The sequence below is a fragment of the Blastomyces gilchristii genome (assembly GCF_000003855.2).
Source record: "Blastomyces gilchristii SLH14081 genomic scaffold supercont1.18, whole genome shotgun sequence".
NCBI lineage: Eukaryota > Fungi > Ascomycota > Eurotiomycetes > Onygenales > Ajellomycetaceae > Blastomyces > Blastomyces gilchristii.
In genome coordinates this window covers 915593-985592 of record NW_003101665.1, presented here as the reverse complement: position 1 = coordinate 985592, position 70000 = coordinate 915593, and the positions used below count along the sequence as shown (strand labels likewise).

Below are 70000 nucleotides of genomic sequence, written 5' to 3'. Positions count from 1 at the left end.
TATTTAACTATCATATCACTATAATGTATAAGTATCAATATTTTTTCAATATTAATATTTATAATATTAATATATTTTTAATAATATTATCTGATAATATAATTTAATAATACTCTCTTTTATAATATTAATATATTTCAAGAAATATAACAGAGATTAATTAAGATTGTTTATTTACTTTTATACATTGATAATATTCAATCTGAGTTAGTACTAAAATTATAACTAAGTTAAGAAAGAAGATTATTTTCTCTTATATTAATTCTTCTTACACACATCAGTAATCAGTTATTGAAAATAAATTGTTATCTTTCTTAAATTATTATCATATTTTCTGAATTCACTTCTTTCACTTCTTTTACTTCTATTGAAGATTCACAAACTCTTTAAGAAATCACTGTGAATTACAAAGTCTATATTACTTATAATTTAATACAGAATACTCTCTTTCAATTATAATAAATAATCACTTCATTCTTCACATCTAATTTCAGGTCATGAAATTTATAATAAACTCAACATAAACACTGAGATGAACTATGAAATAATTATCAACAGATTGTATTATAGATTACTGAAGAGTCATCTCTCTGCTACAATCACTGTAACTTCATTCAGAAATATTTATCATAAACTAATTATAACTCTGAAAGAATTTTCTGACATCTGAAGTCATCAGAATACAGATAATAAAAGAAAAATAATCAGAAAATTACTACTGAGCTGATAAGTTACTCTATCAGATAATGATTTTTAATAATACTAACTTTCTAATTTGAAGAAAATTATATGAAAATAACTATATATCAGTACTCTGATTTCATAACTCTCATCTGATAACTTCTGTGAATAATTACTTTATATATGTATATCTCTGAATCTTTCTCTTCAATTAATTGAAAACTCTGAATTTGTGATTCAAAGGTTGCTTAAGCCAGTGTACAATTACAGGCGTACGCCGGCTTCTTATATATTGTAATATCGTATGCTAAATTAATTAGTGGCCGCTATGACTCTCTTTACATTTGTATGCAAGTTCGGAAGCGGCTGCATTATTATTCAACAGTTATACATTCTTCTGAACCACATTCTTCTTCATCAGATTCAGTCATACTCATGTGATTATATTATACACTCTAGCTTCATGTGAATTAGCTCATCACTAGCATTTCATAATTATGTAATCTATTTCTGATTCAGCTAGTGTTCTGTGTATGCTCTTACAAAGAAACTTTCACTATATTACATCACTTATTTACTAACTTTTCTCATTCTTCAATCATCTTCTTCATTATCATCATCATTGAATATCACTATCTCATTCAAGATTTCTACTTCTTCTTCTGTTTAACTCTTTCTATCTGTTGATCTATCACATTGTACACATTTCTGACAATGACTTCTTATTCTCATAACAAGTGTTATTGTAGTGCTCATATCAGACAGTTTATTAGTAGTAAGTGTAATACATTATGAAATGTAATCAGAACTTATTTATCTTCTAACAATTATCAGAACATATTATTATGAATAACACATCTTCTTCATCTTCTTGTATACTCTTGACTGTTTCTGTTTCCTTCTCAGTGAGTTTCTGATCATGTTTTCTGACATGATTTTATGTGAACACAGATGCTGATGTTTGTTTTTATTCACATAGAATTTTCACATGTTAACAGATCTGTGTTCACTGATAATAGTGAACTCAATGTTAAATCATTGATCAAGAACTTGAAGAACACAATAATGAAGAAATTATTTATATCATGTGTGACTGAGTCTTCTACATTCTCTTCTATCTTCTCTGTTTCTTTCTCTGCTGCTCTCTCTCAATCTTCTACATCTGCCTCTGTGTCTGATTCTCCTGCTCCTGCTATTCCTGTTCCTGCAACCTCTACTTCTGCTACTTCTGATTTTACCATCTCTGCTTTCATTACTAGCTCTCTCTGTTTCAAGAAAATATTGCATAGACTCAGTGAATTATATTTCTCAGTATATACACTCTCATTCTTCTTACTAACCTCTAGAATAATTTATTGTATAAAGATAGTGTATAACATAACTATCTGAAGCTCAGTTATGAATACTGATTATTACATTTATTTTAAATATTTATAATGAGATAATTATTCATTTATATCAGAGAATCACTCTCTCTCTCAACAGTATTAAAATTATAAGTCTTTTTCTTTTTCATCTTTTCTTTCTAACACTGATTTTTCTGTTTTTAGAGAAAATTGTTATGAGTTTTACTGTGTATAAAGTCATAGTATTCACAGATATTAAGAAGCTTTTTATAACTGTAAAATTCAACATTGCAGAGATATTCACTCTGATGAATTTCTTCAGAATGATAGATTTGTATCAGTCTATTCTCTAGTATCTGTTATCTGACTTCATGATGCAGGTGAAAGATATCTGTGTTTTCAGAAACAGAAATGCAGATATTGTACTCTTTTACATCTGTGAGTGTGAGACTTATATATCTTGTCTGAGATGTCATTGTGAGAATGAGCTGTTTGCACACTGTGTTCTGCTTTCTGTATTCTCTCATGTCTCTCTCTCTCTTTCTGAGAAGCCTCATGTGTGTTGTAATTATATGTACAACTCTAAGATCAGTGAGTGTTTATTTGATAACTATTCTCATCTCTGATTTTTCAATTTTTATATGCTAATAATGATTCTTAGTTACTTCAGCATCAGAGACTATTCTAATTAAAGATGATAATACTGCAGAGACTACTCTCTTCTATTCTTAAGCTTCTTCTATCACTTTCTCTCTCTTCTCTGCAGAGAAGATTGTATATACACTGAGTTGTAAGTATTCAGTACTGAGTGACTCTCACTATTATTTATTCAGTTCTGCATCTTCTTCTTCTTCTGTTTCTTCTGTCTCTGTCTCTTCTACTCTGGCTTCTGATTCTGCAGGTTCTGCACTTTTCTTCAATTTCTCTACATGTATGTGTATGCATTTCTATATTAGTATTTCAGTCAATCTTGTAATAAATGATATTAATGTTGTATGCAGAGCAGTAGAGAAATCAGAGATATATACAGTATTATTATGAGAGTGGCTTACAGCTCTTGAATTTCTTACAGACCTTGAGTTTTGAGATTTTCTTTGTTTTTGATGTTTTTCACATGATGTGATGTTGGAAATAGATTAAACATGTGATATATGAAAATAAATGAGATATATATAATAACATTTGTCTTTTACAGCTGATTCTTATGATTGATGATTAATTCATTATCTCTTTTCTTACACTTTTTCTTTATCTGCTAGTCACTACTCTTACACAATCTCTATATAATACAGTGTTCAGTGACTAGATTCAGCAGCTTTCATCTTTTGTAATTCTGTCTTATATATTATACTGTCTCTCTTCACCTGCTCAGATCACTACAGTGAACAGCTCATTAAAACTAATCTTACTCAATCTCTGAGCATTCTCAGAGGTCAAGATAGCTTGATCTCATATATCTGCAGATATTTCAGATAGTTCATTTTCTGTAATCTTCATGATTAAACTGATATAAACAGTTAAATTCAGCTCTGAATTCCTTTTTCTTCTGTAATCTGACTCATGTGTAAGTCTGTTACTTTGAGACTGCTCTTTGCTGTGTTACACTCACTATCTGCAACACATTATTATACAACTGACTACAGTCTTATCACTTATTAAAGTGTGATATTTATCTGATTTCTTCATTTCTTTCCATTCTTTTCTTATAATTATGAAAAGATTGAAATAAGTGAGATCATCTGATTTATAAGTGTCTATGATTTCTCTTACTTTATGAGACTTTTTAATTATAAGTCTCTTCTTTTTCAATGCTGATAATAGTGCTGTGAATAACTATAATTCACTCAGGTCTTGTATCTTTACTTCTATAAGTTGTGAATCATTTATTAAGTTGTATAAGATCTGTCTCTCTGATTCTTCTAATGCATACATTTTCAGAGAATGTGATTTGAGTATTTTATATAACTCAAATCATCTAGATTGAAACTTCTCAGAACTCTCATTATATATGAGAACTCATGTTCTTATCTTGAGACTTGATTTCTTAACTAGTGAGTCTCATATTCTTTTCAATTGAATTGCTTGATTCAGAAGTAACTCATTAGCTTTTGCATGTATATGACTGATCTCTTTCAATCTTGATTCTGTGTTCATAACTGCTGTATTTACAACTGCTACTGCTGTGTCTGTAACTGCTGTTTCTGCTGCATCTGCAACTGCTGTTTCTGCTGCATCTGCAACTGCTCTCTTCTTCACCTTTTCTGAAGCATTCTTCAGAATGCGTGGATGCAATTCATACAACAGATAGAATGATGAACACTTGAAGACTGCATACTGCTGAATTCATGTGACTAATAGTGCCTGACTGAGATATTCATCTCATAATCTCATAGACTTGTCTACTAGATATTTCATCAGCATGTTGCTCAAGATTTTATTTAAGTATTTCATCTTTTCATTTATTCACAGATGATATGATATTGTTCTACAATGTCTTGTCTGTAACTGGTCTATGAAATGTCTTACTACTTCTTCTATGAGATTTGTACTATTATCAGTTAGAATCTCATGCAGCATTTCATAGTTAACATAGATCTCATTATATAGAAACTTCATCATCATCTTCTCTGTTATCTCTGAAACTGCTTTCACAACTGATCAGTCAGTAGTGTAATCAATAGCAGTGATTATTCATTAATTTTCATTTGACATTCACAGTAATATGTCTATGAGGTTCATTCTTCATTATCTGAATAATTGTATCATACACTTCATCTGATATTATACTTTCTTATATTCTAACTCTTTCTTAGATTCTTTCACAATCTGATAATTCAGGCACTTGTGAGTGTATATCTGAATATTCTCAGTCATGCTTGATCAGTATACTCTTGATTTGAGTACACTCATAAGTTCAGAGCTTTCTAAGTGACTGAATTCCTTGTGCATGTGAGTCATTAAGTTACATCTAAATGAAGATTCTAGATAGAGAGCTTCTACATATTCTAGATTGTAATAAAGCATAATATTATTTTTCAATTTCCTCAGCTTGAAGTTCAGAAGCATCTCTTCTACTACTTTCATGAGATACTTGTTATCTGATATCTTGTCCTTCTTCAAGTGAGAGATCATGATATTCACTTATTCTGATTTCTTACATTCTCTCAGCACATTTAACACAAACATTTCTTGTGCCTGGTTCACAGAATTCTCACTTATAAAATCAGGTCTGTGACTGATTGTATCAGGTATTACAGTGTTCAATCTCTTTCAGTATTTAATATGAAGATTGTACACTTGAAACTTCAAGATTCAATGTACTAAGTGTTTGAAAGATTTTATTATTAATTGTAGATAGATAAGGCTTTTATAATCTATGATCACTGTTATTATATATCTGTTGTTGATATATCTATTTCACAATGTCAGTGTATACTTGATCACTAGCAATTTCTTTTCATACACTGAGTAATTGAGCTCAGTGCTCAATAGTTTTCTATCATTATATATCACTGAGTGCAGCTTGTCATTCTTACTCATCTGTAGAAGAGTGTCTCTGATAGCTCATTCAGATGTGTCTGTCTTAATATAGAAAGGTTTATCATGATCTGATTGAATAAGCACTGAGAATGTTATTACATATTCTCTCAGTGTGAGAAAAGCCTCTTCACACATAACATTTCAGATAATTAAATGAAACTTCTTCTTTCACAGATTTGTATTCATTTCTCTTAAGAGATCTGAGAGTGATATAGATATTCATACAAACTTCTTGATAAATCTGCAATAATATAAGATCAACTCAAGAAACTGTTGTATATAGTGTATATTTCTCAGTCACAGTTAATTCACTATAATATTCAATTTCTTCAGAATGAGATATATACAGCTATCACTCACTACATATTCTACAAACTTCAACTCTTTCATTTCAAACACACACTTGATTGATTTAATATAGAGCTTATACTCTGCCAGAGTTATAAGCACTTCATTGAGATGCTTCAGATATTTATTGTATAAGTTTGAAAAGACTAGAATATTATTGAGATATACAAGATATGAGATTTTATTCTGTTTATAAAGAATTGTATTCATTATTATTTGAAAGATAACAGATGCATTTATCAGACTGAATGATATTATCAGAAATTCAAACTTTCTTCATTATGTATTAAATATAGTTTGCAGAACTGACAGTTTGTCTACACAGATCTGTCAGTATTCTGAGAGAAGATTAATCTTCAATAGATATCAGACATTTCTGACTGTATTTAACTGTTATTGAATTCATGACAGTGAATATTCATTCTTAATCATAAGCTTATTAAGTGCTTGATAATTAATACACATCTGTCACTTCTCATCTGTCTTTTTCATAAATAGAACTGAAAAGCCTTACATACTTGATAAGAGTCATATAAGACTATGTTCTAGAAGGTCTGTGATCTGACACTTCTGTTCTTTGAGATGTGTTTGTGACAGAGAGTATGCATTCTGATTGACTGGTTTTGTGTTTCTCATGTCAATCTTATATATGAATTCTCATTTCAGTGACAATTTCAGTGAAAGATCTGTTCAGAAGATCTTCTCATACTTTTTCAGAAGCTTCTTTATACACTTATTCTTCTGCATATCTTTTATCTTGATTTTCTTCACTTCCAGATTCTGTATGATATACAGAATACTTTTAAATGAGATCTTGTAAATTATTCTCTTTGTTTATTAATATATAAACAGATTTAATTCTTCTATATCAGAGATATGAAATGTTCTTCTCATATCAGTTGATAGAATTATATAAACTGTTTTCTTTCTATCAGTCAACTGTATATGACATGTACATCATTGAATCTGCAGATTGAACCTTTAAAATCAATTAAGTCTGAGAATAAGATTGTATTTCATATTCTGCAGCTCTCACACTCAAATATAGTAAGATCATTCTTCAAAGTGCAAGGAAACTCTTACTCTTACAGATAATATCAAATATCAGTTATCAGATAATCTTATATATTGAGAATTCTTTACTCAGCAGATCTCTTTCAATCTTCAGATTATATAATCATTAATATATTATATAGAAGCTTCTGTGTTCACTAATACTTTTACAGTCATCTCTTAATTCTTACTCAAGTGCTCTCTATACATTAACATTTCAGGTCTCAAGGTATTGAGATGAGTATTCACTTCATCATTCTCACTCATATCTTATTCAGAAGCCTGCTTCTTCTTTGTATTCATAGAGTTCAGAGAATCATCTAATACAGACATCTCTTTCACTTTGAAAACTTTTTATAGAATATCAGTGAGTGTCTTCAAGCTCACTGATTCTGCTAGTTTTTTGACTCTCTTGCTTCTCTTAACTGTATATACTGAGTGTAATCTTTTACATCATGATTTTAGCATCTGCAGTTAAAGCAAGCTCAATACTCATAATATCAAGATTTTCATTCAGAGAATTTCTTTTTTGAGAGATTCAGTACTTTAATAATAATATTCAGATCTAGATTTATTATATTCAGATATATAACTTGTGTTATAAAAGTCTGATTATTCATTCTCTGCTGAGATATACTCAATTGCAGTATCTTCTATTATAATTGACTCACTTGTTTCTGTATAATGAGAATATTATATGCTTTCTTCACTGTGTCTGACTGTGAGATTAAGCATTTTCATTCCACTCTTAACTCAAATGTAAGACTATGAATGAAGATCTATAAATAGAAAGATGTTGAAAGCTCTTCATTCAACATGAGATAGTATAAGCTGAAGTGTGTGAAGTATAATATAAGATTACTTACTTATCTACACTCAGTGAAGTATTTATAACACTTGTCTTATATATTCACTTTCTCAAAGTTGTGCAAGATTCATTTGAAAAACTCATTTCATATTTATAAGAATGAATATCACTTCAGATCTGTGAGATTTATCTTTTTATCAGTTATTTATAATGACTTTGCTTTTCTATGTAGAAATACAGCAGATCTTAAGACTTGTTGAAATTTCATTAACTGTCTGTCTGTGAGTTTATATTTAATCTGATAATATGATTGCATCTGACTTAATCAGCTGATTACAGTATTATTTTTTCAGTTATTATTAAAGCTTAGTAACTTCAGCAGATCTCTCAGCTTAATATATCTCATACTCAGATTCTCATCCTGCACAGCAGTCTCTGATAATATGTATACTTCTGAAGAGATTATGAATAATTATAATAAGACTTTCAGATTCAGTGTAGTTATCTATCTGTGTAAATGTTTAATCTTCTGCTGTAGATCTAAGATCTGGTTTTCTCTATTCTTATTGATAATGATAATTATGTCAGTGAAGCTCTTCATAGTGAATGCTTGATCTGCAGTGAATGTCAATTGTTATTTGACTTTCATCTCAGTCTGTCACTGTGTACACAAGATTTCAATCTCATTTAGAATTCTCATACACATACAGAGCTTTGATTTCAGTTCAGCAGTTTCAGTCACTTTTCTTACTGCTTCAAGTAAATCCTCTGAAAGATTCTGCATATCTTTCAGTTCAGATAGCAGAGAAGAGTGTTATTTGTATTAACTAGAAGAGGTATTCATTTCAGGTTTCTCATTGATTGTATGATGTCTATTATTATATCACTGTGTTATTATATTAATATATCATTCTATTACTATATTATTATATTGCTATATTGTTATATGATTTTTATTATCATCATATAACTTCAGTGATGATCACTCTCTTCTTTTATTCTTCTTTTGAGTAGGGAGTGAACTTCTTTGAATCTGGTTCATCACTTTCATTCTCTTTCTCACACCTTATTCATTTGCATACATGGCATTCATCTGAGTGTGAAGTTTTTCCTCAATAAGTGAAGCAGCATCAATCAGATGCTCTTCTACTCACTGCTCTTTATACACTATCTTTTGAGATGTTCTAGAACCACACTGACATGATAACTATGAATTGCTTTATAGATGAAATTATCATGCTCTGAAGAAGCCTGTGCTTCTCACCGGTTTTTAGACATGCTATCAGATGTGATTCAAAGATTGCTTAAGCCAGTGTATGATTACAGGCGTACGCCGGCTTCTTATATATTGTAATATTGTATGCTAAATTAATTAGTGGCCGCTATGGCCCTCTTTACATTTGTACGCAAGTTCAGAAGCGGCCGCGTTATTATCCGACAGTCGTACGTTCTTCCGAACCACAAATTCTGAATACTTCTTTAAATACTTAATTCAAATCTTCATATTTCACATCAATTCTGTCTTTAGTTTAATCTCAAGACACACTACAAAGTCAATATATAATATCTAGAATCAGAGTTAAAGAATCATCAAAGAGTGTCTCTCACAGTGAATGCATGAACTAGTATAAACAATCTTACATTTATAAGAGTTACATGTTATTATATTGATGAGAACTGAACTTATTAAGAGATATTAATTGAATTTGAATCATTGATCAGTAGTCATACTGAGGATTATATAACAGAGATATTAATAACTGTGATTAAAAATAACTATTGAGATATTAGTCTCAGTCTTCTTATAATTACAACTGACAATGCTGTGAATAACTACACTATAATGAACAGCTTAGAGTAAAAATTGACTTTGTATTTCTGAAATGATAAACAAGGTCATATTCTCTACATTGCTCATGTGATTTAACTTGTGATATAAACACTGATAAAGAATCTTAATATCAAGATAAAGAATAATGAGATAGCTGATTCTTGAAATAAGAATAAGATGAAAGTGATTACTCAAGTAACTTTTACATTTACTTTATAAAAGATAATGTTTTTTGATAACACTTTTTAATATTGCTTTTTAATAACACTTTTTGATAATACTACTGTTAATTTTGAATAGATTGACTAATAATTTAAATATCACAGATTCAAAACATTGCTAATGCAATTTGTATCTTCTCTAAATAATAATAATGATTTCATAATATTTAATAAATAAACAAATCAGTCACATCACTGAATATGATACAGAATGTTAGAACATAGTAAAGTTCAATATATGAGATAACTATTCAGATTCTTTGATTATATCAGATAATTAATCATTGAGTGCAATACTCTGATTGAGAAAAGATTCAGATATTGAAACTTTCTGATATGAAGTGAACTCAGTTGAAATATGTGATTGATTTACTGTTTCAGTTTTATAAGATAATAAAGACAGTCTCAATCACTCATACATCAATGCTGCAGTCAGTCTGATAAGTGTATAACAGTTTATTTACTCATCTTGAGAAGTAGTTGAATCACTTAAAAAGAAATTCAGTCTGAAATAATGCTATAGCACAGGCTATTATTACTGTAAGAAATAAACTAGTATATTACTACAGTAAAACTGAACAATCTTTTACAGAGTACTATACTATAGCAGCTCTACTAGATCTCTCTTATTAAGTTAATATCTATACTTCTCAAGATTGAACAGAGAAGAAATGAGACTCATATATTAAATTAGCCTGAGACTACTACAATGTCAACTATCAGAGATTTGAATAAGCAGATATTCAAGATATGAAGACAGTGAAATACAATTCTCTAGTAAGTAATGATCTTTGATAACACTTCATATTTCATAGAACTATAATACTAACTTTGAAACAGAACTTATATACATTGATTGCAACTGAAAATCAGGTAAAACTACATGCTTGTAAAACTAAATTTGACTGCTATCTTCAAGATAATCTGACAAATTTACACATCAAATTAATTCTAGAGTTATGAAAAATTATTAAGAGTACATATTCAACTGTTACACTGATGATGCATGATATTCTGATAATTTCATTGACAGAGATGAGAATGAAGTAAAAGTTCAACTCAAGTCAAGATATTTATCACTATTATCAGAGACAATTACAAGAAGAAACAATTAAGAAACTCATGATTATAAAACATGAAATTATCAGACAGTTTAATATCTCTGATCACAGTATATCAGAGAAGTGTAGTTTTCATGAGAAAGTAAAGAATAAACTTGTACAAGAATGTATTTAGTTGTTTCATGAGTATTATTAATAATCATTATCAAATTCTGATTATATAAGCAATCACTGAATGAATCAAATGAAACTGATTTTAATCTTCAGTCTCAGTCTCATTCTGATTTTGAAAGAATGATTATCTTTCACAGTTTATTCTGAGAAATTACTCTCATTTCACTGTTCTTGAATTAAATCTGGTTATTTTTCACATCATTTTTCTCAGAAATGGTTCATTTTCAGATTTTTTTAAGGCTTGGTTCTGGTGAGACTCACGTCAAGAAATGTATAAGATCAGATCAAATGAGATCAAATATGAAATTCATGGTTCTGCTGATCAGTCTAGATATCTCTAGAATTAAAGAATGAATAAGATGAATAGACTTATAGTTCTCAGCTAAGAAGATAAAGCTAATTCATTTCATTGAAAGAAAAAGAGATTAAATAACAGAATTCATCACAATAAATAAATACATTATTTTATTATTATCAGAGATCAAGCTTCTGAGAGTATATTTTAATCAGAAACTAAAATAGAAAACATATATATAATATATAGTTAAGAGAGTCATTAATATATATATTATTATCAGACATCTATTTCATCTATAATCAGAATAGATAAGACAGCTCTACATTATTTATATAATTCTCAAATTAATATACATCTTCACAGTATGATATAATCTCTTAAAAAGAGTTATATAAGTTAAGACTCTTATCAAGATTCAGTAAACAGCTCTGATCAGAATTCTGTTCACATTCTGAATAATAATAATATAAACTCTTAAAATAAAGATATATATTCTCTCTTTACACACTCAGCTGTAATAGTAAGTCTGAAATATTATTATCAGTCTCTGTATACTCTTATAATTTTATCTAATACATGAGCCTCTTAGAAGAGTTATAACAGATATAATCTGTAATAAAGACAGACATTACTACTCACTAGAGAATATGATAAGAATATTTCATAGAGAGAAGATAAAATTAATAGAGATAATTAATTCATATCTCTCAGAATTATGACAGAAGTCAGTACTCAAAGATATCTATCTTAACTCTAACAGAATCAGAGTCATTGAGAGAGCTATAAAAATAATAAAGAATTTAATTAAGACAGTCTTTACTGATACTATAAAGAAGAACTTAATACTTGAAGTAGCAGCACTGATTATAAATGAATTATATTATATTCAGTATAATATACAAGTTAGTATTAAGTGAGAAAAGTACTGAACTATTATAATAGCTGAGCTGCTAGTAATATATTATGAACTCTATCTAATATAAAGATCTTACTTAAGTGAGAGAATATTATCTTCTTATTAATATTATATATATATCATTCTTAGTGACTTTTATATTACTCTTTGAGTCATTATAAATATCTTAAAACAAGTTAAAGAATAGATAATTCAGAATATTCTGTATATAATAAAAGAGCTGAAATTTATATAGATATAGATCTCTATCTTCAGTGAGTATCAGAGTACAGTGAAATTAAGAGAAATAAAATAACTAATTAACTTATCAAGCAGTCAATTAACTTAAACTCAATATATAATTTTTCAAAGCCTGTCTCATATCTTAGAGAAGTCAGCTGTAACAGTATTATATAAAAGTAAAGAGATAAATAATTCTCAATAATAAAGAAAACTTATCTGTAGAAGATAGATGCAGTTCTTTCAGATTAATATATCTACTATCTATATATCACTTTTTCAAGATCTTGAGTAAGACTTCTGATATAACTCAGAACAGGTTACTTATAACTGAATAAATTCTGAAACTGAATAAAATACACTGATAATAATAAATATGAATATGAGATAAAAGAATTAGTTTATTATATTCTAGTAGACTATTTAAGACTGCAGTAATAATATTAAGTTCTGTAATAAAAGATTAAGAACAGATTTAATAATATCTCTCTAATACTAGAGAGTAAATCATTAAACTGAATAATAAATGAGACAGAATGAAAAATCAGTAGAAGAGATCTTAATACAATTCTAGACTTCACTGAAAGCTTAAAAAGATTTTAAGACAGAGATAACTAGAGTAGATCACTCACAGACTCTGATAAGATATTAAGATTGTGTATGTAATTAGACTTGAAAGAATAGATGAGAGTAGCTGTAATAATAATAGCCTGTATATTCTAATGAGAAAGAGGTCAGAGTAGCTGATTCAATTAATCAAATTAATCAATCAAGGTTGCGAAACTGTATCAATACTGTATCAATACTGTTACTCTTACTTAAAAGATCTTGAAAGTTATCTCAGCAGGCTTAGACTCTCTGACTCAGTTTGAATGAGTTACAGTATTATTATTAACTAATTCAGTATGATACTAATCTACTTTTAATACAAGTTATATACTCAGAGCAATTCTCATCAGAGAGTCTGAGAAGAAACAGTTTCATCTTCAATGAAGATTCTCAAGATTTACAAGAATTTTTCAAATTCTTTAACTTTGACTTTCTATTACTATATATTCACATATCTTTGAGATTTGAAAATCATCTTAGCTTATAGCTAAAGAGAAGAAGAATAGAAATATTTCTTTAATATTTTAAAAAAATCTATATTTAAGATAGATGTATACTCTTGAAAATGATCATATTTTTTGATCTTAGAATTTCTAAGAGTTTTTTTTTATATAAGAAATTGAATTAAAATTTCTGTGTTTAAAAACACACTAGTTAACTTTGAGATAATACTTCTATTCTAAGAACTTGAGATATGAATATAAAAATCAGATACATTATGAGAACATTATTATTCTAAGATTCTAAGATAATACAGAAATGATGAATCTATGAAGTTGAGTTGAAATTCTCTTTCATACTCAGAGTACTGAGTAAATTATTCTTATATTACTAATAATCAGGAATCATTTCTTCTCAGATACTTTGTAAGATATTATCACTCACATGACCTGATTTTACTATTTGGATTAGCTTATTGCTTATTTGAGATTAGCTCATGACATAATCATCAATCCAGTGTTAAAACAGCAATGAATATCTGGAGAAGCGTCTGAGCTTGCTGAGATAACTTGAAAGAGTGTTAAGTTATTCTTTTTCTTCCCTTTGTTCTCTTTGTTCTCTTTGTTTGATTTCTTCATTTCATTTCACTTTACTATTTCTTCATCATCACTACAACTATTACAATACAGATCGTCTTCCACGCTTCCTGTTGATATGCATCTAGAAATAGGATTTACAGAAGTAACTAACTTTCATAGACTATTGAACTGTTCAACGCGGAAAACGCAAAAGTACAGACAATCAAACATTGCACTGGACGGAGAATGCAATTCATAAGATTCAGCGTTAGTTGTCACTAGATACAACCACACGTCCGAAATCATTTTACAAATAAGGCTGAGACAGCCAGTACGTGCTTCTGTGGTCATGGTATCCTAATTGTACATGGTCTCGAGAGGCCGCGTATGATTGAATGCACGAGCGAATTCCTCGTTTGATGCCGCGGCCATATTCGCCACTCAAAATCCGGAATTTCTAATTCCGAATGCCCAATTTCTTCATTGGTGCAAAGCAAAGATAGTTCTATTTTTGGGTAACTAATTTTCCTTTTGATTTATTAGACTTTCCAAAAAGAAAACAAAAGACGCATGTATGACAGAAAATCAAATCGTCTTGGGGTGGAAATCCCGTATGTGCTGTGTCACGGCATCGTTGCGAGAAAAGGTCTTTTCCTCTGTACGTAGGCGGCACCGCAGCTTTTGCTTGAGGGTGTTGTGGATTGTATCTTCGTGCCTTATAAGATTGTAATGACGAGAAAAGACGGAGTTGCAAGGCTTGCTAGAAGGATTGATTTCGCAGCGGCGGGGTTCTGCGGATTTTTCACCTACTTTTGTCAGTTAATCATACTCACCATGTCAATGCTGTTTAGAACACTGTGCTTACGGTAGTTTCATTGAAAAATTCAGTTTTGTATGCGCCACGGTTGAAGCCCGTTAGGGAAGTCGCGATGATAGATGTCCTTCGTCAGGCCATTGTACGGCTCGATGCTTCATACGCGTCATCCGCATCTGAAGACAAGACGCTGAATAGTTTGTTCCAAATTGAGTGTTTACTACCTTCACAACTTCTCTCCAACATAAATTCCGTTCTGTGCTCAATAATTGAACAAGATCGTTTTCGCGGTCCATCTGTGATGATCTTGACCTTCGCCCCGAATTTCTTCGCGCCGACCCGGATCGGCGGCGCTGTGAGACTTCTACCCCTTGACTTCTTTTTCTGACACGCTGCATTTTAAGAAGCGCAGCAGGGTTTGGCGCAATATTCACATGGCATTTTCCAGAATCGGGTCGCATAACTACAGTTCTAGGTTGCGTGGCGCCAGTGAGAGGTCTTGAGCCAAACCCTCCCCCTTTGATTCCGTTGGAAAATGACTATCCGGTGTATCGGGATGAGGAAGGTCATAAGTGAAGATACTAGGTTGCACGTAGTTTGTGGTAGTCGGTCCACTTATCCCAAGTCCATGTGTTGGGGATTCAATAATATCATGATATTGGAAATCATGATTGCTCTGTGACGGGTTCTGTCTTGGCTCAAGAAAAGGTGTGGCGCAGAGACTAATTGGCGTCGGCATGGACCAATTTGTATGCGCTGTACCACTGTATGATATCTGCTTTTCAACCTCATCCTCATGAGCATCAGTACGCTCCTCAGTATTAATGATATTTTGCTCTTCAACTTCAACCTGGTCCGAATATCGTGGATATTGAGGAACGTAGTGGGGTTTGAAAGCAAGTGAAAGAGATGCAGACAATTGCCTCGATTGATCAGAGATTATGCTGGCTCGCTGCTCGCCTTGATATGACAAGATGTTGCTTGATACTAAATCGTTTCTATCCCGCACTTCGAAACAGCTAATAAACCTGTCAGTAATCTCGCACAGTTGGGTTGGTATACTATTCCACATACCCGTCAAACCGAGTGACATCTGGAAATCCCCAAAGATCCACTGGTTTCAGTGTTCTTGAGTTGCTTGACTGCTCTTCAATCCACTGATGCTCATGGCTGAGCGGCAAATTCTGTTGTGCTTTTGCATTCATCTCGTGTGATATAATGAGGGGCTGAGTTCGAGAGGCTTCTGGGAAAGACCAGACAGTGAAGTATATCAAAATACAGATCAAGACAGGGTCACTCCTATCCCTTTATGCTTGCGGACAACCAGCCAAAACCAGTAAAATGATGAAAATATGAGCAGGACCTGCCAAGCGGAGTAGCCGTTTTTGACAGCCCACCTCTTGATTGTTTCCGGGCGCCGGTACCAAAATCGCGCATGCATGTAACAAGGCGCGTAACAAGGCAAACGGTTCATATGGCCCTTCCCTTTGCATAAGGACAAGCAAGCGAAAACCATCTCCTGTCGGGATATGGACCCGTACAAGCCACCAGTTGCAATGGGAGCCCATCCCCAGATTCTAGCGGTGTATCGTTTCCCGGGTCGACGTAAGGCGCAAACAAGGCAACGAGCGGGCGGACAAGATGCATCAATCAGGAAAACACAGCCGCCATTAGATCACAATCTCCGTCACCCCAGTCTGATGATCCAGTGAAGGCAAACAGGCGCTGATGATGTCCTGGGCTGCTGGATGACAGGGCTTCGGATTTCTGTTGGCAAAATGTTAGGCCGGCCGAGAAAGTGATAAAATACATTAGCCAACGCCAAACATCACAGCCACATCAGCAATACCCCAATCCAAGGAGTCAAAACCATTCCAAATGTCATCAGACACCTTTGAGATGGCCATCAGTAAGAAACAATGTCACAGTTAGATTGTCATCCAGGGCGAAACCCAAAACAGTGCTCCGTCTCCAAAAATTCTCCCGGCCAGAATGTCAAGGCCGGACGCTTGTGGAGCACCTCTCATTGATATAGAAGTGATGCACAACTTACGCGCCCTCGACTGGTATAACCTTGTCATTATTTTAAGCTTAAAGTACGTGTAGCCATTGTGTAACCGCTAGCTTTATAAGTCAGGAGGATAGTCCAGAGTGCAGTAACAATCGGCTCGCGCCCCAAGAACAGACCATATGCAGTAAGGCAGTTATTGAGGCCCGTACAAGCCATCACTTGCAATGGGAGCCCTTAATTCCAGCTGTGTATAGTTTAGAATTTGACATAGATAGCTGAGGTTTTCAACAGCATCCGGAATTTCCAATTTTCCGGGATGCACTATTTCTTATTGGCGCAAGCAAGGATGTCTATTTTGGGGTAACCAATCTTTTTCTTCAGTTTAACAAAATTATCAACCAGGAACAAACGACGCAATGGATGACAGAAAATCAAACAAAGCCCCTACATCAGATAGCGACGAGTAAACAACATGAAATAAGGAATTCGGAACTACGAGCGCCCAGGCTTGTATATCAATCAGCATCCTGCAACCCATGTTACAACCAGTGACGGAACCTCTTTCGCTTCCCATATTCACTATCGGTTTCAACTATCCTCTATTCCATGTTTTCAGAATCGCCACATAACCGCAACTCCAGGCTTCACGCCATCCTCGGTATTGAAGTTTTAGTTTCACTCCACAATTCTTACACGCGCTGTCCAACAAGTAGGCTCTGTCTTCCCAATATTCGGCGTATGAATGAATGGATACCAGCTTTAACTCTGCTGAAGCTGCGGTGATATAATCTATCAGCAATTGGGGCAAGGTGTCTTCGTTCGCTTCATCGTTCGCCTCTTTCACGTAAAGACATTCCAATGCGGGAGGCAGATGATTGATTAGTGGCGATTGACGTGATACTAGGGATTCCGCCGGCACTTTGAGCGTGGTGAGGGTTGGCAGCGTGGCAAAGTTAAAGGTGGCTAGATGCACCTCGCCATGAAGGTGGTTAAGGCAAAATGACCTAAGGCTGCCCAATTGAGATAGCAAGCGTGCGACGCTTTCATCCGCCGATGGGCTGGTCTCCCATCCCGCCGTTTTCACCAATTCGTTCATTTCGTCCACCTGTCTGGTATCATCTTTTCTCAGATCACCGATCTCGATCGTTTTGATATGTCCAGCCAGGGTTGAATCTTTATTGATCATTGCCGACAATTTCAACACATGCAAATATGCCTTCTTGGAGGCGTCCAAGTTTACTGTCTCATAAAGACATGGCTCGATCGAGTGGAGGAAGGATTTGCAGGTACGGACTAGATGTGCGATGTCTTTCGTGTTCAGGTGGCCCGCAATCTGCCGTTTCAGTTCAACGGGTAGTGTGGTGATATTTGCCTTCACGTCTATGAACTCACTATCGGGGACACTCGGACGAGACATCATGTCACCCATTCCAATCAAGAAGTATCCCTAACATATTCCGATTAGTACTTCCATTTATCTGGAGTCGATAGAGCTTCTTGGCCTTACCCTGTGTGGAAAATTGACCTGGCTTTGGAACGGAGGCTGAGGTCTGTTCCTCAACTCTGTTAATGCAACAGCAGCGATCCTCTCTCCCTCATCTGGAGAATTCAACAGAGATCGGACATCCATTCTCAACAACTCGCCACCCGGCAAAGAATAGCGTGTCTGACCGGCAGATAGAGCTGGTTCGCTGAGGCAGGGTCAAAAACGGTTCGTGTGCTGAAGTGCACTGGCTCTTGTTAAAACCTGATTTCTTTGTCGCCGAAGAAATATTTTGACCAACTGGACAGATAACCACACCGCGGCTATTACAACTGTCCAGAAGGCCACACCTAGCAAGATTAAAGGAAGGGTAAAAACTAGAAATAAGCTTAAAATCCTTTTGGAACGGGAGCCGAGGAGATGGTTGAGATTGCTCATTTGTTTCAGATTCTGTGATTCCATGCCAGCTAGCATTGTGTATGCACAGAATAAGAGATGAGGGAAGGGTGGGTGCAAGGCCTCTCTTTATGGAGTCTAGCAAGAGACACAACAAGGTCCAGAGTGCAAGCCAGCCTTACCGGGGAGCTCAGACTGGGCCCCTGGAATTTGTTAGCACGGAACAAACGGTTCGGATCTTCGCTTCGCCCAACCCAACTGGGGATCAATATGTGCATGGCCATCCATACCCAATAAGCCACGAAGGTACAGGAGGGTTGACGGCATTTGCTTATGTACGGTATGACACCATTCATTTCATTCTCCAGCAGCATTTCCACCAAGCAACGACCTAATCGCTCTGGGTGTGTTGCTTGGAGATTTGTGATCGTTTTGGATGAGTTGAGATTTTTATTGATAAACACATTAATATGCACTATGGAACAGGTCTTCCTCCAACAGGTCTGCCTCCAGTTGCTCCTTCCTTTCTTCACAAACAACTTGTAAATCAAGCATCTTTTCCTTTAGGTTCTCTACCCCTTGACGAAGCTTAGCATCTTGCAATTGATGACATAATGAGCACGTATACATGATCTGCTGTATATGTCCATAGTCTTCCCAGAGAGCGGTTATATGCCATCTAAGCCCATCCGATTTCCCTGTTGCTACATCCATACCCAAAGCGCACGACGTAAAACCGGGCAGCCTTTCAAACAACGAAGAAAGCTTGCGGAATGCTATGGAAAATTCTTTCAGATATTTTCGTATATCACCAATTGTCTCGGCGTCGCTAAGGTGTCGAAGAGGTTCTTCCAAGGTGGCTTCAATATCCCATCTCGTTTGGAGTAACGCGCGATAGAGATCATCCAGGTCGGTATTATTTTGTTCAATATCCTGTCTCGCTTGGGGTAACGCGCTATCAAGAGATTCCTGAATAAGATAAGTATTAAAGAACAACAAACTTGCGGAAGGGCTTAACTTACCATGATGGAAAGGCAACTTGAAGCTGATGATATGCTATGCTCTTTGTGGAAGCCTTGGTACTCTTCTTCGTGGCCCTGTGAGGCTCCCGTGGATAACGTATTGTATTTTGCTAGATGAGTGTGGACGAACATGGCTATTCTTATAGCTGCTCGGAGCCTCACAATTAGATGATTGACTAAAAGGTGCATGGCGAGCGTTGGTCATCGAAACAAGCAAGAGGAAAACATTTAGTTCGAGTTGATACTTATTGCAGGGGCTACATCAGGGTTTGCAAGAAGCAGTTATGGGATCAGTGCATGCTTTTTAGCAGCCCACTTGTCAATTCCTGGTCAACAATGAGGCGTTTGTGCCAATACTGCGCATGGATCCTGGCAGGGGCACACTTGTAGGCGAAAAGAATTGCTGCTTCAATGAGTGAAGAATAATGGTTAGCAAGACAGCAGATAGGAAGATTGGATGGGTAGTTCTGAGGGCACAATTAGCGCCTGTCCTTCTGCCACTGAACTTGTGATTGGCTAAAAAGGCGGCGAGGACAGCTAATTGTGCCTCGCCTCCAGACAAGGACAGTAGTAGCTACCCGACCTCCCTGTAGTAGAACGGCCGAGGAAGTGGTAAAGAGCAGGTGAGCAGCAGACTTAACTCATTGCAAAATATATGTTCTACATCTTGAAGTATTGTCACTGGCTTGAAAGCGATAGGGTCAAATTCTCAAGGAGCTTTTTATTAAAGACGCTCCGTGTATCCCGTCGGAAAAATTGTTGATCCGAGAGCCCTCGAAAATATACTCAGCAAGTTGAATTAAGTTTCTACCACACTAGATACCATCTAAGTAACGGAAGCATGCTGGGCAATACTCATGCCCACATACGCATCTGAGCCAGTTCCTTCGCAGATTAACCCAGGTCTCCCGTTTTGTTGCCTCTCTCCAGTTTCTGCTTCAGTTTAGAGTCAGGCAACATACAGAGCGCATCCCCATCACTGTCGATAGCTTGGCTAAGACAGATCGCCGGGACTGTGCTTGTTTGGAGGTTTGTCTGAGCATCATGACAGCTATTCACTTGGTTCGGTTCGTGTGATGGGTCAACAGATCTTTCCCTACGCAGTCTCCTTTCGTGCAAGCACTCCGGACACGATGCACATGAATGGCCACATCGTCGACATTCCCCCCCACCGCTAACATCCTTCTCACATCTGCAGCAGTAGAGTCTCAGACGTTGGCGAACTGTTTTTTGAACATATCCTTCCTTGGTTTGGGTTTTTCCCCGTATTTTGTTTAATAGATCATGGGCCGTGGTTTGGTCGTCATCTTGATCCTGAGATCTGTCGGTTCTTTTATTGGGTTCTGCATTTTCTCGCATCGCTTGGGTGCTTGCTCTTTTCCGTAATTGCCGGTCCGAGGTCAAATCCATCTCTGAAATGGTGTTAGCTACACAATGAAAAGAACATTCTAAGAGAACCATATACCTCTAAAAACCAGAATCACTTTGCTTGCTGCCGTGCCTAAAGTAACTGTTTGTGTACTCAACTGTACCTTCGCCAGACCATGCAAGCGAAGATTATCGTATTAGCTCTGGAGAAATTGTGCTTGAGTCTTTAGCTTTAATATCCTTCTGGTGTGATAAGCCTGTCAAACAGGATACTTACGGGTTCGCCTATTTTGTGAAGTAGAAGCATCCAGCCGACAAGTTTCCCAGTATGCCTTTCCACAGCAAGGATGAAGGCAAGAATGGAAATGAAACTCGGAAGCTAGGTCAATTAGTATTGTTATGGTATTTTATTTAGACGGACTAAATCTATTCAACGTGAGGCAAATAAAAACACACTGGGAGATGGTGAAAGGGGAACTAAGAAACTATATTGGCGTCCATGGATCAGTGCACGTACCCTAGCCGGTACGATTGAAGCGCAGCTTCCCCGTCGCTACAAGCAGTCAATTCATTATATCGCAGGTCCCGCCGATAGTCCCCCTCAGACCCCTCGCATAATACAGTAAATATGCCCGTCTCCAAGGTCGGCTGGTCCGGATAGTAAATTGAGACCACCGCCCTAATTTTCTGGAAATTACTGTTAGACCACCACAGCAGAAACAGGGGAGGTTGACGTACCGGATGTGCTGATCCATGGCGAGCCGTCCGAACCTCGTCTAGTTGTGTATAGCTTTCCTTGGTCATTGATGTGGCCCCGGTGCCAAAACCCATTACGCTCTTTATCACCATGGCCCTATCGCGGCTTAGAATGAAAGGGAGGCGAGCAGAACGATTTTCTTGGTGGGGGCTGAGCTGGCCTAGATTGGATGTGTCGTCTGGGGAGTTCGGTAACGGCACTGTGTTCCCCGGTTCGCCAGACCGAGTGGAAATATTTCAAGCCATATAGGCACCAATAGTGATGATCAACATCGCCTGGAGCCATGTTAGCACATGTTGGAGCGAGATCCATGGTTTCACTGAACTTACTTCAATCCAGAGGGGCCAGTCGTGGACGAGTCTGCCTGCGGCAAACCCTGCCGTTACGATAACAAGAAATGCATGGATTGTAACTTCACGGATTACGGGGCCCTGAGATGGTATACCGCGAATTCCGCGCCAAAAAAGCAGACCGGCAATCACAAGTACTGTGTAGTCGATAGACACGACCACAGCTGTACCTTTCACCGACGCCTCGTAGGCGACCGAGCTAACTCAATCAATGAGCACAAGGCCTATCAAGACCGGGGAGAAGAGCACACCATAAGATCAACCCGAGCTTTACCGTCGGGGACAGAAAACCATATCCTAGAAATAATCGATGCAGCAGGGCGTTCGTGAGAGGTCCAGCCTGGATTTTGGTCTGCCGAATCATCTAGACATCGCGGTTAGCAAGAACCAAAGCAGAGGACTGGGAATAACGTACCTCAAGGGCTAGCGGGAATGCTGTACATATTCCCAAGGGATAGTAGAATGCTGGCGTATCTGAAACAAGCATTTAGCATTTATCATCATCTTCAGTAGAGGGACTGCTCACCCCCGCGCCTTAAGCCTGATAGACCAATGCCAATGACAACAGCATTGACGCAGATAAAGAGAACGAAGATTGATGTCTCAGACAAACGGTCAGGCTGGGGGCGGTGAACAGTAAGCAGGATGAGATGCACCGCACTTAACACGATGAGCGCCGCCGACAGAAGCGCATATGAGATGTTAGGATACATTTTGCACAAAAAGGCAGCCAAATTGGTCCATTTTGAAATGATCCGTCGCGGAGCGATGTGATGTGGTTTATACCTCTTGAGCAGCCACTCCTTGTGCACCTCGAATGGGGCTTCTTCGATGGCCGAGGGGGTATGCCCGTCTTCATTTCAGCAAGTGTTGGATGACAAAAACTTGTCAAGGGTCAGGTACAGACACTATTGTTGTTAATCCCTTGTAGTCAGAGTTATTGCAACCCGCTGCGCTTTACATACTCTTCAGCAACCATCTTTCCCGACGCATCCCGCACGTACATCAATAGCATAGATAACCCTGGGTGATGGTACACGAGCAGCATTGGCCACGCTGTGATAGTCGATAATGCTGTCTTCATTAGGCAAATGGCGAGCCAAAGGGCTAAATTTCGAGCGCCACCCTTGTCGGGATTTGAGACCATCCAGGCGCAGCTGGTCCTTTTGGGGATGATAGTAGACTCCTGATCATAAAGACGAATTGCCTTGAACAACGAGATCAATTTTCCAGATAGCACCCCGCATTGCTGTAATGGCTTAGCTGATGAATAGCCGTAGGAGACTGCATGGTGCGAAGTGCACGCTCAAGCGCCATGATCTAGATGCAATCACATGTTTAGTAGTTTGGCTGATATAAAATACATGTCACATTTAGTGTTTGTTCAGCCGCCTGGTTGTGGGGGGGATTCCTAAAGTGGAATGGTTTCCCTAATCCAGCTGGTAAGGGAAACCCAAGTCAATCTAGAGATCACTTCTTGACTGACCACTTCTAACTCATGTCCATCTCTTCATCAGTCAGGATGGATTTCAAGCGGACCCTTATTACTGCTTTGGCACATTTCAATCCTTCCGATGTTATTCAATCACCGGTAAGAATCCTCAAATGATTGCTAGCTCAGAGCTAATAGAGAGTTAGGAACTTTATCATGGCTTTAGTTGCTTCTTCTCTCGAGAAAGTGGTTTGAATCTTCTGCAATTTCTGTGCTCTTCACATCAAATATTTCCTTCCCAGAGCACTCGAGCTATCTCCCAACTCATAGCGCGGCCTGCCAATTCTCAACTTGCTTCTGCTCCTCCAGCTTCTCCTCCAGCATCTCCTCCAGCTGCTCGTTGTTCTCCAGCTCCGTTGCTTCGTCAACCCAAAAGAAAGAGAAGCGCAAAAAAGGTGCAGCAAAAGAGGCTCCTGCACTATGAAGCAGGCTTCAGCGAGCTACAGAATAGTGTGATGAAAACAGCTGAGACCTACTTCAAAGATAAAACGACCTGCTGTGATTTGGTTGACATTTCAGTGCATCTGATCAACAGTCAACCTCTCGAAGAAACTGTTTACAAGAGCTTGTGGAAACGAAGTGTTGATATATTCTCAAAGACTGATTCCAAAGCATCTCGAGTACGCCGTCTTGAGGCAGGTCGAGCAGTACTGCAAAGAGAACGCTTTGCAAATGTCTATGCCGATCGATTGGGCATGCTACTTTTCCGTATTGAGCTTGATGAAATGATTCTTTCAGTTCCAGATAATGAATGCCGGCAGGGCATCGGCAAAGCGACAATAGCCTATGGAAAGTATGCAAAGGAAGCTGATGTGGATGTTGAGTATGTATCACAAACCAGATCTCTGAGCCGCAACTATGCTCGTCTTGTGACCATATGTGGTCCTGGAATTTTGGCATGTTTGAATGAACAACGTTCAAGAATGTGAGTGAGCCTCATGATCCATCATTACTATCTCTACTAATGTTTCTCTAGGTGGGAGAGGGGCTCTGTAGATGTTGACCTACTGCTTAAGTTTGTGAAAGATAAATACCCTGAACGGGAGAAGATCTTTCGCCGCCATGACCAACTATGCGCAAAGGCTATCCTCGGTGGGCTTAGAGCTTATGGATGGGAGGACGATGAGATTTTTCAGAGCAAGGGAGAAGTGTTGACGGCCGTGAGGAAATATTTCGGAGAGCCCGTGCAGGGAGCGACAAACAAAGAGCCCAGCAGCAAACGGCTATATCGCGGCTTGCAGGCACAGGATTTTGAACAACATGTGCCTAGAGCTTATCCATTAGGAGGTATGTTTTTTAGTACAGGACTGTCTGGAAAAGTTATCTAACGGTCTCCTTAGACCTCAGTCATCGTATAAACTCGCACAGTGACGCTCCAATGCGAGCTCTCGCTGCTGCTGCGACCCAACGCGAAAGCACATACCAGTTGCAGCCAACGGATTCGGTGCGCGCGGCGCCATTAAACATCATCCCCAGTGATGTTGGTAACACCCAAAGCAGGTTGAACCCTGGGGACTGTCAAGCTTATCAATCGCCGACTGTCCACACTCTTCCCAACACCAATGTTGAAACCCGCTTTGCCTTTTCTTCACCTAGGCAACCTTCAATTCCCTATTCTGTCAGTATCAATCTGGACTCCTGGTCTGCCTTTTCTCCATCCAGACAACATTCAATTCACCCCTCGGCGAATCTCCTTCCTTCTGCCAATCTTGACTCCTGGTCTGCATTTCTTTCACTCAGACAATCTTCAACTGTTCCACCAGATGCTGACCAACCTCCGATTGACCCCACGACGGCTGTTTATTCTACAGACATCAACCTTGACTCCTGGACTTCTTTTCTTACACCTGGACAATCTTCCGGGGGATGTTAGCCAACCTTCCATTAATCCCGCGAGGAACTTTGGCTCTATTTGTATCAATCTTGGTTACTGGTCTGTAGCCTGCACCAGCATCTCAACCCCGCCCACCATGGATCTACTTCTACTCCTCCGAACAGGTCAGGAAGCTCTAAACCCGAGTACTATTATGAACGCCTCCTTGTGGAATACATATAAGGCCTTAAATCGTAGATTCACTTTGTCATTCTAGAGTTCCACTTAGGGGTTATTTATCATTTGTTGAATTTCGCGGAAAATGGACAATTATCGCCCCAACCTGTTTTCCATCATCAATGTTGAAATCTGTATGTTTTAATGCGAACAATGGCTTCTCCCAACTCCAATCTATTTTAATGTTATTTCCCTCCTTGTCTCCGACATAGACTTGTGCATTCTCGATAGCGACTAAAGGGACTATCACAGTGTCGTGTTGTCCGCCAGCTGAAAATTTTCGTCTCAACACAGCAAGATGTGAAGACAGTGCGGAAACTCCAAGTAGTGACATTCTCTACACCAGATGTTAGATCATTCTATTTTGACATTGGGCATTAATCAACTAACTTTCTGGTAAAGCTTCTGCGCTTCCCCGACAATTGGTAGGCAGTCATTTGGAAGAGTGTATCGCGAAGCATCATGTGACGGGTCTGACCGGTGCACCGTGTCGTAGATGCTGTCAACTGCTCGGCTCGCAGAAGGGTGAAATTCTTTCGGCAGTTGTAAATATTCAATAGGATCGACAGTGGCTTGCATTTTATTTTACCAGGGCTATTGGAAATTGTTGGCGTTGTATTACGCAAGACCGAATCCTGAAATTCGCTCCGTAGTGTAATGTAGAAAGACAGAAATTGAGTTCCAGCGGAATTAATTTATGAAGATTCAATTTTTTTCTGTCAGGTTAACGGGGTGAAGATATATTCCTTAATGAGACGCAGCCTGCGGGGCATGGTGGGGTCGTGTGATTTCCGAATTGTTGTTCGGTCCTACATTTTGCCGAATTTTCGCAAACGGGTGGGCATTAAATCTCATAGAGCAGAATCTTAATCTCACCCGAGCCCGTTCCGAGAATATACTCTATATGGATAGATGTTTAATGTTTCCCACACGCCATTTCGGATAACGTTGGTTGGGCAGCTCCTGTTCATTCGCGTGGACATAATTTTCAGCCGGAAAAACTTCCGCCAGTTCGCCCCCAGCCATCGTCTAACGTAAAGAACAAATAGCTAGACTGTACCCTTTTCCGTTTGTAAAATTTATAGTAGCATGTATTGATATAGTCAACCGGTTACGCCGGCTTGTCTTTCCTGACGGAGGACGGTGGAAGCAACTGAATTCTTCCCTGTCACAGAATATGATTGGAGAACTCCAAATGGCACAAAAAGATCCTAACATCATCTAGCCAAACATTTTCTTTCCGCTAGACCGTCATATATTAATTGATAGAGTTCCTGGTTCACCACTCCAAATATTTAATCAATTATTGCGACAGGGTTTCTGTTAAGACACGAATTTCCAGTCGATTTGCGGAATGTGACTTGAAGCGGCATCAAAATCGTGAAGGATTTGATTGAGATATCTTCGAAGTACACAAGCCCCGCCACTGAACATTTTGAAATTTTGCTTGGCTTTCCTACCCCGCCCCAAGCAGCAAGCGCTTGTGTATTAACACGATCCGAAGAAATAGGAATAACCGTCATTTGTTGTCAAATAAAAGCGTGTAGGAAGGAAACTACGCGGAGAATGAAATAGGAAAAAGGGGTCAATATTCTTGTTGGGTAAAGACACATGTTAACAATCTCCTGGAAAATTGGAAGCGCGATGAAAATTTTTGCCCCTCAGCATATTTGCGCATGACATCCTGGGTCAATTCCAGGCGGTCCCGCCCACAGTGCTCCAATATAATTAGCATCCGAGTGTAAAACCAGTAGACAGAAGTTGAGAAGGGTCAGGAAAGACCTAACAAGGCAGAGATACAGAACAGATAGGAAGACTATGAATAGAGGAAGCTCTAGTGTGGAAAGAAAGCAATTCATGCAAGAATAACTTGTGTCACAGCAGGATGCTTCTTGCAAGAAGAGCTGAATTTCCAAGGAGAAGAGCAGAAACTGCTGTATGTATAGTAGTGCGCTGCATAGCTGCCTGAGGGCGGCTGGGACAGTCTATGAATAAATCAATCAATCAATCAATCAATCAATCAACAAACAAAACGAACTGGATGACGGGGCGACACTGGATGACGGGCGACACTGGATGACGGGCGACACTGGATGACGGGCGACACTGGATGACGGGTTTCCTGACCCTCCTCAACTTCTGTCTACTGGTTTTACACTCGGATGCTAATTATATTGGAGCACTGTGGGCGGGACCGCCTGGAATTGACCCAGGAGTCCTGTCCTGATTATCATCTTTGCTGCTTGTACCGCCATTGACGAGCTACACAGAATGCGTTTGATGTCCACGCATGGAGACTTGCCTGCCCACATTCGATGTCGTTCTTCTGCCCAGTTCCGGCATTCCAGAAGGATGTGTCTTACGGTCTGCGGTCCGTACCCGCACTGGCATTTGTCTGTGTCGGCCTTATTAATGGCGTGGAGGTAAGCATGGAGGCTGATCTTGCCTGTTCGCATCTGCGTGATCGCTCTGTGTGTTCCCATGTGTGTGTCGAGAATCACTTTTCCGGGTCGAGCCCCGAGTCGGAAGAGATCTCTGCCATGTTTTGCCTGTTCCCATTCGCCCTTCATCGCCTGACGGATGGTGGATTTTGTGGTTGCCAGCAGCGTCCATATCTGACCCGGTTCAGGTTGTTCAGTGTTTAAGGCAGGGTTAGCGGCCCGCTTTGCCAGTCTGTCTGCTTCTTCGTTTCCCGGCACTCCGAGGTGTGCTGGAATCCAGTGAAACTGCACCTCCCATCCGAGGGCCCGGAGCCGGTCGAGCGCTCGTATGGCCTCAGCAAGGATATACTGGCCGGATGGGTGCTTTGGGTTTCGTATCGCTTGGACGGCAGCTTGGTTGTCAGTGAAGATGGCGCATTTGCCGGGAGCGGTGCCAGCCGCATGGGCGTCGAGCACAATCTGCAGCGCCAGCATCAGGCCCCTGAGCTCCGCGGCGTACATTGCACATAGATAAAGATCATGAATAGAGAAAAGTTTGAAATTCAAAAATCTAAAAAACAAGTGTGAGCCTTCTTAAGTTTAAGGAGGTTTTCAGGAACTAAAGGACTGTGATATTTGATATTAAAGTGTAGTCTTTCTCAAGCTTAGAGAGCACTCAAAGAATTAAAACAATTATCTCACAGACTTTAAAGAAGAAATGTCTTAAGAATATCAAATAATCATTGAAGAACTGTAGATTTACATAAAAATTTAATTAATGTTTATAAAAGATATAGATATTGATATTTATAGTAATACTTTTTAAAAGTCTTTTTACATTGTAATTTATAATAAATAAATTTTCATCTATTCACTCTTATTCTCAAGTTTTTCTTGTATAATCTCCTTCTTTTCTCTGAGCTTCAGATATTTTGTGTAGTTCTCATATATTATTTAAGCTGAAGAAGAATAATGTTTCTTCTATTACTGTCAGAGTATGTCTTTTCAGAGCTGTACTGAATATGACACTTACTATATCTTTATCTGATAATAAAAAGTGACTGCTTGAAGTATCAGACTTGTTAAAATTAATTATAAAGTACTGATTATCTTCATGAATGAGAAGATAGATATCTTTGCAGTAATAGTTATCAAAGTAGTTATATAGTATATGTTAAAGTATATCTTTTCATTGATAATATATCTGTATGAGACTACTGTGCACAGTTCATGACTTCTTAATATACTTTAATAATTGTATAATGTAGAATTTGATTTTAATAAAGATAGAGAATCTGAAATGAGAGTTATCTCTTAACATTATAAAAAGAGATCTTAATTTATAGTTATAAATAAGTATTATCTAGAAATATGATAATCTGTCTTTATTAAGTTAAGAGTTACTTTTGAAAAGTGTACTTCTATTAAATATTATTTCAGATAATCAGTTATTTTACTATAATGCTTACATACTTTAATTATAATATTGTGATTTAAAATCATGACTCACATCATGACTTGCAATGTCTCAAGACCTTCTTGAAAAATGACTTATAATAAAATGTGACTTGTAATAAAACAGCAGTATAATAGAAATGACTTAAGATAAAAACTATCTTGTAAAAGTAATTATCAGTTCTTAAAATATATATTTTTTTGAAACTAAGAATTTAAATAACTGATAAAGAGATAGAGATAATTGCATTATAATTCACATTTTAAAAAGTTAATATTGTAGTGAGACTTGCATTGCCTTAGATATTGATATATTATATATAATATAATAAAAAGAAATGGAAAAAATGAATGAAATAATTAAAACTATTTTTGAATCAAACCTGCTGTCTTTGATTCTGTTTGTTATAAGAGATGATCTTTTTTTTTTTTTAAATAATTTCTTTTTCATTGAAATTTGTAATGAAAATTGCAATTTTCAACTAATATAGATTTAAGATTGAGTTAAACTCAAAGTTTTCTCTTCATAAATTTTAATAAGAAATATATACACTATGAAATTAAAAGCTAACTTTTGTAGAGTAATATTTAAAAGTTAATTTTTTCAGAATCTCTGTCATTTTATATTTTCTATTTTTAGATTTGAGCTTCTGAAAGTATCTATAATATCAAGTACTATTATTCACTTCAAGAACACTGTTCAAGAAACTTCATCTTACTCATCATTTTTTATCACTGAATAAAGAGATACTAAGTATCTTATAACTGTAGAAAAGACACAGTGCAGAGAATAATAAATAACTATTAAATTATTTAAAATATAATTAATATTCTGAATGATATAAATATCAGTTATATTTTAATTAATACATGCTGTTAATAATAAAGTGAGTTATAGATAAGTCTTATCTATAATTTCTTCATTAATTATCTTAGTCTTAGTATCACTTGATTTATCAATATTTCAGAAGATAGGTTTCTTTGAATCACTTTCTTACAGAAGTTTAATAATTTAATAATAATAACTATCTGTACAGCAGAACTGAGTTCTGATTCTCTAGTTTATTTATAGAATAATACAAGATTTACAGACTATATCTATAATTAAATTTAGTCTCTTATTTTTCAGCTATATCAGTGTGAAAAGTGTTTATCTGACTTTATAAGATCTTAACTCTGAAAACTAGCTGATAATATAAGATATATTATAGAGTAATATACTCATATTCATTTCATCTATACTTTATTAATTATTAATTATACAGATTAAATCTCTGATATTTTTACTTTTTTCTCTTATTTATATTTATCTACAGTGATCAGTGACTCTTCATTTATAATATAAGTTAATAACTTATTATATATTGATAAAGTATTATGAATAAAGATTCTGAGTCTCTTATCTGATACAATGTATAGATTATCAGATATAATATTATCTTCAGAAAGTGATTTCTTATTACTATTAATTTATCTCAGATCTGAAAACCTCTTCAGTAATTCACTTATTATATTAAATTCTAGTAAAATATCTAAAACAGCTAGTGATCTGATTACTAGAAATTTTATAAATATAAAAGAGAAGTATGAGATATTAAGTAAAGATCTGATAAATAGACTAAGCTATAGAGAAGTTAAAAGTATAGAAGTATTAACTATCAGTGATTAACTGATATTATTCAGAGATATAAGAAAGAATCTCTATAATTAAGAAACTGATACAAATATTTTAAAATTATGAAAAAAAAGATTCAGATCTCTGAGTAAGATCAGTTAATCTTACAATATTAAGTTATTTACAGAACTTATAGTTATCTTAAATAAGATATTTAAGTCTGATAATATGTATATCATTCTGATTTAATAGAGTGATATGAAATATCACTGAAAAGCATCTTTTTTAATATAACTATTTTTCATTATTATAAGCTCTGTAGCTATTAAATAGCTAGCTGAGACATGCACTACTACTCAACAGTATAATGACTTAATTATATTATATTCTATAGAAAATAATATAATACTGATAAGTATTCTAGATATACTAGATATAGAAACTGTAATTTATATAATACTTTACTGATTTTTTCTAATATATCTATTGAATTAATAACTTCATCACAAGAATCACTATAAATATTAAAAGTTAGCACTGATAATAGTGAAATAGAATATCAGAAAGCTAGTTAAAGATACTAATACTTTAGACTGAGTTAATATCTACATTTTCTGAAATCTACTGATTATATTCTATTCTTATCTCAAGCTACTGAATAAAGTTAGACTGACCGTGTGACTGTGTCTGGGACCAGGACCAGATTTTTTGATAGTCTCATTATCAATTTGACTGATCCCATTACACGGTTTTAACATTAGATAGTAGTCTCATACTGTCTCAGTGAGACTTACTGTCTACTCTTGTCACATTTTCCAAATGGAATCATGATTTCCACTTCTCAATTTAAATTATTTTTATTGCTTTAAATGACTTTAAATCTCATTTGAGTGTTATCAAAAAGCATTACTTTTTTAAAAATTAAAAATAGTCTAAAAAAAACCTTAAAATGTCTAAAAATAGTAACTTTATGCCAAGAATGGGACTAAATGGAATTAAATGAGACCACTTTCTTATTTTTTTCAAGTCATGGTTTCATTTTAAGATCTGATATATAGTCACTTTACATGTTTTTTTGATGGCCAGTCCCAGCAGGATTCACGCCAAGAAATGTATGAGACCAGATCAAATGAGATCAAACATGAAATTCATGATTCCAGCGGCCAGTCTAAATAAAGTGAATCTCTCAGTCAATGATCAGAAATATTAAGAAAAGTATATAAAGCTGAAGAACTGACTTAACTCAGTATATAATTAATATCTACTATAGTAGAAGTTTTTGTGAGAACTTCTTATACTGATATTATACAGTGAATTATAAATTAAGACTGATAAGTGTATTATTATAATAAAATAAAAGTTTATACAGTTAATCTCAATCAGAGTTAAAAGAATATTAAGTAAGCTGTTTTATATCTTTCTGAATATCTTATATAAGTATTATAATATCTTTCTTCAGAAGATAAGTTAGTTAATCTCTTAAAATATTAAGAATGTCTTACACAGCTGTGATACTGACTTGAATTATAAGTTTAAATATACAGATACTCTATCTCTTCTATAAGTACTAATAAATTTATAATATTTTATTAACTTCTATTAACTGAATAATACACTGACTATGAATTCAAACTTATAAATTAAGAACTCTTAAGACTGAATAGACTGTACTTAGAAGCAGTCAGATAGCTGAGCTAGAAAATACTTAGATTATAGTATTTAAATAGTACTCTGAGCTGAGATCTCAATCTCTTTACTGATAATTAAGAGAGTGTAAAATGAAAGATTAAATATATAAAGAGCTGATAAGAGATACTGAGAGATATAACAGTATACTGAAAGTAGATATATAAGTTAATAATTTTTAAATACTTTTTATCTTGTAATAAGATCAAGAATGTAGACTTTAAATTATCTCAGAATTATAACTTTATAGATTTAAAATATGATTAAATCTTCTCAGAATTTTATAATATTCTAAAAATAAAGATCTCTCTTATATAAAAGTATTCTGAGAACTAAAGATATCTTGAGATTATAAAATATCTCAGAAATCATGATATTCTGATATAAAGTATAAATCTCAGATATTAAGAGTAGTAATATTATAAGTGACTATCTTAAGATAAGTTAATTAAAATCTCTTAAAAAAAAGTATAATTCTCTCAAATCTAAGAGATATTCTGAGAATTAAAGATATCTTGAAATTTATAAAAATAATAATTTTTAAGCTTATAATAGCTGATTTTTAAGAAATCATCTTTCTCTGAGAGCTGTATCAAAGTTATGATTATATTAAGTGTAAGAGAAATATCTTAAGAAAATAAATTACTCTGTATATATATAAATTCTCTGCTATTAAGCACAGAAAAAAGTGCTTCAGATAAATATTTAATTATAAATATCTATATTTTAGTGAAAAAACAATGAATAACTGCAGATTTATATAATTTATATTATAAAGTACTGAAAATAGACAGCTGAAATAATACTGAGTGATATTTACTCTTACTCTTACTAAATAAGCTGACTGAAATAGAAAAACAGTACTTTCAATACTTATATTTTCAGATTATTCAGTGTGATTATTAAGATCTTGAATTACTTTGACATCTGTATTATAATTTATATCTTAAAATCATGCCTTAATATCTTTCTGATATGCTTGATATTGTAGCTGTTAATAAAAAGAAATTATAAATATTAATAAAACAATTAAAACTATTTTTAACTATAATGTTATCAGAATTCTATCATAATAAATAAATGTAGACAGATGATATAACTTCTAAAAATAAATCAAGTTATATATTTTAAGAGTAAAAGTCTCTTTAATTAAGTTTAAATTGATCATCTTAGTGCAGATAAACTAAATCTAAAAAGAAAACTCAGACTTATCTTTTCTTTTCTAAGATTAACTATTTTTAACAATCACTGTCTCTGATTTAATTGAAATGACAGGTTAAACTGAATATAAAAAAACACATCTGTCTATGAATTAAATAAACTTAAATCACTGCTACTTATTCTCTATAATACTATTATATACTTTACTTACTCTGATGATATTATGATTTAGACTTCTTTAAGAAAAAATCTATAATATTTAGTAAGTTCTGCTTCTCTTAACTATATAATTATTTTCTAAATAATATTAGATAAAGTAAAAAGATTGTAGATATCTGATTACTTAATATTATATAAAAAGACTGCTGTAGAAGTTGCAGATACTGCTCTCAATAATTATCTTAATCTGAAGTGAACTTGCTCAAAGAATTGATGTATACAATGTTCATGAAGTGACAGTACAACATAGAATGAAAAAACTTGAATATCTTAGAGATAGAAAAGACATTTTCTATCACTGAAAAAAAAGCTCAGACAGTCACTATATAGATCGCGTGCTAAATGCTTGTTTTGCTCAAAATTTCTCCGTCTACAAGTCAAGCACAAATATCAACCTGGTGGACAACTAGACCAGATACACGAACATTTATTATGCCATTTTCCATTGCCATTCAAGTGCGTATATGTAAGAGCGGGTGATCGTTGCAGCAGTGCGTTCAAGTTGAAGCCATGCCAAACCCCTACATTGTGGATGTCGCTAGCTTCGTATGCTGTATTGGTGGTGTTGCGCCCAGGGTTTGGAGGTGGATTGACTGGAATCGCTGGTAAAGTTGTTCATTTGGCCTTCATGCGCAGCCTGGAGGGGTTAAGAAATCCAAAAAAGAAAAAGGGCAAACAGGAAAGGAACTCGGAGAAGAGATGTGAATAGCCTTTGATATGTCAGCTGGACTCTACTAGCACCCGACCGTAATGCTGATCATGAAAGTGATATCATGATCGACCATAAGGTGGCCTCTCCTAGCTGTTAATTAACGGCCCTTGGTAGGCTGGTGAGGGTAGTCTTGATTGGCAGTGTCCTTATCTTTCCAGGGACAACCCACAGCTCTCCACAGGTATATATTCAGGACACTTAATAAAGCTCACAACCAGCAAACCAGGGGTGCTCCAACACTTCGCGCGCTGTTGCCCGTTTTTGAGGATCCAAGTTTGTCATCTGATGGATAACATCCTTGAACTTGTCGTCATTGACATTCGGCCAATCTGAAAATGGCTTGTAGGAATGATATTCTGCCACCCGATCATCCCAGAGGAATCCAAGGACCTGGCGGTTGACCTCCTCGTCACCAACGTGTTTCATGAGCCCGTTCAATCCTTCTCGGTCCCCAAAAAAAGAAACCTGACGTTGCAGGCGAATGACATGAGGGAATGCGCCTTGTGATTCATGTTTCTGCAAATCCTCATCGGCTCCAAAGATGACTTGTCCGAGCATAGCATAGATGCACTGAGTCAGTTAGCTAGATAAGAGTCTAATCACAAGTGCAACGTACCACGGCTGCGAAGGAGAAGATGTCAGAAGGCTTGCTAAGCTCGCCTTTAAAGTGGCCCTCTGGGCTACGCCAGCTATCATTGCCGGCTAACATCCCTTTGATGCACCTCCCTTTAGGGAGATAAGCCGCGTTTTCGAGATCGATGACCTGAACCTGCTCAACAATTGTCTCTTTACCAGTATCACAGTAATTGATCATGATATTGTCGGGTTTGATATCTGGAATCAATTAGTCTTACACTATGAGACTGAAGAGTGCTTACTTCACCTAAATGGACAATATCGTGGCTGTGAAGCTCAGCAATCCCTTGCAAACTGGCTTTTAAAATCTGCTTCCTGGCTTGCATGGATATTTGCTTTCTAACAAGGCTCAGAAAGTCATCATCCATGTACTTGTACACGAATATCCGCTGATCCGGTATCGTGTCATGTGGTAACCGTAGAAATGGGCTTTCACGAAGCCGCGGGCGTATGTCCTCATTAAAGTTTGAGAAAATGGTCTTGGGGATGTCCTTCAAAATGAATTTGTCTTGTCCAGACCTGGAGCGCTGTCAGTTCACCAAGCTACACTATATGATGGGGTGGGTATGCTCGCACGTTGCCAACCAAACGCGACCAAGATGTGGTCTTTCCTGAATCAGTTGTTTGAAGAGATAGCGACATCCAGCAGCACCAACCAATTCACTGGATGGAGGTGCCATATTCATCCCAAAATTTGTGAGAGACTAAGATATTTTTCTGACAAAGAACATATTGAGCAAAGTTGATACGTAGGCGATGTGTATGTTGACTGATTACATATTGGAGTTAGACCGGATTGGTTGGCTTGGCAGGTTTGTTGCGTTTTCTCTCCAATTTTAGGCTTATCCATCATCATCACGTGACTTTCAATATATCAGATACTTCATGTTACTGTGAAATTTTTCATCTGAACTTAACGTGTCCACTTAAATCATATTTTGCAATTTTATATTTCTAGCGATCCCAAGACCATCCATGAACAATTCCCAGCGCTGTCGCTGTTCTTCACTTATAGTAGTGCTTTGATGCAACAACATTTTCATCCTCGTCGAGCTCGAAGGCGGTGAAATGCCTCACGGGATCGTTTTGGCTCGGATGCTCGGCCTCCCTAGATAAGGTGTAAGCGAAGAGACAACAAATGGTTGGACACAGGACTAACTTCATGGCCACTTTGATGGTCTCAGGCTTCAGAGTGTCTTTGTACTTTTCAGCAACCGTAGCGAACTCGTTTTGGATGCTCTGGGAAAGAAAGGCGCGCTCCCAAGTGTCAGTCTTCGTGACATATGCGACGGCGATTTGTTTTCCAGTTGAGGTAGTGATATTCTTGATGGCTTGGCAGGCTCTGTACATGGTGGCTAGACTGTAAAGACACAATTCAAGGAAAATGCTGTTGTGAAGGATTATTAAGTAAGATAGTCAAATAAAGTGGTAGAAGTCAACAACATCGCATGCCTGCAGCCTGGGTCTATTTATGCTTATAAAACATGGTAGGAGTAAGCGCCGCAACACTGGTCTGAGGTAGAGAATGGCATTCAATAATTTGCTCCATCTCTAGTGGCACGTATTTCCATTTTTTCTATTTTTAAAAAAAATCATCAATCAGGAGAGAGACACATGCTGAGCTTAGAATGATCCTTATGTTCACAGAAACTCCTCTCTATGCCCAGGAGGACTTGGTGCCCGAACTGCTGGTGATATCGACTCAGATTCATCGTAATCAATTTTATGGTTGTTTGCTTGATTACATTCGGCAGTCGACTAGGCTCCAGCCTTGGCGGGAGGTTCATTGGTTGATATCTCGACACCGCCTGACACAGTGCCTCTGCGAGACTTAGAGGAGGGCGAATGGCACAGGAGAGTAGAATCATGAGTCACAAGCAGAGTAGGCTCGAGCGGCCTGACAAACCAGTCTCGGGTATTTGTTTGGTGATGGCATCTGCAGCGCTCGCCCCCAGCAGATCCGTGTTGGGTTTCAACGCGGTAATGAACCGTTGGTCATAATTATGACTCAAGAATCTCCATCCAGATCAGCCTAGTTGGCGGATTTTGCGCTGGAGTTTGAGCTTTGTAAACAAGGTCCTGAAAACTGAAAAGCGAGGCTCAAGATGGGGGGAAAATGCATGTGGCTTGGCCCATATGCTCAGCCACGTTCTCGCCACGTGACCTTCACATTTCTGCTTCCTTCCTATTTTGTGAACGGCTTTTGTTTCGGCTGAACTAGGTCCTGGTCCGTTGATTGTCACGTGAACCAGGGAGGTATTGGATTCCTGGATTTTTGAAGTCGAGGTTTCATATGTATACTTCTATATTTGCCCTGATATCCACGATAGCAGATTTGGTTCCATTATTTTGAATGATTAAAAACTACCAGCATATAAATCATGGCTAGAGACGACTTGGATGCATGATCACTACCGCTCATCAACAACAAACCTCAAGAAGCAAAGCAGGAAATTAAATAAAAAATCAGAGATAACAATGTTCAAATCACTACCAAATTGTGGGTAGAACTAGCGAGTGCAAAGACGTTTAGAGAGTCACCCAAAGGATATGTTCTGATGGCTACGTTATTCACTAAGATAGTTACAATGCTGATCATTGGGGGGCAGGCATTGGCAGTGGTTGTGCAGTAAGACCGTGAGCCCAGTGAGTAAGAAATTTGGAAAGCTCGATCACGGTATCCACTTCATCTCTAGCTATTCTTGCATTGATAGGGATATCTGCACACGCTTGTATTGTGTGACAATCTTGATACGGGGATGGATAGAGAACTTGATTCGCTCAGCATATCGCAGGGATATTGTCGACGTGGCAAGTTACACAGCATGTTGCACGAAACGATTGGTTCACGCAAGGCAGCCATAGGCGGTCACAGCTGCCTAAAAAGGATGAGCAGAGCTGCTGTGACTGACAGCAATCTGAGGCACAGAAGCAATTCCCAGCAATATACCTATCGTCGTGCGTTAGTAAAGGGGACGGCCCGGAAGGGAACATGCGGCAAAACGGCAAATGGATGTGATACGCATTTACCGGTCCCAGAACCAAGTCACCTGCCTAAATGCGAAGGCTTTAGAGCGGGATGACATGCAGGTGGGCCAATGTAAATGATCGGTTTGCAATAATAACGGACTGCCCTAACTTCCTACCGCCTGCCTCGTCAGAAGGAACTCCTGATGCACAACCTGTTCAGCGGTTTGACGAAGCGTGTCACTTTGTAGGTGGCAAACGCTTAACGGAAAGGAATAAGACACAATATACATAAGAGGTTGTGGAGTTAACATCGTGGTGGAAAGTGAGCTCTAATTAGCAATGGAAACTGCCGGGTTCTCCCTATAAAAATGTGTCACAGAAGAGAGCAAGGCCATGGTTTCATGAATATAATCTCAAAGTGGAATGATATCCATTCCTTCCATGTGATGCAGTAGGTAAACTTGATGGAAGCTCCTTCTAACTTCTGACAACTTGTGTACAAGGTATGGTCAATCATTTATCAGACGTGGCATTTTCTTGCCTCCAACTTTTGCCTTTTGAATTGTCCCCTACCTATTTCTAGGGTATTACCATCTCCCTCTTCCACCTCGTCTCCAATATGATCTGTAAAGCTCCATTGCGGGGCGTCCACATACTCAGAGTCCGTTTCGTCAGCTGAAGTATCAGACTCCACGAAAACTGGGCCAGCCGTTGAAAAAGAAACTGTCCCACTGCCAGATGATGCAAAAGACTGAGATTCTGTACACACTCCTGGAACCTTTCCGTTCGCAGCCTCAATAAGTGCGTCTCTCGCTTCCTTCGCCCAGTCACGGGCATTTCGATATGCAGTAGCTCCATGCCGAAAGGTATCTGCATTGCCAGTCATGCCCCAAGTATTGAGTTGAGTCATAAAATATTCAGGACGATTTCCAGAATCGGTTGGCTTCGTGCAATGAGAGGTGTATAACTTGAGCGTCCCATCGTGGTATGTTGATGTAATAGTATAAGCCTTGTGATCATAGGCTGGGTTATCTTGCCCATATGACTGAAGACTCTGAATACCTCGAGCACCCAACGCGCCATCATAGCAAGCCTGTCTTCTAGCTACAGCAGCAGACCCATCGGGTCCCTTTGCTTCCAGAAAGAAATTTGGCGCCATTGGAAGACTGTCCTGTGTCGAAGGAATGATAAGATCATTGAGCTCATTGCGAATATTTCGGTCAAGCTGTTCAGGTCGAGCTCCGTAGAAATGATCTGGCTTACCAGCGGCAAGAGTCCCGTCTGTCAGGGGAGCAAGGTTTCCAAATGGGTATCCACCTCCGGCACATTTGGCGTCACGCATCTTGCCTTCAATAATTGGAATCACCGAGACCGTTACTGGTTGCTCTTTAGATGCATGTGCATCTGCCTTCTTGAATTCTTTGAATTCTTTGTCAGAAAATTTTGATGGTGAAAGAGAAGATCGAGGTCTGACTAATCTTTCATTAATGTCCCACCAGTTGTTCGGTATTGGCGGGATCTGACCATTAGGATACTCGTATTCTGGGGGATAGACACCGTGATCGATTAGTTTCTGTTCGAAGTTACGTTTATAAGCTGTGGTGCTGGTGGTTTTGGTGATTTCGGTGCTCTGCGTTTCTCTGCTTTTTATAGATGGAGCAGATGTTGCAGGTCGCTTTCGACCCTGAGAACTGGACTGGCTGGACGGAGAAATTTTGGGCAAAATGAGCATTTAGCACACAATCTATATAGTGACCATCTGAACTTTTTTTCTGATGATAGAAGATGTCTTTTCTATCTCTAAGATATTCAAGTTTTTTCATTCTATATCATACTATCACTTCATAGACATTGTAAACATTAACTCTTTGAGCAAGTTCACTTCAGATTAAGATAATTGTTAAGAACAGTATCTACAACTTCTGCAGCAGTCTTCTCATATAATATTAAATAATCAGATATCTATAATCTTTTTACTTTATCTGATATTATCTGAGAAGTAACTGTATAATTAAGAGAAGTAAGACTTACTGAATATTATAAATTTTTTCTTGAAGAAGTCTAAATTATAATATCATTAGAGTGAGTAGAGTATATGATAGTATTATAAAGAATAAGTAGCAGTGATTCAAATTTATTCAATTCATAGATGAATGTGTTTTTTTATATTCAGTTTAACCTGTCATTTCAATTAAATCAGAGGCAGTGACAGGCATTTATTATTAAAAGTAGCTAATCTCAGAAAAGAAGAGATGAGCCTGAGTTTACTTCTTGAGTTTAATTTATCCGCACTGAGACAGTCAATCTAGAATTCTGATGACATCACAGTTAAAAATAATTTTAATTGTTTCATTAATATTTACAATTTCTTTTTATTAACAGCTATAATATCAAGCATATCAGAGAGATATTAAGATGTGATTTTAAGATATGAATTACAATACAGATGTTAAAATAATTCAAGATCTTAATAATCACATTGAATAATCTGAAAATATAAGTATTGAAGATACTGTTTTTTTATTTCAGTCAGCTTATTCAGTAAGAGTAAGAATAAATATTACTTAGTATTATTTCAGTTATTTATTTTCAGTACTTTATAATATGAATTATATAAATCTGCAGTTATTTATTATTTTTTCATTAAAATATAGATATTTATAATTAAATATTTATCTGAAGCACTTTTTTCTGTGCTTAATAGCAGAGAATTTATATATATATAGAGTAATTTATCTTCTTAAAATATTTCTCTTACACTTAATATGATTATGACTTTGATACAGCTCTCAGAGAAAGATAATTTCTTAGAAATCAGCTATTATAAACTTAAAAATTATTATTCTTATAAATTTCAAGATATCTTTAATTCTCAGAATATCTCTTAGATTTGAGAGAATCATACTTTTTTTTAAGAAATTTTAATTAACTTATCTTAAGATAGCTACTTATAATATTACTACTTTTAATATCTAAGATTTATACTTTATATCAGAATATTATGATTTCTGAGATATTTTATAATCTTAAGATATCTTTAGTTCTCAGAATACTTTTATATAAGAGAGATCTTTATTTTTAGAATATTATAAAATTCTGAGAAGATTTAATTATACTTTAAATCTATAAAGTTATGATTCTGAGATAACTTAAAGTCTATATTCTTGACCTTGTTATAAGATAAAAAGTATTTAAAAATTATTAACTTATATATCTATTTTCAGTATACTGCTATATCTCTCAGCATCTCTTATTAACTCTTTATATATTTAATCTTTTATTTTACACTCTCTTGATTATTGATAAAGAGATTGAAATCTTAATTTAAAATATTATTTAAATACTGTAATCTGAATATCTTCTAGCTTAGTTATTTAACTATTTCTGAGTACAGTCTATTCAGTTTCAAGAGTTCTTAATTTATAAGTTTAAATTCACAGTCAGTGTATTATTCAGTTAATAGAAGTTAATAAGATATTATAAATTTATCAGTACTTATAAAAGAGATAGAGTATCTATATACTTAAACTTATAATTTAAGTCAGTATTATAGCTATATAAGATATTCTTAATATTTTAAGAGATTAATTGACTTATCTTCTGAAGAAAGATATTATAATACTTATATAAGATATTTAGAAAGATATAAAACAGCTTACTTAATATTCTTTTAACTCTAATTAAGATTAGTTATATAAAGTTTCATTTTATTATAATAATATATTTATCAGTCTTAATTTATAATTCACTGTATAATATTAATGTAAGAAGTCTCTGTGAAAACTTCTGCTATAGTAGATATTAATTACACACTGAGTTGAGTCAGTTCTTCAGCTTTATATACTTTTCTTAATATTTCTGATCATTGACTGAGAGATTTACTTTATTCAGTAGCTTGAGATAAGAATAGAATATAATTAGTAGATTTCAGAAGATGCAGATATTAACTCAGTCTGAAGTATTAATATCTCTGACTAACTTCTTAATATTCTGTTTTACTACTGCTGATATTAACTTTCAATATTTATAATAATTCTTATAGTGAAGTTATTGATCTGATAGATATATTAGAAAAAATCAGTAGAGTATTACATAGATTATAGTTTCTATATTTAATATATCTAGAATACTCATCAGTATTGTATTATTTTCTGTAGAATATAGTATAATTAAGTCATTGTACTGTTAAGTAATAATATATATCTCAGCTAGCTATTTAATAACTATGAGACTTACAATGATGAAAAATAATTATATTAAAAAAGATGCTTTTCAGTGATATTTTATATTACTCTATTAAATCAGAATAATGTATATATTATTAGACTTAAGTATCTTATTTGAGATAACTATAAGTTCTATAAATAACTTAATATTGTAAGATTGACTGATCTTACTCAGAGATCTGAATCTCTTTTTCTATAATTTTAGAGTATTTATATTAATCTCTTAATTATAGAAATTCTTTTTTATATCTCTGAGTAATATTAGCTAATCACTGATAATTAATACTTCTATACTTTTAACTTCTCTATGACTTGATCTGCTTATTAAATCTTTACTTAGTATTTCACACTTCTCTTTCATATCTATAAAATTTCTAGTAATCAGATCACTAGCTATCTTAAATATTTTACTAGAATTTAATATAATAAATAAATCACTGAAGAGATTTTCAGATCTGAGATAAATTAATAGTAATAAAAAGTTATTTTCTGAAGATAGTATTATATCTGATAATCTATACATTATATCAGATAAGAAGTCTGAGATCTTCATTTATAATACTCTATTAATATATGATAAGTTATTAACTTATATTATAAATAAAGAGTCACTGATCACTGTAAATAAATATAAATAAGAGAGAAAAGTAAAAATATCAGAGATTTAATCTGTATAATTAGTGATTAATAAAGTATAGATGAAATAAATACAGATATATTACTCTGTAATATATCTTATATTATTAACTAGTTTTCAGAGTTAAAATCTTATAAAGTCAGATAAACACTCTTTATACTGATATAGCTGAAAAATAAAAGACTGAATTTAATTACAGATACAGTCTGTAAATCTTGTATTATTCTATAAATAGACTAGAGAATCAGAACTCAGTTCTACTATATAGATAGTTATTATTATTAAATTATTAAACTTCTATAAGAAAGTGATTTAAAGAAATCTATCTTCTGAAATATTGATAAATCAAGCAGTGTTAAGACTAAAATAACTAATAAAGAAATTACAGATAAGACTTATCTATAACTTGCTTTATTATTAATAACATATGTTAATTAAAACACAACTGATATTTGTATCATTCAGAGTATTAATTATATTTTAAATAATTTAATAGTTATTTATTATTCTCTACACTGTGTCTTTTCTACAGTTATAAGATACTTAGTATCTCTTTATCTGATAATGAAAAATAATGAATAAGATGAAGTTTCTTAAACAGTGTTCTTGAAATGAATAATAGTACTTAATATTATAGATGCTTTCAGAAGCTCAAATCTAAAAATAGAAAATATAAAATAATAGAAGTTCTGAGAAAATTAACTTTTAGATATTACTCTATAAAAGTTAGCTTTTAATTTCATAATGTATATATTTCTTATTAAAATTCATGAAGAGAAAACTTCAAGTTTAACTTAATTTTAAATCTATATTAGTTAAAAATTGCAATTTTCATCACAAATTTTAATGAAAAAGAAATTATTTAAAAAAAAAAAAAGATCACCTCTCATAACAAACAGAATCAAAGGCAGCTTAATTTAGAATTTTCAGAGTTTTTTAATCTGAAGTAGAATCTCATGTTATGAGAATTATCTGAGTAAGAGAGAATAGTTAAGTAAATAATAAGTAAGCTTCAAGTGTTTTTTTAATATTCAGTTTGACTCATCATTTCGCTTTGACATCTTTTTAAAAATATGTACTCTCAAAATTAAACTGAAGGCAGTGACAGGCAGTTTTTACTATAATATTAACTTTTTAAGATGTGAATTACAATGCAATCATCTCTATCTCTTTATCAGTCATTTAAATTCTTAGCTTTAAAAAAATATGTATTTTAAGAACTGATAACTGCTTTTATAAGATAGTTTTTATCTCAAGATATTTCTATTACACTGCTGCTTTTGTTATAAGTCACATTTTATTATAAGTCATTTTTTAAGAAGGTCTTGAGACATTGTAAGTCATGATATAAATCATGATTTTAAATTATAATATCATGATTGAAGCATGTAAGCACTGTAGTAAAATAACTAATTATCTGAAATAATATTTAATAGATGTACACTTTTCAAAAGTAACTCTTAACTTAATAAAGATAGATTATTATATTTTTAAATAATACTTACTTATAGCTATAAATTAAGATCTCTTTTTATAATATTAAGAGATAACTCTTATCTCAGATTCTCTATCTTTATTAAAATTAAATTCTATATTATATAATTATTAAAGTATGTTAAGAAGTTATAAACTATGTATAGTAATCTTATATAGATATATTATCAATGAAAAGACATACTTTAATATATACTGTATAGCTACTTTAATAACTGTCACTGTAAAAATATCTATCTTCTTCTTTATAAAAATAATTAATACTTTATAATTAATTTTAACAAGTCTGATACTTTAAGCAGTCACTTTTTATCATCAGATAAAGATATAGTAAGTACTATATTTAGTACAGCTCTGAAAAGACACACTCTGATAGTAATAGAAGAAGTATTACTTCTCTTCAACTCAAATAATATATAAGAACTATATAAAATATTCAAAGCTCAGAGAAAAGAAGAAGATTATATAAGAAAAACTTAAGAATAAGAGTGAATAGATGAAAATTTATTTATTATAAATTATAATATAAAAAGACTTTTAAAAAGTATTACTATAAATATTAATATCTATATCTTTTCTAAATATTAATTAAATTTTTATATAAATCTACAGCTCTTTAATAATTATTTAATATTCTTAAGATATTTCTTCTTTAAAGTCTGTAAGATAATTATTTTAATTCTTTAAGTACTCTCTAAGCTTGAGAAAGACTATACTTTAATATTAAATATTATAGTTCTTTAGTTTCTGAAAATCTTCTTAAACTTAAGAAGACTTACACTTGTTTTTTAGATTTTTAAATTTCAAACTTTTCTCTATTCATAATCTTTATCTATCTGAGAAAGACGGCTGACTTAGAGAGACTGTTAACCTGAAATTAAAAAGAAAATTAGTTACTTAAAAATAGAACTATCTTTGCTTTGTATTAATGAAGAAATTAAGCATTCAGAAAATTAAAAATTCCGGGTTTTAAGTGGCAAATATAGCCGCGGCATTATTTGTAAAATGATTTCAGACGTGTGATTGTATCTAGTGATAACACTGCTGAATATAACACTGAATCTTATGAATTACATTCTTCAGTGCAATATTTAATTATCTGTACTTTTATGTTTTCTGTATTGAACAGTTTAATAGTCTATGAAAGTTAGTTACTTCTGTAAATTCTATTTCTAGATACACATCTGTATTGTAATAGTTTTAGTGACGATGAAGAAATAGTAAAGTGAAACAAAATGAAGAAATCAAACAAAGAGAATAAAGAGAACAAAGAGAAGAAAAAGTACAACTTAAACACTCTTTCAAGACCTTTTACTATAGACTATTTAGACTGTTTTGATGAATTCTTAATACTTGTAAGTAAGAGAAACAGTATTGATACAGTATTGATACGGTTTCGCAATCTTAATTAATTAATTTCATTGATTGAATCAGCTACTCTGATCTCTCTCTTATCAGAATATACAGACTATTACTATTATAGCTACTTTCATCTATTCTTTTAAGTCTAATTATATATATAATCTTAATATCTTATCAGAGTCTGTAAGTAATCTACTTTAGTTATCTCTATCTTGAAATCTTTTCAAGCTTTCAGTAAAGTCTAGAATTATATTAAGATCTCTTTTACTAATTTTTCATTCTGTTTCATTTATTATTTAGTTTGATAATTTATTCTCTAATATTAGAGAGATATTATTAAATCTATCTCTGATCTTTTATTACAGAATCTGATATTATTACTACAGTTTTAAATAGTCTACTAGAATATAATAAACTAATTCTTTTACTTTATATTTATATTTATTATTATCAGTGTATTTTATTCAGTTTCAAAATTTATTCAGTTATAAGTGACTTATTCTGAGTTATATCAGAAGTCTTACTTAAGATTTTGAAAGAATAATATATAAATAATAAGTATATTAATCTGAGAGAGATATATCTATCTTCTATAGATAAATTTTCTTTACTGTTAAGAATTATTTATCTCTTTACTTTTATATAATACTGTTATAACTGGCTTCTCTAAGATATAAGACAGACTTTGAGAAATTATATATTAAGTTTGAGTTAATTAACTACTTAATAAACTGATTAGTTATTTTATTTTTCTTAATTTTACTATACTCTAATACTTACTAAAGATAGAGATCTATATCTATAAATCTCAGCTCTTTTATTATATACAGAATGTTCTGAATTATCTATTCTTTAACTTATTTTAAAATATTTATAATGACTTGAAGAGCAGTATAGAAGTCACTGAGAATGATATATATATAATATTAATAAGAAGACAGTGTTCTCTCACTTGAGTAAGATCTTTATATTAGATAGAGTTTATAATATATCACTAACAGCTTAGCTATTATAATAGTTCAGTACTTTTCTCACTTAATACTAACTTATATATTATACTGAATATAATATAATTTATTTATAATTAATACTACTATTTTAAGTATTAAGTTCTTCTTTACAGTATTAATAAAGACTGTTTTAATTAAATTCTTTATTATTTTCATAGCTCTTTCAATGACTCTGATTCTATTAGAGTTAAAATAGATGTCTTTAAGTACTGACTTCTATTATAATTCTGAGAGATATAAATTAATTATCTCTATTAATTTTATCTTCTCTCTATAAAATATTCTTATTATATTCTCTAGTAAGTAATAATATCTGTCTTTATTATAGATTATATCTGTTATAACTCTTCTAAGAGACTTATATATTAGATAAAATTATAAGAATATATAAAGACTAATAATAATATCTTAAACTTACTATTATAGCTGAGTATATAGAGAAAAAATATATATTTTCATTTCAAGAGTTTATATTATTACTGTTTAAAATATGAATAGAATTCTGATCAGAGCTGTTCACTGAATCTTGATAAGAGTCTTGACTTATATAACTCTCTTTAAGAGATTATATTATACTGTAAAGATATATATTAATTAAAGAATTATATAGATAATATAAAACTATCTTATCTATTCTAACTATAGATAAGATAGATATTTAATAATAATATATATATTAATAACTCTCTTAATTATATATTATATATATATTTTTCATTTTAATTTCTAATTAAAATATACTCTTAGAAGCTTAATCTCTGATAATAATAAAATAATATATTTATTTATTATAATAAATTCTATTATTTAATCTCTTTTTCTTCTGATAAAATGAATCAGCTTTATCTTCTTAGTTAAGAATTATAAATCTATTTATCTTACTTATTCTTTAATTCTAAAGATATTTATCTATTAAATCTTTTATAGATTACTTTCTATATTTAATCTAATTCTTCAGTGAAAATAATTATCTATAAAGATAAATATATCTTTATTATAATCTACTAATTGATTAATCAGATTTAAGTTGAAGATAATAAAAAGAATTAAAAAGAGAGAAGATTTTTGAGTAAGATTAATATTAAAAAATAAAACTATCTCAGTACTGAAATTATTAAATTTAATATTAATAAATTTATTTTTCATGAAGTTCTGAACTTATCTATATACTATCTGAGAAATTCTCATCTCTCTAAGTCTGATCTTCAGTGTGTATTTATTTATCTCATTAAAGATCTCTTTAATATTAAAGAAGATTAGAGTCAGAACTCTATTATATTTTCAGATCTGATTAATAATACTAATCAGAATTAGAAGTATCTATTCTATAGTTCTGTCTAATCTAACTCTGAATTATGTATTTAAGAGAAGATTATATTTCTCTGTGTAATATATAAGATGTTTCATAATCACTCTCTTCAGAATCTTTTTCAGTGTATTAAGAAGTGAGATCAGGCAGTATGCTTCAGAAATCATGTAGTCTGATTTCTCAGGTTTTCATAGTACTACAATCACTGCAGTCTTTCAACTTGTTGAGTAGTGTCTCAGTCTGATTGATGCTTCGAAGATCTGATGTATGAGTTTCAACAGGTTTCGCAACCTTGACGGTCCAGACCAGAAGAACGTCAAGGCGTGACTTTGAGATGATCTTGATAGTTGATTGATGTTCTGCATGAAGCTAATAGTCAGAAGATGTGAATCTCTATGCAGTTCATTCAAGAATGATAGATAAGTGCTCAGATGCTGTTGAATTATATATTATTTCAAGTCTCAACCGAGCTTTCTGCAGTCTGACACTTGATCACAATAGAAAATTAAAAAGAAATCTATTCTTTCTGCCACTGGTTCTTGTAGACTACTCAACATGATCTCCTCTGTACTTTTTTTCGGATGGAGTCTCGAGCATATCTTCGGAACTGTTGCGTGAAGATATTCATCCCTCTGCTCCGAGGGTTCGTGTGGGTGAAATATGTTTTACTGAGACTGATTACATCATGAATCACTCATAGAGATGAATTGAAGGTCTCATGATGAATTTTGTCTTGAGACAATGTACACAAGACAATGACAAATCTAAGAGAAACCTTCTAGATCATTCTTCATGAGTGAAATATCACATGTCTGATCTCTTGATAGTAGACTCATATTCTTGTTAGTACATGCTGTATTTCATCTTGAGTCTGCTGTCTAATGATTTATTGTGTAATGAGCTGGGTGACACAGCAGCTATGTCAGAACAAGACTATATCACTCTTGAAAATCTCTTCTCATTGTGCTTACAGGCTCAAGTCTATCAGCATATCCTGTCTGCATATTTAATTAACTTTTATGATCAATTTTCCCTCTCTTGTGCAATCTGGCGGGCGGCTTTATCATATGTGCTTGAACATGTGACTTTACCTCCTTGGGAATCAACAGCAGCACATTGGCCCCATCTGATGTTGCTGCTTGAAAGCTGGTTGAGACACTTACCGCCCGCATATCCTTGTCATACACAAATATATTCCGCGCCTTGTAGTCCCGGATCGCTCTCTCCAGGATTGATGGCGCGGAAGGGTCGACAGCACATCATCCACCCTCCAATGACTTTGCTCGTAGATGTGAAGCGTGATGGAGACCGCCTAACACTGCGCGGCCAAAATTCCCCGTCCCCAGGGTCAGTGGGCGTCTCCATGTTAGAGACCCCGCCGCCACCAGACACCTCAATAAAGTAGACAGAAGATCAAATTCTATTAATGATATTTTCTATTTGTTCTATGTGAAACTTAGCAGCTTAAAAGGAGGTGGGAGGCCGCAGGTGCAGTCGAGGTGGTGGGGGGAAGGAGGAAAACATTATATTCTGGATATCCATCAACTACCGCAATGCCTCAAGCAATGAAGCTCAACGACAAGGCCCCTGCCAATACTCCGCCGGCCCAAACGCCTCCATGCAACCCCATCGATGAAAGTCCCCAGCAGAGCGTGACAACAGGAGATGGGTATCAGCATTCCGATGCGAAAGAACTCGTAGAAACTCTTCGCGAAGCCAGGGCGGATTACACCAGCTCCAAATCCAATCCCTCGGAAGACACTGCAGGTGGGTGTGCCAGAGGACATCATCAGCGCTCTAGAAGCAGGCCATTATTTGGATGAGGCATTCAGCGGTCGCATATGCAGCTTAAGGGAGTTTCAGACCACCTGCCCATGGTCTCTGTGCTAACACATTTCATCGCAGGATCGAAATCAATTTCATTATCCGCAAATCTCTCTCAAAGATATCCTTTCTGTGAGCAGGAAACTAAACATCCCACGAGTCGCTCACTCGGAAAGACTGTATGATACCCGTCGTCCTCTGGGTGCTATGGAAAACTAATATTGATGGTCAGGAAATACAAGTAAACGATCATAAACGGAAGCGATCATGCACGCCTGGGAAACCAGCCAGGCCTCTTGAAAAACGACGGCGTACGAACCCCACCAACTTCGAAAGCCTAATGAGATATTAGATGTGAAACAACCACGAATGCAGGGGCTTACCATCAAGAATTCCTCTTTCTCGACCCTGCTCTATTGGGAGTAGATCTAGACAATCCGAGTCGCCGCTTGGGGCTACTCTATCTGAGTACTGAGTGGTGAGGTAACAAGTAGGATCTACGAGTTCTCTCGCTTCAGAATGCTGATACCCATCTCCTGTTGTCACGCTCTGCTGTCGACTTCTATCGGTGGGGTTGCATGGAGGCGTTTGGGCCGGCGGAGTATTGGCAGGGGCCTTGTCATTGAGCTTCATTGCTTGAGCCATTGTGGTAGTTGATGGATAAGGAAGTGGAAACTGGTCTGGGGAACTGGCTTGCTTGAGAGATTCTCTCACGGGGAAAATTTATGGGTCTTGAGTGTGCTAGGCTGCCTTTTTGCCTTTTTGCCTTGTATAACCCCAATGGAGGACTGGACTGACGACCAGCGACTGGCCGATATTTAATTGTTTACCTAGAGGGAGACCTGGAGGGAGATATACCAGCATATATAATGTAACAGCCGGCATAGATTGGAAAGTGTACTGGTTTGCCTGCCACAGAACCCACTAAGGTTTGTACCTATGGAGTACTTCGGTCAAAAGTCATAGACCAGCGAAGGAGCTGTGGCTGCTGCTCTATGTTTGTATTTGGTACAGGCCGCACCATGTATGGGATTTGTTGGCTAATGAAATAGGGACTGGTTTAGGGATCGTCTTCCACGCTTCCTGTTGATGTGCATCTAGAAATGGGGTTTACAAGATAATTAACTTCCATTTATCGAACTGTTCTGTACGGAAAACGCAAAAGTATAGACAATCAAACGCGATTCGTACGATTCAAGCGATGTTTACAAAATTTGACCAGCTTCTATCACTGATTGAGCTACGGTATAGCGGATCTTGCGCCTGATAGAAGGCGAACTCATCGAGATTCAGCATTAAAGCGGCGTTATCATCAGATACAATTTACCGACAGAGAAACGTGAAGCAGAAAGATAGAATATCCGTCCCAGTCCACCTCGCGAGAACGTCAACTCGGAGTTAACATCTCGCCAGACAAAACACGAGAGGGCCTCCCAGATTGATCGTTAACATCAAACTTTCCATTATACAAGCATAAAACCGAGACGCAAGAAGACTTCCGCGGTGGATCAAGCGTTCTGAGCCTGGGAACTCTCCGCAAGACCCTCGAAAGAGTCAGTGGGGTTGGCAATTGCGCGTGCCCTGACATAATTCTCCGGTTTTCCCCTTTCTTTGCGGGCTTTAGCAACCCAGCTGTCCGCATCAGCCAATGCGCTGGTAGGTGACGGTTTGCGTTCACCCCAGGCATACTGTGCTGCATCAACAACCGGCGTGCCTGACTGCTCCATGTTTTCTTTGCTAGCTTTAGGTGTTCTCATCTCGGAACATTCTTTCATCGCAGGATCGAAACCAATCTTCTCGTTATCCATAAATATGGGATCACATTCCATCCAAGTGGGTGGTATGTCTGGCATATATTTATCCATAAGCACGGGCGATTCAGATTCGGGGTTGCGTGAGAAAGATATCTCCTGCTCTTGCGGCTTCAACTTAGAAGCATTATTCAACAGTCTCTAAACACATGTCAGCATATGCTCTCAGTTCCAGTTGAGATATCAATTACCCAGTTCCTGAACAACCTTTCTACCATCTTGCTTAGGGCTGGCAAACCCACCTGCAGTGTCTTCCGAGGGATTGGGTTTGGAGGTGGTGGAATCCACCCTGGTTTCGCGAAGAGCTTCTACGAGTTCTTTCAGTTCGGAATGCTGATACCCATCTCCTGGTGTCACGCTCCGCCGGGGACTTTCATCGATGGGGGTGCATGGAGGTGTTGGCGCTCGCGAAGGGGTGGTTGGCGCTTTGGCATTGGACTTTGTTGGTCCGGGCATTGTGCTAATCGATAGAGTGAAATGTGTAAAGCTTGCAAGCACTAGAGAGCTTGGAAACTGGTCTGGGGAACTGGCTTGATGAGGTCTGCGAGTGTCTTGAATGTCTGTTCATTGCCTCAGGATTCGGGGGGAATCGTGCCTCCTTATAAGCAATTCTGCCAACACTCCCGGCACCTATTCTTTCGTCGTCTTCCTTGTAAATACTAGGATGCATGAGATTGTGCCGCAGGATACATGGTCTCGTCCCCGTCGAAGTGATTTTGTCGATCTGAGAACTAACCGTGTCGAACCGTCTGCGCATATCTAGACGTAAAAATGTTGCTCATCCCGACCTAGAGCCATGCGAGGCACATGTCGCCATACGCCACAAAGGTTGCCTCGATACAAGGGATGCTATCAGCCCATGATGGATGGACGATTATCGCTTCCGTTTGGCGGTCCGATTGGCAGACAGCTCAGGAAAAAGAAAATTGGATGCTAAGTTTGTTGTCCCTGAACCCCAGTGCAGCCGGAACAATCGATCAGGAAGAGTTGTTGCATTGCTTCATGCCAGCTGTATCGAATTAGAACTATAGGTTGAGAAACACGTATGAGCGCTTTGCAACAATTGTGCCATGGGGATATAATGGTCAACACATCTTAAAATAGCTTTGCAGTTCGTTCCATGCTGTTTCGTCCTGATCTGTTATGTTCCATTCCATTCTGTTCCGTTCCGTTTTGTCCGTATCCGTCCCGTTCCCCCTTGCAGAGATGTTCTTCTCATTTCATGCAGGCGCTGATTGACCTACATCTTAAATGACACAGAAAGGCTAGTTGGAGCATCGAAAAAAAATATAAATTTATCTTGAGGCAGTTAAAAGTTACCGTTGTGTCGGGCAAGGAAGGCTTTGGATTTTTCCAGAATAATGTGAGTTGCTGCCCAAACCAGCCTAATAACCCTCTCAGCCACCCGTGTCACATGAGGAGGGGTTGCCCCTCCTCCCGTGAGTATTGGGAGGAGATTGAGCGCTCAAAATTTTCATTTTTTTGGGATAGGATACAGTGGCTCGCAGACTGATTGACGAGGTTGGTTTGACTTTTCTCCCAAGACTTCTATAAAGTCCACAGCTTTGCGACCCGAAGAATTAATGAAAATCTATCCATTTAGCACTTGTTCTCCCTGCACATCCAAGATAGCCACAATGGCTGCGACTCAGTTCTACTTGAACATATCTCTAGATACGGAAGAAGATGACGAGATTTTGGAGAAAGCTAAAGAGGTCTGCTATCCTGTCTGATTACTTTCCAAGGATTTTGACACTGATATAAGTGCAATCCAGCTAGACAACGAACTCCAAGAATCTCAGGTGGAAATCGACAGTCAATGGACACCCTATATGGTGAAAATGATACAAGGCCACCCGACTGATCGTCTCATCGTTTTTCGTCCTCAAACATCAAATAAAGTTCTCGGGTGCATTAGGGTGTACAAAGCTGGCACTACCACAAAAATATGGGATGTATATGACACGAATGGAACATTTATAGGCAAAGTCCCGAAAAACTGCGCCTTCGAAGCGATGCTGGTGGAGGTGAAACTTATCACGCAGAAGGATAACCGGAGTTAAATATCACGGGTAAATTGTGCTTATCGCCTTCCAACACTGCTTCGGTTCGTGGAATTGATAGAACAAGTGATGCGACATGATCCTGCGTCGGAATTGTGAGGATGGCTGAGTGCCGCTGAGAATTTATCGAATTCTTATGGAGCGTATAGAAGATATCCAAGAGGTTTGGGGGCACAAGAAATGCCATCTCAAGAGCCTTGTTTGTTTCCATATGGGGTTCAATTCTACAGTACATACTTGTCGGGCTTCGAAGACGAGTTGCATGTTGATGCTCAGTATCGGATTGTTCGTTAAAGGGATTAGGGTCTAAAGTTTGGTCCGCTACAGTAATGACATTTTGATCTTAAGAAGTTAGTTTCGTGCTTAATATTTTCTTGTATTGGGATCTTACAAGAAGGGAGTGCTGCCTCGGCGATAGTTTGTCCTAGCGAAGTGTTTCCTGTATCAGGAGGCTGTGGGCTGGATCCCCGTTGTAGTAATATTTGTTGGCCTGGTTCATCCCAAAGCTTGGAGGCCTGGTCCACCAACGGCTCCGGGAACTGCACTCTTTGTGACCATTCCCTCAGCTCCCGATAGAATCTTGGAAATACAATTTTTGGCAGACCCGAAATGGAATATACAAGTATTGTGGCGGACATATTACTTGCGAAAACAGAATTTTCCCAGCCCCCCCTGAAAATTAGTAGCAAAACACCACCAAAAAATCAAAATATCCACATTTCTCTAGAATCATTCAATATCATCCAATACACGTCTTTTTCAATCAAATATCATTCAAATATGTGTCTTTCTTATCTTTATCATCAATATGTCACCTCAACTCTGTGATTTCACCACCAACAAGATTGTATACCTTCTTAAGAATGATTATATGCCTGCTGAGATCGCACGAAGCATTGATTATCACCTGTGTATATTGAATTCAATGAAATCTTCACTGTTTTGAAACTGCTAGAGAACTCTGTTCAACATGTGATATAAAGTCAAAGATCATATCAGATATCTCTTCAATTCTGAAGAGATTTGATGGAGATTTTGAAGCTTTTTTGTATCATGCAGTTGAGAACTTCATAAGAGAAAAAGATATAAAAGAATATTTCAGATCTACTTATATAGAATAGTATTATAATAATTAGAAAGATTCAGATTACAATTCATTATAATATAAATTTAGAAGTGAAAGCAGTATGAGATCTGTTCTCATCACTATAAATAGTGAATAAAGATGATTTGAATTTCTGCAATTTTGTCTGTTATAATGGACTTTTTAATCCATCTCTTATAATTTGAAATATACTCTTGTCAATATTCATATGAAGCAACTGTTCCCTTGTCAATCAATTGAAGTATTCATCAAATTGAGGTATTGGACTGCTTGGAATTGGAGATGGAACAGCGGATTTGATGGAAGATTCAACGGCGGATTCGATGGAAGATTTCAACAGTGGATTCGATGGAAGATTCAACAGTGTATTTGATGGAAGATTCAACAGCGGATTCGATGGAAGATTCAACGGTGGATTTGATGGAAGATTCAACGGCGGATTCGATGGAAGATTTCAACAGTGTATTCGATGGAAGATTCAACGGCGGATTCGATGGAAGATTCAACAGCGGATTTGATGGAAGATTTCAACGGCGGATTTGATGGAAGATTTCAACAGTGTATTCGATGGAAGATTCAACAGCGGATTTGATGGAAGATTTCAACGGCGGATTTGATGGAAGATTTCAACAGTGTATTCGATGGAAGATTCAACGGTGGATTCGATGGAAGATTCAACGGTGGATTCGATGGAAGATTTCAACAGTGTATTCGATGGAAGATTCAACGGCGGATTCGATGGAAGATTCAACGGCGGATTCGATGGAAGATTTCAACAGTGTATTCGATGGAAGATTCAACGGCGGATTCGATGGAAGATTTCAACAGTGTATTCGATGGAAGATTCAACGGCGGATTCGATGGAAGATTTCAACAGTGTATTCGATGGAAGATTCAACGGTGGATTCGATGGAAGATTTCAACAGTGTATTCGATGGAAGATTCAACGGTGGATTTGATGGAAGATTCAACAGCAGATCTGGATGTGGATGATAATGAGATTGTGAATTCAGTTCTTCTATTCCTTTCATCATATATTTCATCATCATCACATTGATTATCTCACTTGAGAATGCCATATTGAATGAAGTTGAAGCTGCCAGAGCTGAAGGAGAGAATATAATCACTGACATTTGAGAGATCTGTATAGAAGAATTGATTGTAGAAATTATAGATTCATTCTTCTGATTCTTCTTCTTCTTTCTACTCATTAATCATTTTATCATCTCTCTTGTTCTTTATCTCATTGATAATCACCCGTTCATACAATCTGTATGAGATGTCAGGCTCAGGTGTAGGGATTCGCGGATATCAAGGATTCTCAGACTGAGTCTCTATATCCTTCTCATCCACCTGCTCCTCCATCTCATCATTGACTGGATCCTCTCCATTATCCAGAACTTCTGGAACAGGTAGTTTGAGGAGACTGAGGTGCAGGGTAGAAGTCTTTGTACAGGCTTGTGAAGCAGCAGGACGGCGGGCGTTGCGAGGCATATTGAAAAAAGAGTTGATTGATATATGTGGATTTGATGATAAAGGTAAGAAAGACACGTATTTGGATGATATTTGATTGAAAAAGATGTGTATTGGATGATATTGAATGATTCTAGAGAAATGCAGATATTTTGATTTTTTGGTGGTGTTTTGCTACTAATTTTCAGAGGGGGCTGGGAAAATTCTGTTTTCGCAAGTAATATGTCCGCCACAATATGCAAAGCAAGAGTGTCTCGCGTCCAGCAGTTTCGTTGACTTTTAGCGCATAACTTCGTGCTTTTTTTCGCCTGTGTGCTCGAGTTCTTGAGTTTCCCGTCAGCCGGGCCGCTATTAAGAAGAGTTTTCCAAGCCTCAAATTGTCGTTTCTGGCGAAAGCTTAAGGGGTCGGGATCTCCCCCTTCGAAAAGCGGAAGAAGTTTCTCAAGTTTTTGGCGGAAGTTTGCTGCATCTCTAGCAGATTCCATGGCAAAGGATACCAAGTGCATTGAGAGCAAGAGGAATGGGAAGGAACAAGGAGGAACGAAACGAAACAGAACGTATCAAATAGTGCACGTTTATACCCCAGTGTGTCATCGGCCCCCATTCCATTCCATGCCTCCTCATGTATGTACATCGACCAATCAATCTCTTCTTTTGGCTATGTTCCGTTCCGTTCCACTCAGTTTAACAAACATGAATGAACTTGGCAGTAACAGTCAAACCTTCTAGTTCTTTTCCCTGAAGTATTCTCCAATTTTATTTTTCTCCTGTTGTTAAATATCGGTCACATTTTAAGCAGCTTTATTGGTGCATACTCCAACCTCCTGGAGCTGCAATACTAATTACTGACTCCATTAACTCAAATATCAGCTGGCTTGGCTCGCGTCTGTTATTTTTAGGTCTCTCGTCCTCGTTGTCCACCGCCGCTCCATGATTATCACCCATGTGTCCCCATAATTTGAAGTTGGGAAAAGTTGAAAACAGTTGGGAAGGGTGGGAAAACCGTTTTATTACTCTAGAGTAGATGATCACATGCGGCAAGTTCCACCCGATATGGGATCCTAGCCTTCAGCAGCAATGCTTCTCAGCGCCTCCCGCGGCTGAGATACCAAAGCATAGACGTAAGTTAAAAAGAAGTCCTTCCAATTGACTACACGAATCTAACAACGAATTACATAATGCAGAGATTGAATATAGATACTCCGAAGCACCGATCACTTCGATCCCGCTCTTAGGTGAAGACTTTTCCAACGCTGTGCAGCAAACTACGACAGAAAATTAAACCGGGCGGATCTTGCGCCGGATAGAAGGCGAACTCATCGAGATTCAGCGTTATAGCAAGCAGCGTTATCACCAGATACAATTACCGAAATGAAGTGACAGACGACCTCCACAAACATGGGAGCGAGAAAAAATAGGTAGAAAATCCGTCCCAGTCCGCTTGCCGAGCAGGCAAACTCCTAATTAACTTCTCATCAAACAAAACACCAGAAGGCCTCCCGGATTGACCATTCATATCAAACTTTCCATTATAAACCATAAAGTTGAGGCGGGAACGGCGACTCGTGATTGAGGCAGGCGACGCTAGCACCATCAAGCGCAGGGAAACACACAGAACAAGTAATCAGGAACTGGCACTGGAAGATAGAGGAGGTGTGAGCAGAGTTGCGTACAACACCCTCCAATGTTGACAACAGCAAAGCACACAATGGCAGGGACACTATCATGACTTGAGATATGTATTCAAGGACCGCACCATCGCCTTCAGCTCTCTCTCAAATTTAGCGTCAAGCTGCTTATGTCTCACATCCAGCTTTGTTTCTCCACCCATATTTTCGACCCTCCTCTTTCTCTTCTGGTTCGGTGATGTGTTTCCTAAAGGCTCTCTTTCAGGGCGAAGTATCTCCGCTCTTTCAAAATCAATTACCAGCACACTCTGACCTTCCACACTCCAAAACATATTTCTTGTTTCCGCATCATGGTGTAGTACACCCAGCGCATGAATGGCCTGCAATGCCTCAGATGCAGCAGACACAATTTGAACATCTGCAACTTCACATTTTAAGACTTCAGTGCCTGCGTGGGCGGAAGCCTTTTCCTACAAGAGTGTACCCGTATTGAAAAAGAATGACTTCAAACAGTGCACCACGAGCACTGTGTCTATGCAGCGATTCACAACCCAGAGGCTGGGTCCAAGGATCTACTATTTCTTGTAGTATCTGTGCCATGAGAAGGGAGAGGAAAGTGGGGTGGTCGATCTTATGGACTTCTGTTCCATGCTCTTTGGCATTTGGACAGGCCATATCCAGCGGCCCACCATTCAAGAGACCTAGCAAGCATTTTTGCGTGCAATATCGCCGAGTTCCATCCTTACAAACAGGCCCCTTGTAGGACGATACCCGGCTAGGTGGCGGAGGAATCACAACCATGACATCCGCAGGACGGCGAGGTCTTTGGCTAGGAGAATCAGGGTCAGACTCGCTATCGTCCCCACTGCTCTTCTGCGATAAAGATGTTGGTTTGCACGTTGACCGGGCGGCATTCGATCGGGTGCGGACAGGGCTATTCCTGGCAAAGATCTGAGCACTTTTCAGTGGCCTGTAAGGTGTTGGAGGCTTCTCATCCTTTTCTGGCGTTGGAAAATATAAATCTTCCTCTGTAACCACCCACATATTCAACTGACTCGCGGCCCAGTCTTTCCATTTTTGATCATGTGGGGTAGTCCTTATTGCTCGAAGTGCAAACGCAAGAACCTGCCCAACTGCTGTCATATGTAACCTGTTGTCATCATCTTCAGCCTCTCCGGTAAATCCAGTTTCCTTGCCCACATCTTGCTCGGGGACTGAAAGATAATAATATACCATCCCTGGTTCATCGGCTTTGAAGTGAAGGAAAATAAATGCTTCACCAGTGCTCACATACCTGTATTCAACGCCGGCTTTGATCATGTAAGAGAATGCCTGGGTGATGACTGCAGCAACCAAACGACGATGCCGAACTTCCTCTGTCTCATCATGATGACGCTCGACTATCCCAGCAAGCTCCATTTCTTGAAGTCCATTTTGAATAATTGCCAGTGGGAGCTTGTGTGGTGGCTTGAGTTCACCAATCAAGGCAGGAATTTTGACATTCTCACCTTTATTGTAAATGCAAAACTCATCTGCCAGAGGTCAGGCCGAAGTTGGAGGGGTGATAGATGTTGCAGCCCCTTCAGTTCCTTTCCGGAGCTTTGATGGACGCGCCACAACTCCCTCATCCTCCTCACTGTTGATAAGTGTATTTGCGTGGTTTTCAAAGATGATTTGTCCCTGAAGCCCAAATAACTGTCGGAGCTGCTCATTCTCAAAGAAGACCTCTATTACCGACCCTACGGGCGCTGTGATGGCATCCCGTTGAAAATAGCGAAGGTCGATTTCTGAGTGAATGTTTTTTCTTGTTTTCTTTCCCATAGCCATAATTGCATGTAAGGAGTCAAATTTGCGCTGCATAATGAAACCTTCATTCTCATCATTCAGCAACCGGGCCCATATTTTCGTCTGTGCATCGGCAAACGGAAGCCATTCGCGGATGCGATGAGGACAAAGTTTACCATTAGCATTGTCAGCATTCCCTTTGGTTGAATGGTCGGGTTTGCCAGGGACAAGACCCCCAAAGAGATAAGTGTGGCAGGCATCAAGATATTCAAAGAGTGTTAAGGGCCGTATTTGTTCTTCTAATGCCCATTGAGCCTGCTCCGCTTCCCGTTGAGCCTGCTCCGCTTCCCGTTGAGCCTGCTCCGCTTCCCGTTGAGCCTGCTCCGCTTCTTGCCGACGTCGTTTCTCGTTCTCCAAAAGCTGGTGCAGTCTCTGAATCTCGTCGTCGGCCATTATACATAGCAGGTAAAGATATTCAGTGCAATAAGCAAAGTAATGAAGCAGAAGATGTTGTTAACTCAAACGGAGGGAGAACATCAGGTATTAGTAATCACTTTTACAGCTTGGAATTGTGGGGCTAGGAAAAATGTTTTTCCAGGTGGCTTGTGCTCTCCATTCTCCCCACATAGACGATGCGGGTAAAAAAGGGAGGGAAGAAACTTTTGTTCATTCAGCTAGATTGACAGTTCAGTGGTCCAATTTATCACACACTCCATGCCACCATTGAATCTCTATTCCTAAAAGAAGTGGAACTTTCCGGATGTGTGATATAGATTTCTAAGCACTTTGCAGCAAAAGTATACAGACAGCTGCTCTTCTCAACCGGGGCTCAACAGACTGTTTGCATTCACCCGCAGGAGCCAGCCGGCCTTCTTGTGACAGAATGTTATAGTGTAGCACACTTTGAACCTTGGTCACATAGCTTGAAAGAAAGCCAGAGGCTACTATGTTGTCGCCCGGGTGGTTTGTCGCTGCTGCATTCTAGTGGGGCAGTGGATGCCCTGGAAGAATCACCGGCCGGGATTTTACTGTGCTTTGTCCACGGTGCAAATTTCCGCTACGCCGAATTCAAGCATTACTGTGTCTATGGCCTTGTTAAGCCTCAGTTGCCGATCACTGACACAAGTACAGCTAAGCATTGAAATACCAATTCATCCATCAGCAACATGACCGACACGAGTCTCGGCCACACCTGCACCAAAGTGCCCCATGCTGCACGATGTCAGCACCAGAGACTGCCGATAACTTGCCGAAATACAGCTGATCTTAGCCACCGGTTTGTCAACTGGACGGGAGATACTGTTTTCAGTGTGGAAAAGAGTTCGCTTCAGCCAAATCTCTTTGGTTGCACGAGAAAGGCGACCATTTAGAATCGAGCCGCTCGAGGATTGATGCTTTTAGGCAATTGCGCAGAGCTTGTGAGTTCCATTGCTCGTTCAAATAGCATCCACACTAACGGAGACAGTGCGTCGAAGTACCGGCCACAGCACAACATCCAAAGTGAATTTTTGCTGGATATTTATACCCCAGTGGATTTAAAAGTTAACTTTTGAGGTCAACTTATAAAAGTTAACTTTCTATTTTGGGCCCTGACGCCCACAGGGGAGTAACGCCCACGAGGCCGATGCACCACAAGTGTTGAAGCAAGTGATAGTAGTGTGTTCATTGTTGTTGTTATTCTATTCAGCAGAGGTGGGATCCCCAATATATATATATACATACAGACGTACAAGTTTCAGATCTCTTACACGTGTTTCAACCACCGTGATACTCAACACTCCCACTCGATGGCAACCGTCAAGGTTGCCAGTGATCATTCATCACGGTCGTAACAGGCCCCGTTAAAACCTTTTTCAAAAGGAAAAACTCAAGAAGGAAAACCTTAAGAACGAAGGAAAGGGTGCCCATCGGTCTCGTTTCTACCTAAGGCCAGGCTGCGAGTATCATTCGATGCCAAGCCCTCTCCGGAACCATTCGAATCTGTCTCGTGCAAGAGGCTTGGTGAACCCATCGGCAATTTGTTCCGCAGTTGGGATATACTTCAGTTCAACCATCTCCGCATCTTGGACTTCTCCTTGCCATTTATGTTGTATTTCCATATGCTTGGTACGTGAGTGGTATTGTGGGTTCGATGACAGAGCGATGGCTCCCTGATTGTCGCCACAGATGATCGTTGCAGCTTTTCCTTGGCTCATATTCAACTTGTTGAGAAGTCTTCTCAGCCAGATTGCTTCCTTGGTTGCTTGTGTCTGTCCCAGGAATTCGGCCTCGCAGGTTGATAGAGCGACAATGCTCTGGTGTTTGGACTGCCAGCTGATCACTCCACTCCTGATGTTGAAGAGGTATTCAGCTGTTGATTGTCAAGTGTCGCGGCACCCAGCCCAGTCAGCATTCATAAAGCTCTTCAGCATTTGAGAGTGGCCCTTATAGGTGAGTCTGAGTCTCTTTGTGCCCTTGAGGTACTGTAGAATGCGCTGAGCAAGTTTTATGTGTTGGGGTCCAGGATTTACTAGGTATCTGCTCGCTATAGAGACCGCATATGCGATGTCTCCCCTGGTCCCGAGCATGATGTACATGAGAGATCCTATAATGTGTTGATATTCAACTCTTTGATATGGGGGACAGCTGTATTCTGGGCTGTTGTCCAGCAGTGGTGAGGTCTCTATGGGTGTGCTGACGGGAGCACAATTGTCAATTCCAAACTGATGAACCATCTTGTTGATGTAGGCTTCTTGACTCAGGTACAGTATTCTGTTCTGACAGTCTCACTGGATGAACATCTCAAGATAATAGGTACATGGTCTGAGGTCTGTCATTTGGAAATGATTTCTGAGGATTCTCTTGATTCTTTTTATCTCAGCAATACTTGGCCTCACAATCAAGAGATCATTGACATACACCGCGATATACATGTTGCTCCGCATGAATATTCCAAGATCAGTGCTGATTGGCTCGAAGCTGAGACCGCGCAGGAAGTTTGTAAGGGTCTGATACCAGATACAAGGAGCCTGCTTTAGGCCATAGAGCGCCTTCCGGAGCCTGCAGACCCTTGGCATGTCATCTGTCATGTGATGAGGCTGCTTGAGGTAGATCTCATGGTCAATTTCGCCGTAGAGAAATGCCGTTTTGACATTCATTTGTTCAATCTCAAGACTCAGAGCAGCTTCAATTGCGAAGAGCGCTTTGTAGCTCATTGGCTTGACAACTGAAGTGAATGTTTTGTCATAATTGACATCCTCTTTTTGTGTGAACCCTCTCACTACCTATCTTGCCTTGTGATGGATGACCTCCTCATGAGGTTCACATTTAAGCTTGAAGACTCACTTTCCACTCAGAGTCCGCCGGTCTTTGAGAGGATCAACAAGCTCTCATGTTTTGTTTTGTTTGAGTGAATTGACCTCTTCAAGCATTGTCTTTTCCCATTCAAGCCAGCTTGCATCATTCTTCACTTGCTGAAGAGTCTTGAGCTCAAAGGGTTCCATCTCTTCTGCAGTGATGGTTAAGAATGTTGGGATTGTATTCCCTTCAGGTACGTTCATTAGTGCAAGGTCTTCCTCGCTATCATTAGACGTATCCTGTGTCGCCTGTAAGGCACGGGTTTTCAGTTCAGGATGTCGTTCTAGTGCTTCTTGTTGCACGACATGAACTGATCGGTCAAGTTGGAGTTCTGGATATCGTTGCCATCCTCCTGAAACTTGATACTGCTGAGCGTTGCCTTGTTGCTGGTCGCCGCCGGGCAATGAGTCATTTCCCTGGAGATCATCTTGGATAGTATCCGAGAGGGATCCAGAGGCGTCATCACTCCGTATCGGGGACAAGGTCCTATCTCCCTGTTCAGCAACAGTAGGCTGCGAGTCATCGTCACTCGACTGGGGTAGCGCTCGTTGTTGAGTGTCGTCCTGTCGCTGGTCGCCGTCGGTCAGTGACTCACTCGTCTGGAAATCATCCTGTATAAAATCTGAAAATGATCCAAAACTGTCGTCACTCCGTATCGGCGACAAGGTCCTATCTCCCTGTTCAGCAACATTAGGCTGCGAGTCATCGTCACTCGATTGAGACGACACTTGTTCCTGCGAGTCATCGTCACTCGACTGATATACTTGCGAGTTCTCGTTACTCGACCGGCGTAGTATCCGCTCTGGTGCTGCCATCGACACTTGGCGCCCAGAGACTGGTACGGATGCTTGCCGTATGCTTACAGACGGTTGGTCCAGTTGTCCAGCCGTCTTGTTCCCCCCTGCGGCAGCAGCCGTTGCCTCAGGTAAGCTGTTCAGTCTGGCTCCCACATCTTCTAGAGTCTGCGTGGAGGGGTTTGTAAGGATTTCATGAAATTCAGCATTTGAGGTCCCAATGATTCTTCCATCCTCCAGCAAGATATGATAGTTGGTGTTTTCTTCATAGCCTAGCAGGATGCATGACCTTGTTCTTGGCTCCGTGAGCTTCTTCCTTTGCTTGGGTGGGATCAGGTATTCCCCCCTGAATCCAATCACTCTCAGTTGTGACAGGTCAGGTTTCTCGCTGTATCACGCTTGGTACGGTGTCATGTTAAGCCTTGATGACAGTGACTGGTTAGAGAGGAAAGCTGCAGTGTGTGTGATCTCTGGCCAGAACTTGAATGAAAGTTTTGCATGGGCCAGTGTGGGTCCAACTCAATCATAGATTGTCTTATGAGCTCATTCAGCAACACTGTTCTGCTGATGTTGATCCATGCTGATGACCTCAGCCTTAATTGCCCGAGAGAAAAGTATGAACTTCATTTCTTCTCCCACTTGTTCAGGGATCCGGTCGAGGTGTATTCATCTGCATTTTCATTCAGAATGTTTGTTGTGGTTGATGAAGAAGCAGAGTGATTCAATGACAAATCCTTGCCATCATGATATGGGGATGATCTCTATCCAACCGGTTGAATCATCGATGATGGTGAGCCAATAGCAACTGCCATCGAGTCCCTCATCAAATGGTCCTGCAACATCGATATGAAGTAGTTTCATTGAGTATTCACCTCTTCAATGCGGTGCTGAGCGACTGTGGGGTTTCTCAATCATTCGGCCCTGGAGGCATGGGTTGCATGGTTGCCTCGGCTCTACATCTCTTACACTGTAGGCTTGCCTTTTAAGACGCTGTAGATTTGTATCACTCATGTGAGCTAGCCAATTGTGCCAGAGCTTCATTTGAGGACTGACATGGTAAGCTGGAAAGGTGAGACTGGCCCATAGATCGAGGGCATAGATCCCCTGATACTGGCTTGCAGTGTACAGATTCCTTCCGTTTGATTTGCTGCGAATACATGCACCTTGACTTGAGAACTCAATCTTGGCTCCTCACTTGAGCAGTTGCATCACAGATATGAGGTTTGCGTGTGCTGATGGGACAAATAGGATGTTGTCAAGGACAAGCCATTTCCTTCTGTCTTGTACACTGCAGAGGATGTTCACTGTTCCCACTCTCAGTGAGGCTGTCGAGGCATCAACACTCCTGAGCGGCAGCTCACAATAATTGTTCAGCTGGACAAACTTCAATCTGTTGTTGCAGATGTGCTGAGCACATTCACTGTTAACAATCCAAGCGTTGTGGATTGAGAATGTCTTTGTAGCCATCATTGCGAGGGTGTGACTAAATATGGCAAGGTTCCCTTCAATGTCCTTTCTGAATGCTGCATTGACATCTTCTTCTGTGGCCCTCATCGCCATGAAGGTGGGTTTCTTTGAATTCTTTGGACCACCCACATCATTGTCTTCATTGTCAGTGGTGGACTGCCTCTTCAATGACTTCAATGCGCCTGTAGATGAACTGCCCGGCCTCGGCCTTGGCTTCTTTCCATCTCTCTTCTGATCCTTTAGTCCGGGGTTCTTGCTGAAACATCCCGAGTCTCTATGATAAGGCTTCCGGCAGAATGAGCAGTACGGAACATTATCAATCTCAATTTGACATGTGTTTAAGTCTGATGACAGTATAACTCTCTTCTCGCCTGGCCCTTGTACCAGGGCGAGAGCAGGAAGTGCCCGCGCCTCAGTGAGTTGTCTGCCTAGTTGGCCCTTTCTGTGCTCTTCCTCAATTGCCTTGTTTTCAATATAGTTGAATGAGGGTGCTGCTCTTGTAACAGCTCCATTCATGTCCCTTTCATTAACAAGGTCCATCTGTCTAAATATATGGTCGCGGAAGCTTTCATACTCCAGATCAAGTGCATGCATGAAGAAGAATGTTCACTTGATTTCTGAGGTTATGCAGTCTGAATTGAGTAGAAGCTTTTCAGCGTGGATCTTCCTGATCTCAGCTTCTAGGGCTTGCACGCTTCCGCATTTCTCTCTCATGAGGGACATATACTGTCGCTGGAGATTGACGTATGTTCCAGTGCCCTCCAGTTTGAAGTTATTCTTTACTGCTTTGATGAGGGTCTCAACTTGAGATATCTCAGAGGCCTTGATTCGTTGTGCTGCATTATGCGTCAGCTTGGCCGCGATCATTGCAGAGTAGAACTTTTGGCGATGGGTCCACCGCCGCGCCTCCTCTTCCTCCGCCGGCGGAGTTACTCCATCATCGGCGACAGCGGATATTCGGATGAACTCATTGACCTTCTGGTTCCACTGGAACCAATCACCAGCATTATCCAATGTTGGAATGACATTGTAAAACGTATTTAAGCCAAACTGCTCAAACTTAGCAATGTCAGTCATGGCGCCGGTGATAGCTAGTCACAACTGAAAAATTCTGAAGTTGACGCGTCGCTGGACCGACTTGGGGTAACAGAAGAGGCACAGTCCGATGGACTGATGGAACGTGCTTCCAAGCCAAAGAGTTCTAGGCTTGATACGGCACTAGGCGGACCTGATACGACGGAAAGACTGCGGTCCGACGGGCCTGGTGTAGGCGAATGGGATGGAGGGGTGTAGTCCCTGTCTGGCAACCTGCGCAGTTTCAAGTGTTTCTTGTATGATTGGAAGAAATGAGGAAAGTGGATGCGGTTAACCAGGTATCGCTGGTTGCCTGTCCGAAAGGTTTTAGGTCTGTTCGACCGAAGGTTGTACCGATTTGTAGTTCGATCGATGGATCCCGAGGGGGTACTGTCCTCCTCGTGACTTGTAGAGATGTCGGTGTCGTCTTCAGCCTCAGCCAGGGAGTGAGCTGATCGTCTCGGCTCCTGTATTGGTGCCGGGTGTACAGGTTTTCTACCCCGAGGAGACTGGCGAGTGGCGATACTTGAAGTAGCAGCGATTGATGAACGTCGTGTGCGCTCTTTAGCGGGCATGCGTTCATACCTTCCAGAGATTGACTTCACTGTGTATGTTGGGAAGTATCCTTTTTGGATCAAAGCATACGGCCAGTGACTAGCACGGCCGAATGCTAGAAGGTTGAGTTCTTCGTCTGTCCACCGATGAGAGCGCTGCCGCGTGACAGTTATTTTGTTGGATTGTAGGTGCGAGGAGCTGGAAGAATGTGTCATCCGACGTGCCGGTGGCATTTTTTCTTCTTGATCTCACGAGTACTTTTGGCGATGAAGGTGGGTTAAGTAGTGTGCGACTGGGACTTGACCCCTTTGCTTCATCATGGTTTCAGTTGATGATCTGCAGGGGGAGAACTGTTTGAGGTCTGTCACAGTATTCATTGCGGAATGAAATTTTTCACTGCTTTAATTCCTTCTGAAGTCTTCTTAAGCTCCTTTTTTCCTTTCGACATTCTTCATCGAGTCACTATCATCGGTTGTCAGATTCCTGGGTATCATCAGTCTATCACTTGGCAGGGAAACTTAGCTGTATATGGTATGTCCAAGAATGCTAGGTGCGAGCCCGGGCTCATAACCTGTTGAAGCAAGTGATAGTAGTGTGTTCATTGTTGTTGTTATTCTATTCAGCAGAGGTGGGATCCCCAATATATATATATACATACAGACGTACAAGTTTCAGATCTCTTACACGTGTTTCAACCACCGTGATACTCAACAACAAGGGCCTGACGCCCACAGGGGAGTAACGCCCACGAGGCTGATGCACCACAAGGCCTGACGCCCACCGATGCACCCAAGGCATAATCCATATCACCCAACAAATGCGCCTATGGTCGACACCTAGGATTTTACCGAGGAGAATGAAATATCTTGTTGAAGCAAGTGATAGTGGTGTGTTCATTGTTATTGTTGTTGTTCTATTCAACAGAGGTGGGATCCCCAATATCATACACCAACCACCGTGATACTCAACATATCTACTCTATCGCAATCCTCGAAGGATAAGATGGCATTCACTCAAATCCAATGGCATCAAGGGGGTTCTAGCTCTTAGATGTCTCAATCCAATTTCGGAGCATACGGATCTTCCACCTCTATATATCCTCACAGAATTTGCCTGACATCTGTTCATTGCCTCAGGATTTCGGGGGAAACTGTATGCCATTCTGTCGACACTCCTGGCACCTATTCTTTTGTCGTCTCCTCCTTCAGCTTGGGCCACGTGGATACGGGAGGAGCTTGCCGTCGCTCTCCCAAATTTAGTGTGTATAAAACTGTGCCGCAGGATACATGGTCTCGACCACGTGATATGACAACCCGCTGGGGAAAGCTTGCTGTCTTCTGCTCTGCATAGCGAATCACCCAGCTATCCGGGTTACGTGAATTGTGCTATAGGACTCGGTCTCGATCTCGTCGGACTTTTGTCGATCTGAGAACTAGCCGTGTCGAACTGTCCGCGGCACATCTCGCCGTACCAGAGGTCGCCCTGATATCAGATGCTATCAGCCATGATGGATGGACAATTATCGCTTCCGTTTGGCGGTCCGATTGGCAGACAGCTCAGGAAAAAGAAATCTAGATGCTAAGTTTGCTGTCCCTAAACCCCAGCGCAGCTGGAACAATCGATTAGAGAGATGTCGCTTGAAGGGCAAAATTGTGGCTTGCCGTACTATCATTATAGCTTTATCACCCCCAGGTTCGTGTATGCCAGGCGTGATTGTCACTGTACCGTACGTAATTATCCATATTTATTCAAAAAGGATGATTGGATAGCATGGTCGCAAGAGTGGGAAAAATGGCAAAATTGGGATATTTGGGAAAGGGTAGGTCCTTAAATTAGTGTAGTTGCATGATGGTGAAATAAATCGCTGCGGCGTGTCCGGTTATCCCCAGATTTCCCAAATTTCCCAGATATCCCAGATACATAAAACTTCCCAAATTCCGAAATCTCTCAAACCCGCCACAATTAGACTGAAATAGTTCGGTCCCGCGCCCTTCCAGTACCAGAAACGACGGGTTGGTTGGCCTGCTTTTATTCCTTAAATGGGAATAGCCGGCTTTCCTCAATACCTGTTTTGTTCGCGCTTGTTACCATTCCGTCGCGAAATAGGCACCTGGCTCCTTGCTCTATCCCGTTCCCACATTCGAGTTGTGCATCAAAGCCAAGCCGGATCAACCCTTTGGCCATAATCCTCCCTTTGATTATATGTATCAGCATCTGTTCCCAGCGAACTAACTTCTCTCGCAGGTATCAATACATCATAACTCCCTAACTATTCTGCATTTTTGTTCACATGTTTGCTTCCATTC

At 37.7% G+C, this 70000-nt stretch overlaps 16 protein-coding genes across 17 annotated transcripts; 4 read left to right on the top strand and 12 right to left on the bottom strand.

Annotated features, from left to right (window-relative positions):
* Window positions 1-14114: 14114 nt before the first annotated feature.
* On the bottom strand, window positions 14115-17182 carry BDBG_07316 (uncharacterized protein). Its single transcript, XM_031723038.1, has 3 exons — window positions 16013-17182; window positions 14990-15957; window positions 14115-14930 (listed from the first exon to the last, which is right to left on the bottom strand). The coding sequence occupies exons 1-2, from the start codon at window positions 16141-16143 to the stop codon at window positions 15402-15404; spliced, it is 687 nt and encodes a 228-aa protein (XP_031580107.1). The 5' UTR covers window positions 16144-17182; the 3' UTR covers window positions 14115-14930; window positions 14990-15401.
* Window positions 17183-17521: 339 nt separating this feature from the next.
* Window positions 17522-19041, bottom strand: BDBG_07315 (uncharacterized protein). The gene is made up of 2 exons (XM_002622317.2): window positions 18457-19041; window positions 17522-18396 (listed from the first exon to the last, which is right to left on the bottom strand). The coding sequence occupies exons 1-2, from the start codon at window positions 18577-18579 to the stop codon at window positions 17542-17544; spliced, it is 978 nt and encodes a 325-aa protein (XP_002622363.1). The 5' UTR covers window positions 18580-19041; the 3' UTR covers window positions 17522-17541.
* A 252-nt stretch (window positions 19042-19293) lies between these two features.
* On the bottom strand, window positions 19294-23038 carry BDBG_17593 (uncharacterized protein; the record flags this gene model as incomplete). The annotated part of the gene is made up of 12 exons (XM_031725277.1): window positions 19294-19797; window positions 19851-19996; window positions 20813-21262; window positions 21316-21376; window positions 21496-21589; window positions 21736-21905; window positions 21957-22174; window positions 22229-22250; window positions 22305-22524; window positions 22577-22689; window positions 22741-22799; window positions 22852-23038. 12 exons carry the CDS (start codon window positions 23036-23038, stop codon window positions 19294-19296), a joined length of 2244 nt encoding a protein of 747 aa, XP_031580106.1.
* Window positions 23039-23753: 715 nt separating this feature from the next.
* On the top strand, window positions 23754-27943 carry BDBG_07312. Of its 2 annotated transcripts, XM_031723037.1 has the most exons (5): window positions 23754-23916; window positions 23964-24742; window positions 24794-25104; window positions 25158-27276; window positions 27372-27943. In XM_031723037.1, the coding sequence occupies exons 1-4, from the start codon at window positions 23824-23826 to the stop codon at window positions 25688-25690; spliced, it is 1716 nt and encodes a 571-aa protein (XP_031580105.1). In that variant the 5' UTR covers window positions 23754-23823; the 3' UTR covers window positions 25691-27276; window positions 27372-27943. The 2 variants fall into 2 exon arrangements, with proteins under 2 accessions (XP_031580105.1, XP_031580104.1); XM_031723036.1 differs by having other exon boundaries at window positions 25158-27943.
* Window positions 24651-26715, bottom strand: BDBG_07311 (uncharacterized protein). Its single transcript, XM_002622313.2, has 2 exons — window positions 26258-26715; window positions 24651-26204 (listed from the first exon to the last, which is right to left on the bottom strand). The coding sequence occupies exons 1-2, from the start codon at window positions 26444-26446 to the stop codon at window positions 25923-25925; spliced, it is 471 nt and encodes a 156-aa protein (XP_002622359.1). The 5' UTR covers window positions 26447-26715; the 3' UTR covers window positions 24651-25922.
* On the bottom strand, window positions 26815-28962 carry BDBG_17592 (uncharacterized protein). The gene has a single exon (XM_031725276.1). It carries the CDS (start codon window positions 28807-28809, stop codon window positions 28033-28035), a length of 777 nt encoding a protein of 258 aa, XP_031580103.1. The 5' UTR covers window positions 28810-28962; the 3' UTR covers window positions 26815-28032.
* A 6371-nt stretch (window positions 28963-35333) lies between these two features.
* On the bottom strand, window positions 35334-36457 carry BDBG_07310 (serine/threonine protein kinase; the record flags this gene model as incomplete). Its single annotated transcript, XM_002622312.2, has 4 exons — window positions 35334-35705; window positions 35752-35969; window positions 36019-36290; window positions 36348-36457. The coding sequence occupies 4 exons, from the start codon at window positions 36455-36457 to the stop codon at window positions 35334-35336; spliced, it is 972 nt and encodes a 323-aa protein (XP_002622358.2).
* Window positions 36458-36776: 319 nt separating this feature from the next.
* On the bottom strand, window positions 36777-37121 carry BDBG_07309 (uncharacterized protein; the record flags this gene model as incomplete). Its single annotated transcript, XM_002622311.1, has 2 exons — window positions 36777-36879; window positions 36931-37121. 2 exons carry the CDS (start codon window positions 37119-37121, stop codon window positions 36777-36779), a joined length of 294 nt encoding a protein of 97 aa, XP_002622357.1.
* A 2140-nt stretch (window positions 37122-39261) lies between these two features.
* On the bottom strand, window positions 39262-40473 carry BDBG_07308 (uncharacterized protein; the record flags this gene model as incomplete). Its single annotated transcript, XM_031723035.1, has 1 exon — window positions 39262-40473. The coding sequence occupies one exon, from the start codon at window positions 40471-40473 to the stop codon at window positions 39262-39264; it is 1212 nt and encodes a 403-aa protein (XP_031580102.1).
* Window positions 40474-50332: 9859 nt separating this feature from the next.
* Window positions 50333-50602, top strand: BDBG_07307 (uncharacterized protein; the record flags this gene model as incomplete). The annotated part of the gene is made up of 1 exon (XM_031723034.1): window positions 50333-50602. The coding sequence occupies one exon, from the start codon at window positions 50333-50335 to the stop codon at window positions 50600-50602; it is 270 nt and encodes an 89-aa protein (XP_031580101.1).
* Window positions 50603-50818: 216 nt separating this feature from the next.
* On the bottom strand, window positions 50819-51248 carry BDBG_07306 (uncharacterized protein; the record flags this gene model as incomplete). The annotated part of the gene is made up of 2 exons (XM_002622308.1): window positions 50819-50940; window positions 50987-51248. 2 exons carry the CDS (start codon window positions 51246-51248, stop codon window positions 50819-50821), a joined length of 384 nt encoding a protein of 127 aa, XP_002622354.1.
* Window positions 51249-52111: 863 nt separating this feature from the next.
* BDBG_07305 (uncharacterized protein) lies at window positions 52112-52870 on the bottom strand (the record flags this gene model as incomplete). The annotated part of the gene is made up of 2 exons (XM_002622307.2): window positions 52112-52555; window positions 52622-52870. 2 exons carry the CDS (start codon window positions 52868-52870, stop codon window positions 52112-52114), a joined length of 693 nt encoding a protein of 230 aa, XP_002622353.1.
* Window positions 52871-54051: 1181 nt separating this feature from the next.
* BDBG_07304 (uncharacterized protein) lies at window positions 54052-54477 on the top strand (the record flags this gene model as incomplete). The annotated part of the gene is made up of 2 exons (XM_031723033.1): window positions 54052-54129; window positions 54190-54477. The coding sequence occupies 2 exons, from the start codon at window positions 54052-54054 to the stop codon at window positions 54475-54477; spliced, it is 366 nt and encodes a 121-aa protein (XP_031580100.1).
* A 1656-nt stretch (window positions 54478-56133) lies between these two features.
* On the top strand, window positions 56134-57293 carry BDBG_17590 (uncharacterized protein). Its single transcript, XM_031725274.1, has one exon. The coding sequence runs from the start codon at window positions 56199-56201 to the stop codon at window positions 56637-56639; it is 441 nt and encodes a 146-aa protein (XP_031580099.1). The 5' UTR covers window positions 56134-56198; the 3' UTR covers window positions 56640-57293.
* On the bottom strand, window positions 56142-57267 carry BDBG_17591 (uncharacterized protein). The gene is made up of 2 exons (XM_031725275.1): window positions 56714-57267; window positions 56142-56561 (listed from the first exon to the last, which is right to left on the bottom strand). Exon 1 carries the CDS (start codon window positions 57074-57076, stop codon window positions 56894-56896), a length of 183 nt encoding a protein of 60 aa, XP_031580098.1. The 5' UTR covers window positions 57077-57267; the 3' UTR covers window positions 56142-56561; window positions 56714-56893.
* Window positions 57294-58778: 1485 nt separating the features above from the next.
* BDBG_07303 (uncharacterized protein) lies at window positions 58779-60921 on the bottom strand (the record flags this gene model as incomplete). Its single annotated transcript, XM_031723032.1, has 3 exons — window positions 58779-59131; window positions 59202-60191; window positions 60321-60921. 3 exons carry the CDS (start codon window positions 60919-60921, stop codon window positions 58779-58781), a joined length of 1944 nt encoding a protein of 647 aa, XP_031580097.1.
* Window positions 60922-70000: the final 9079 nt, after the last annotated feature.

Coding starts and splice junctions, on each gene's coding strand:
- BDBG_07316 (XM_031723038.1), bottom strand. CDS start 16,143: ATGAATGCAAAAGCACAACAGAATTTGCCGCTCAGCCATGAGCATCAG. Junction 15,958..16,012: donor GATGTCACTCGGTTTGACGG/GTATGTGGAATA, acceptor CAGGTTTATTAG/CTGTTTCGAAGTGCGGGATA.
- BDBG_07315 (XM_002622317.2), bottom strand. CDS start 18,579: ATGGATGTCCGATCTCTGTTGAATTCTCCAGATGAGGGAGAGAGGATC. Junction 18,397..18,456: donor AGGTCAATTTTCCACACAGG/GTAAGGCCAAGA, acceptor GGAATATGTTAG/GGATACTTCTTGATTGGAAT.
- BDBG_07312 (XM_031723037.1), top strand. CDS start 23,824: ATGTCCATCTCTTCATCAGTCAGGATGGATTTCAAGCGGACCCTTATT. Junction 23,917..23,963: donor CCGATGTTATTCAATCACCG/GTAAGAATCCTC, acceptor ATAGAGAGTTAG/GAACTTTATCATGGCTTTAG. Junction 25,105..25,157: donor TAGAGCTTATCCATTAGGAG/GTATGTTTTTTA, acceptor CGGTCTCCTTAG/ACCTCAGTCATCGTATAAAC.
- BDBG_07311 (XM_002622313.2), bottom strand. CDS start 26,446: ATGCAAGCCACTGTCGATCCTATTGAATATTTACAACTGCCGAAAGAA. Junction 26,205..26,257: donor CGCAGAAGCTTTACCAGAAA/GTTAGTTGATTA, acceptor CATCTGGTGTAG/AGAATGTCACTACTTGGAGT.
- BDBG_17592 (XM_031725276.1), bottom strand. CDS start 28,809: ATGTACGCCGCGGAGCTCAGGGGCCTGATGCTGGCGCTGCAGATTGTG.
- BDBG_17590 (XM_031725274.1), top strand. CDS start 56,199: ATGGAAGATTTCAACAGTGTATTCGATGGAAGATTCAACGGTGGATTC.
- BDBG_17591 (XM_031725275.1), bottom strand. CDS start 57,076: ATGCCTCGCAACGCCCGCCGTCCTGCTGCTTCACAAGCCTGTACAAAG.